A 72,089-nucleotide genomic window follows, 5' to 3' on the forward strand; every position below is an offset into this window, starting at 1 on the left:
ATCCCAGTTGAACGTGACCTTGAAAGTTTCTAGGGATGAGGTATCTACCACCTCACTGAGCAACCTGTTCCAGTGTTTTGGCACTCTCATTGTAAAAAATTTCTTCCTTATACCTAATCTAAATCTACTCTCTTTTACTTTAAAACCACTACCCCTTTTCCTACCGCAACAGTCCCCGGTAAACAGTTTTTCCCCATGTTTCCTGTGGACCCCCTTTAGGTACTGACAGGTTGCAATCAGGAGCCTTCTCCTAAGAAGGCTCCCTGGAGCCTTCTCTTCTCCAGGCTGAACAATCCTAACTCACTCAGCTTTCCCTTATAGGAGAGGTGCTCCAGTCCTCTGATCATCTTTGTAGCCCTCCTCTGGACTTGCTCCCAGCAAGTCCATGTCCTTCCTGTGCTGGGAGCATCCCAAGCTGAATGCAGTACTCCATGTCCACGATTGTCCAAATCCTGTGGCTGCAATGTCTATCTCAAAATGAAACATCCATCAAGTTCAAAATAAATCGCTATACCTTTACCAATTTGTAAGAATAAGCATTACTGGATCAGGAAAGGATTATTTAATATAGAAGCTACATTTAAAGACACAATGAGCAGAGAAGCCATACTGATCTTCAAACAGAAGCATTCATCATTGGGTGTTGTGGCTTTTCTGTCCTCAGCCATAGATGTCAGAGACCCATTTTCCCCTCAGCTCTCTTCTGAAGGGGTACTTTTAAACCATAGGTCATTCTTAAAGTCAAGTGGGGCACTTCCAGTTCTTAGTACTATCACTGTTCTTCTCATGAGGGACATTAAGCTGGACCCTGACATTCAAAGTAAGGCTCAGATGGGTTTGAATAATTCACCTACCTACAAATTTGAGCACCTATACTTTCTATAAACAGCCTACAAGGTAACCCACTTACTAAGCATAGCGTGTGGTGCCCTTAATTTTCTATGCAGAGGGCTCTTTACCTAGAATGCATAGTCCTGCAAAAGACTGTGACAGGTCTCATGTAATGAAGCTACCACAAAGCCTTGGAGTTTTTGAAGTCACAGAGAAGCACACAAGGAGGAAGAGCCTCTGTAGTGTGCAGTAAGCAACACCATATTATGTGTGAAACGGGGCCATGGAGTTTTCACAATGCTTCATCACCGAGATAGCACTGCTGCGGCATTCCTGTTTCCTTGCTGTGGACAAGGACTTTTCAGAGCTTTGATTATATCCATATTTATGTTAGCACTGAGTACCAGTAGTTACTGTAGTGCTATGGAAACCTAAAAGAGTTCAGGAACTGAGAATGAGGCAAAAATGAAAAAACAGGAACTGTAGCCTGTCAGGAAAGGTTTATTCTTCTACAAATGGTACCAGTAAATGGAACTTACAAATGTGCCTAAATTCCCAAAGATGATTCTAGTGGCCTACTGATCCACTCACCAATTGTTTCATAGACTATAACTGAACCTATAACCTTTCTCATGTAATAGCACTGTGTTTGTCCTTCACAGGGAGAACACTCTCTTCCAACTAGATCAAAAATATACCTTCCATTTTCTTATGAATACTAGAGACTTTTGGGATGTCTATGTTCCCTCAAGAAGTAGATTGCACAGGACTTAAACACAGATGCTCTTCTTAAAACATGCGCACGGCTTGGCTTGGTAAATCCAGGTTACTGCTAGTGCTACCTAGAAAATTCAGTAATAAGCTGAGGACAGAGAGACTTGCTCTATTAACATAGAGCAAAGCTGACATACTGTCAGTGTGGAATCAACCAGACTGTGCATGCCCAAAGCCTGCTGTAACACATCCCTCTCCCCTGTCTGACTGGGTGTCACACAGAACATGTCATCACCAAGACTATTTCAGGACAGTTTCCAGCAGAAGCCAAACTTACAACATTCTGTATTCAGAGGTACTGCACTAACAGACGTGCAGGGCAGATCTATTTAATGAACTTCCCCTTTACTGCTGCAGTCACAGGTAAACCACAGATTACCACGAGGCAGGCTGTTATCCATGGATAACAGTGGTATTCATTTTGTGTGCGTGTGTGCACGCACGAGTTCCAGTGCTGTTGGGATTCAAATGTTCAATCTGACACAGCATCTTTGCTTCAGTTTTCCATTATAAAAGATTTTTGCATAGATATGCTCATATTAATGTCTGTTACTACAGAACTGTATTTAAATGGAATTTATACTGGGGTTCTGAACAAGTACAAAGGCATCTACCACAATTGTCCATGTTCATGCAAAATGCTGACAACAGGCAGAAGGCAGTGTAGCAACATTTCTGGCAGATACCTGCAGATGGTGCACTAAAACACCAAGCAGCACTGCAAGATCTATATGCAGAAAATAAAAAGCAACTTTGAACTCCTTCATGAATACCTTCAAATAGTTCTGTACTGACAGTATCAATTTCATGTACAAGTGTCTTGCATTTGCTCTTAGAGGTTCACATACTCTTGTTTTGCATTGAGCAGCAGTTACCAAATGAAGGTCTCTCTCTCTCCAAGGGAATGTGCTCTGATAGTCACAGTTCAGCAAGAATCACACTATCAGGTGGTGTCAGCATGGCTTTGCCAGCTTCAGCGGAGTTACTGTAGCCAACCCAGTGATGCCTTAGGATCTTCTGGAATCTTGGAGAAGCTCCAAAGACAGTATGTACCGTGAAGAACAGGAAGATGAGGAAGAAAGGGGTCTTGGGACCTCTGACTTAATTTCCGGGTAGGCGTGCCAGGGAGGCACATCTGGGGGGGGGTTAGTTCTCGGATCAGACCATAAATTGTGGAACCCCTGGACACGGAGGCACATGCCTTTTCGTACTCCTTGGACCAGAAGGCCTTCATTAAAAACTTGTTCTCTGTCTTATCTCTACTAAATTAGCCTGTTTATTTGTTCCCAATTTTTAAGCAACATCAGAGATGCTTGGTTTATGTTTTAAATACATTTATTAACACTTTGTAAACAGGAGAAAAAGTGAAAGATACACAGAGATATTAAGATTTACGATCACAGAATGGCTGAGGTTGGAAGGCACCTCTGGAGGCCATATGGTACAACCTCCCCTGCTCAAGCAAAGCCAGTTGCCCAGGACCACGTCCAGAGTTTTTGAATATATCCAATGGTGGAGACTCCACAAGTTCTCTGGCTAACCTCTGCCAGTCGTCCTGATAGTAAGAAAGTGATTCCTGCTGTTCAGAGGAAACCTTCTGTATTTCTGTTTGTGTCCACTGCCTTTGTCCTGTCACTAGGCATCGCTGAAAAGAGCCTGGCTCCATCTTCTTTGCACGCTTTCTTCAGTGTTGATACACACTGATGAGACTCCTCTGAGCTGTCTCTTCTCAAGGATGAACAGACCCAGATGCTCCAGTTCATCATCTTCATGTCCCTTTGCTGGACTCTTTCCTGTAGCCCCATCTCTCTTGTGGTGGGGAGCCCAGAAGTGGACACAATACTACAGGCGTAATGAAAATTACAAGGTAAAACTTTACACTTAAAATACAAGTAAGGGAAAAAAAAACCAAGGAAGCACAAAACCGAGAAATCCAGGAAAGAAAACATCTAAATAACCAGAAGTGTAGAGAAGCAATACATTATTATTAAACCTCAAAACCCCAGCAAACTAGCAGAATCCAGGTGTAGAAAAGTGTTAAGTCATCATTATATTCTAAGCTGAGTATTTGTGCATGAATGTTCTTTATTGCATTAGTCTTTGCTTTTCTACAAGTGAATGGTGAAAAGATACAGACCTGGCATGACACCATTATGCTCAATTCCTCATGTGATGATAGTTCCTCACAGTTTTCCAACGGCAGCAGCTTTTGACCAGCAGCAAGATGCACCAGTCACCTTAAAGTGAAGGATATTACGCTTCTTGTACAACTGCTAATCTCTCTGGTTTGCTTCCATAGCAGTGTTCACAGAAAATAGAACAAATCAACAAGAACATAACAATACAAAGAAGCTTCAAATAAAATGCAGGAAATCTATTTTATGGCTGTCTTAATTTCCCTTTAAATTACGCTAGTATAGAACAAGGAACAGAAACAATTTAACATCTCAACAACTGGAGTAAAAGAAAACTGAGCTTACATTGGTACTGCTTTAAGGTACAGAAGGGTTCTGCTGGACTTGGGGCATAGAACAATTGAGGGTGTTAACATCTATTCCTTGCTCCCTGTAGATTTACTAAGGCAACTTTGGGCAAGTTACCATTTCTACGTCAGTGAAACGGAGACAAGACTTCTCTGCCTCATAGGCAAGACTGAAATTAATCTCTATAAACTGCCTGAACAGTCAGGAGTTTTATATTAAATATTAAAATTAATATAAAGATTTTTAAGCAGGTAAAATGTAAAAGGAAAAAAAACCCCTTCCACTAACAAATTCTGAGCTATTACCTAAACCATATATAAAATCCCTCCAGAAAAAAGTATTAATCCATTTAATTACTTCCTTAACTTGTGAAGTATACTTATTATTTCCTGCCCTCCAGAGTATACATGCAATTTTATACCTCTTTTCAGAACAGTAAACAACTCAAAAAGTTTCCATGACTGAACAAGCAGTGGTCAAACATGAGACAAGGGCTTGTTTCTGCCTGGGAGCATGGGAGGCAGAAAAAAAAAGAAACAATTAAGACACACCAGGTTAGTATGGAAGGCACTTATTAAAGAAAAAAATAGCACTTGCAATAATTTATTTCCTCTTCCTTTAGTTCTCAAAGGCAAGCAAGGGAGAAGAGAGATTTTCTTGGAAGATGGAATGAGGTCAAGGAGTTAACTCATACGTGTACTCATCAAGACCTTTCCAAAAATAACGGAATGTATGAAAGGAAAGATTTTTTTCATGGAGAAAAGAGGATTTAAAAGAATCATCCAGACGGCTATGACTGATATGAAACACAAAATATGGAATGTGACCAACCTGCAATAGTATGATGTAAGCCCTTAAATGCAGAAATATAAACCTGAAAAATGCACAGTGCATCAACAGAGCACGCTAAAAACGGAGTTACCATCCAAAATTAAGAAAGATAAGTAAGGAAGTAAGGAAGACAAGTAGTAATGATGTATGCCTAAGTTTAACTTGAAATGTTTTGTAAGTTTAAAGCACAGGAGTGGTAAAACAAGATTGCAAAAACCAGTTTAATGTAGTATCAGAAAACACTGTAGGTTTGGGGGGCAGGGGTGCAGGCTCAGGGCATTAGTTCTCCCATACTTGTATTCAAACATAGGTACCTGAATAATTACCAGTTCTGCTGATACTGACATACTGAATGAAGAAATAATGAAGAAATCCACCGCACAGGCAATTACTTTGTTACTGAAGTGTGCTAAATAAATGCAAAAATGTAATGTGAAAGCAACTGCAAATGCATGCTAATTTAGGAAAACAGAGCTCCCTCAGTTTTCCAAAGGAGGCAGAAGTAGAGGGTGTCACAGAGGTAGATTGCTGACATCAGTGGAGACCTTGGTCAGACTTAAATTTTACTGTGAACTTCAATGTCATAACTAATTTTTACATCGTAGATTTTTTGTAGAGAGGAGAAAGTTGTGTAGCATAAGAATAAGAAGCAACTATTTCACATTATATTTAGATAATAAATCTTCTGGTGAGAGACCTGAATGTTTTTTTTCTGTGGTTTCATCATCCCTACTATAAAGAGCACAGGAAGCAATGAGTATAAAATGCAATAGTTATCATGACCAGATAGGATTAAACGACACCTCAATATAAGTGCTCTTACACAAAAACAAAAAAAGAATTTACAGTTACTTTCTGGACAAGCCCTTATTCATATTTCAAAACCAACATACGTATACAGTACAGAAGACTCTAAAACAAACTTTTGTGATAAGAACACTTGTAGTTTTGTAAGGTTCTCTTCCTTGCATGCACTATGAAGCTTATTAAAAAAAAAAACCACAACCCCACAAACACCATTTAACTGATATGGTTTTCTTAAGGAAAGCATGAAACTGCACAGACCATGATGGGTGGCAAATTATGAACTACTCTAACTTGTGTGTGCATTTTCTTTACCACACATATTGTTGATTTGCAAGTACTAGACTCACACCTACGAAAATAAAGAGCTGACTCTTAAATTTATGCTATTAACAGTAAACCTATAATATTCATTTGCGTATAAAAATAATTTTAAAGTACACCTGTAAAACAAAACATACATTTCTACAGTTAAAAAAATTAATAAAAAAATAAATCAAAACTTCCCCCAATGTGAGCTTCATTAACTCAGTCTTGTATAAAATAGAGAATAAGTTAAAAGGTGAATTATTGTGAATGCTACGCTCTCCAAAGAGAGAAAATGGAGACAAAACTGGATTATATGAACAGCTTGGAAACCTACATATGACATTTGAATTCCAGTCGTAAACTTTGTGAGTGACTTCTCATCTATTTAAATAAAACAGATGCCAAATGAATTATATTTACTATGACTTTCTGCATGTATGGTAGCTTTCACATAGTTTGTTTTCCTGAAGTTCAATAAAGTTTAGCAACAGACAGAGTTTACAGATGCCAGAACTGAGACTGTAAAATTATCTTACCCTCACTGGAAAGAGCAACTTCATATAGTGAAAAGAATACAAGGGAATGTAAGAAATCATAAATATTATGGGGAAAGAAGTGCATCAATCCACTTGACTTGGTCAAATGCACTCTTACACCAAATCTGAAATTTTAACACTTTATCATACCTTACCATAAAACTTTTGCTGTAACATGAAAATGGAAGGTCATGGCAGGCTATCCTTCCCTTTCAAGGTGTATCTGTTCATCAAACTCACACCTCTCTACCTTATCCAGGACACAATCAATCATGCAGCAGCTGGGATTTTAAGAAACAAAATTGTCATATGCAATAAATTCTCCCAACTTGGCAACAGTGGGTTTGTATGGGTTGAAAGGCTTTGCTGACACACCAGAGTAGCTTGAGTGCTGGAGACAGTGCAGTTACGTTAGCACAGCTCTTCACTTATTCATTCCATGTGCTAAGATGGGTATGCTATTCTGTGTTCTATTCCATAACACACTTAATATAGCACATGCTAGCTACCAATTTAATAAGCAAAATTTAAGGCACATTTTGTGTCTGTGCTTTGATTACAAGCTCCTTGGAACAGATATTCTTCCTAAGTGTCTGAAAAACATTTTGCACATTGTGAATACTTTCATCAACTAGTAGTTTGTCAGAGGGCAATCCTGTGAGATATTTCAATTCTTTGTACGTTTTTTCTGACTACATGTTTCTATTATCCAATTTACTTTTGTCTAAGTTGAAAGAACACACACCAAGGTGCATCTAAGGAACACAACAAAAAGAAAAAACATGACCACATAAGAACAGTGATTTGCAAGGTGATTGGTATTTTTAAAGTGCTTTGTTAACTATATAAAATGAAAGAGATGGCAAGTGATTCAAAAGCGAGTTGAATATGAAAGTAAGAGAGATAAATGGACCTAGTCTTCCTAATTCATGATGAAAAAGACAGACTGGTAGCACATTGTCTCCTCCTGTCATTAAAGAAAGAAAATTGTAATCTGTACCCTAATCCTCTTAACTTCATCAGAAGACCACACAAACACGATACATATTCCAAACACATTAGCAGATGCTGTTACTTTTTACTTCAATATCGAAATTGAAGAATTTCAATTTGATGACACTAATTTAAAGAGAACTTCCATGTCTCTTTACACCACTATGATACAGAGGGCCATAGGCCACTAAAATTTTTGTATTTCACCACAGAATAAGCAAATAACAGTTTCTTACACCACTGCTTAAATCATGATTTTTTTCACTCTGTGTTCTCACCCTGTTCAGGTCTAAAAGCCCATTCCCCCCTTACTAAAGTATGAGTGTTGACTAAACAAACTCAGTCTCAGTTTTGTTACTCAGAAGCAATAGTCAAAAAGAGTGACACTAAGATTTCCATAAAAATTTCAATTATTACAATAAATACCAAATTCTGTGATGATCTAAATAACTTAAAAAACCCCCAACATTTTTATTTAAAATGTAAAAGAGTGACAACATACCATATTCTAAACCTTCCACCTTTAAAATCACAATTTGGTTGACCAGTTGGTGATCAGGTTCCATTAAAAATTAATACAGTATTACATTTAAATTACTCCACCTAGACAATTAACAAAGAACCACTAATCTCAGATCAGCCACATGGCCAATATTATTAAAATGCCCAAACTAGTCTTCTACAGTGTCCCACTTGAGTGCAGCTTCTCAGCAGTTTGCCAGGAGCTGCTGTCCTTCATTGCCTGATAAAGCCATCTGACAACGGCCTAGACCATCTTTTACGATGAATTCAAGTGCTCTGAAGAAAGGACTCACAAAAGTGTGCACTTACAGCAATCTGCAAGCAGATAATATGCCTTCAGCTCCTTTGGTTTTAATAATGTTCCCTTTGGAAAGTGAATCAGTTGAAGACTGTTCCAACAAAATTGGAAGTCAAAGTCTAGACAAGGCATAAACCACTGTCTATACAGTTTGTGACAACGTCCTTGTTTTTCTCTCTTCCACAGTTTTTTTCCAAAGACCATGCACTGAAGGCAGTTTGATTTTATCCATATTCTTACTGTAAACATTGAGAAATATACCAAGGACAACAAGTAAGCCTGACCACACGTACCTAAAGGGGAGGGAGAGGAGGGAAAAAAAGTTACCATTAGCACTTATCTGTAGCAATTACATACCTATATATGTGGATTAAATAAAGCCCCTACATTAAGGAGAGAGGAGTTGAAGAAAAAAAACCCTAAAAATCAGTGGGCTCCGAATATCCTTGAATCTTTATTATTACTAACCTTGCACCCCTCTTTTTTCCTGTCCTGGCTGGAGAGTTTATTAAGGTGCATTTATAGTTAAATAACAACTAAACAGTATCTGTTATTTCTCACATGAATAAAATAATCCTGAAGATTTTAGTATGTTTTTCCTTCCTATGGTTATGAGAGCTATACTCTCTATTACTGACCCAAAATGTGTTCTTACTCAGTGCCTTATATCCATACTTGGATATATGTAGGTACATTTTTCTTTCAGCTCTCCATTATTTCAAGCCTCAAGACTTTTAGCCGGAGTAAACTCCATTTGGGCGTGTAAACTTCGTTCTTAAATCTCAAATAAAATTATATATAGAAATAAAATGGAATATTATTTTGTTTCAAACCAGAAACAATTAGGATCAAAGTAGCAACTTAGCTGCATTTTTCAATATAAGCTCTTCCCTGAAACTAAAAAAAGGGAATAAACCCAATTTCAAAAATCTTGTCATTTAATATCTCAAGATAACAGAAGCTTGCAGTTCTTTAAAAAGGCTAGTTAAGAACTCAAATCTGAGCTTATAAAAGCAGAAACAATACCGTAATGGAGAAAATCCCTTTCTTTAGCCAAATCTTCCTCCACAGAGAAAGTACCCAAACAATTTATTAAGTATCGTAAGAATTAGAAATTATGTAAGGTTTTTCTTTAAAAAAAAAACACAACAAAAAATGCCAACACATGGAATAGCTTGTCTTTCAGACCTTTAGAAAAATGGAAACTATTTTCTCTAGTATGATTAGTATCAACAAGCCTGTCAATATTTACAGCAAATTGCCAACAATCGTAGAAGATATGAAATAACAAGCATTAAACCCTGATTAATTACTGTTGTTATATTTCCATGATCAAGACACGATTTCTTATGAAATATTTAATAAAGCATTTAAAACTGTAAATACTTACTGTAAGGTAAATGGCTTTGCAAAGAACAAAAAAGAAAGCACAATGGTCATTGCTTTTCTTCCTGTTGTTACTGCAGAGGAAAACAAATATTTACCTCTTTAAGAATTCAGTTGCAGCAAAAGAACATAAAATAGGCTTCAGTATTAGCAGGTAACCTCATTACATAATTAAGTGTCTGGCTAAAACGATGATCACCCTTGGTGCAAACACGCACTGCAAATGTAGTGCTAGAACCCTACACTGTTTGCAAACAAGGACACTGTGACAGTAGTATCACCCCGGTCACACTATCTGCAGCAAAAAAACTTCCAGAACAAAATTTGTTCTTTAATAACTTCATGCTAATCAATTCACAGCCTCTGAAAGCAACAAACAACTCTTGCAATTATCTGATGGTCTAAACTAATCTGTTAAAGCTTGGATACAACAAATCTCTTGCCATTTCCACCTCATGTTATTAGAGTTCAGCAGTGTTTTGGGCTCTGTTTTTAAGTGGAATGGGATTATCATCTCATCATTCTTTTGAAATTGCTATAAATTTACCTAACAGTGCAGGGAAATACAATTTTAGTTAGAAACCTAAGAGAACAAGGATGTTCTCTTCTGACTTCAATGACTGCATTAGGAAGTTTTCCTCAAAACCATTAAGAGATCCTCTTCTACATGTAATTTGATCACTAAAAAAAAAAAAAATTAAAGTAGTAAGAAGAGTGAAGAACATAATCCTGTTTCCAAAATAGCAGTAACCTCTTTGGTTACTCTCAAATTAACTACAGCTCCAACAATTATTTGAACAATTTCAATGCAAACTGCTATGAACAAGGATACACCAAATTGAGTGCTGGGTAGCATATATAGTTTATCAAAGAAGTTGTAGAAAATGTTTTAAAACAAAGTAGCAGCCAGGCACACAAGTTTAGCTGCGGAGCTAAAGGGCCTGAGAAGGTGTTATTCTATATGATAGCACAGGATTCTTACTTGAGAAAGACCCCCAGTACAGGGTGCAGTAGGTCTGCACCTAAAGAATATGATTTTTATTAACAGAAAATATTGTGCTTACCATGAGATACTTTTTACTATAACATACTGGAAAGTCTTACTTGCTTAAGCAAGATTTGTATAACATCCAAATTAGTTGTACTGCAACATACTGGCAAAAGTTACCAATGACTACTGAGGTATGTTTCGTGCTGCTATGGTTAGTCCAGCAAGTTTTATTTTAACCAACTCTCCCCCACAGACAAATATTTACTTAAAAGTATGTTTTGTAGGGGAAGAAACAGACTTCGCCACTGCTTCATCTGCCCCAACCTCAACTTTTTAATAATTTTAGTAATATTTACTGATTTTCTTTACATTTTAAGAAATTTATGCACATCAAATAAAATGATTTCCTATTACATGAAAAATTAAAGGAGAATGAAAAAGAAAATTGAGTTTTAATTAGAAAACAGTTTACAGATGAATAATTTAAAAAATGGTTAAATTACTTCAGTTTTACTAATTACAATTATTTCTGTTCTTTCAAATCAGTTATTAATTAAAATATTTATGTAACCATTTCCTTCTAATTTAAGTGCCTTTTCTTCTTTTTCCCAATTAAGTCTGACAATTTCTCATTCTGCTAATAGAAATACAATTTTCATTAAACTCTTTCACCCCACTCCCCCCATGAAGGGGGAGAGCGGATGGGGGGAGGTGGGAGGGACAGTAATGAATGTGGTGTTCATTGTGGCACAATAAACATTTTCACATTGCTACAGGCAAGATAGAAAGGGCTCAAATGTTAGAATTGTCAAGGTCAGGCATAGGAAAACCTGGGAGAGGTTGCTATTCCATGGCATTTTTAACATTTTTTAGTACAGTGAGACCATTTTTTTTTTTAAGAGCTATTTTAATACATGGACCAACCCTCTCATCTGGGTCAATTTCCAGTCAGGAGACCTACTGAACATTGTTAAAAACAAATGCAAAACAGATATGCTGCAGAGGAAATAAGTGACAGGAAATCAGAGCATGCAATCCTCAGGTCAGAAAACAATGTTTTTAACTCCACTACTGTGAGCGAATTAGAGCATCACCCGACAGAAACCAGGGGGTTCTTTTAGTGGTAGAAGTAAGAAAGGAAAGTAGCTACATGGCATCTTGCTACACCTTCCACCCACCAGGCTCTTGTGATTAATGTTTGTAGTTTCATGCACTTAGAAACAATGTCACTGCCTACTATGTTTTCCTGGAACATCCTTACTTTTCCTTCAAATGATACATGTCTTTCCTTACACTTTGCTATATTTTCCCATGAAGGCAGGCTGAAAGAGTTGGGGTTGTTGAGCCTGGAGAAGGCTCTGGGAAGACCTTATAGCAGCCTTCCAATACCTAAGGGGGGCCTGCAGGAGAGCTGGAGAAGGACTTTTTACAAGGTCCTTAGTGACAGGACAAGGAGGAATGGCTTTAAACAGAAAGAGAGTAGGTTTAGACTAGATATTAGGAGGAAATTCTTTACTGCCGTGGTGGCGAGACACAGATTGCCTCATCCCTGAAAGTGTTAAAGGTCAGGTTGGATGGGCCTTTTGAGCAAACTGGTCTAGTGGAAGACATGGCAGGGGTTTTGGACCTAGATGTCCTTTGAAGTTCCTTCCAGCATAAGCCATTCCGTGATTCTATTTCAATGTTTTGGTTTAGAACAGTGTTTTTTGTTTCCGCACTAAAACACAGTGTGGGCTATATGCACAAGTCTACTTAACAGGCTCTTCGAGGTTGAGACTGTGGCACAAAAAGAACCAGGGAGCTCTCAAACACATTCTACTAATGCTACAGAAATCAGCCAGCACAAAGAACAGAAAAAAAGCCAGAGCAAGAACAATTCTCAAAAGCTCTGTCCTAAATAATAGAATAGGATTACTTTGTTTTTATACAAAAGCAGAAAAGATATCATTTGTTCGTACCTGTTACAGCAAGAAGGGCACCAAAGATTTTAATCAAAGCTAGAACAAAGGATATGCCAAAATACCCAGTCAGGGAGAAAAGGAATGCATAACCGTAAGTCTGAACTAGATGCTGCAACAATAAAAAAAGCTGGTTAGGAAAATGTAAAACAAACCCTGAGGTATTGCAAAATGACATAAAAGTACAGACTTTAATCAACTGCTTGAGCAATAATAAGCTGTTTAACAATGCATTCATGCAAAAATCCTTATTTAATTTTAGTTAAATAATGGAAAAATAATAATGAAATTATAAGCTCATAAGTCTAGTCCTGTGATTTTGTTGCTTTTTAAAAATTTCCCCTATCTTATACATCAAAGACTGGAAAAACTTCCTTAATATATGAATTATACAAGTTAACCAGTTTACACGATGAAAATAGGACATTAGAGAGAGAAGTGGTGGGATTTTCTAAACCATACAGAAGAAGGTTTTCAGAGAGAAAAAGAAATCTTTACACCTACCTTTGAGCAAAATGTTACTGCAGGGCTTAATCCACTAGTGCATGTTAATCCAAATAAAATATACACAAAACCTATTGAATAGGAATACAAAACCTAGAATAGTGTAAGAGAAAATAATTACCAGGTGATACTATACAAAAGGATAAAATTAAATGTTTTCAAATGCTTGGCCCTGCTAATATGCTCAGCTTCTCAGAGCTGAATTTGCAGCCTTTGAAGATATTTTAACTAGGGTTTCTATAATAGTTGATGTACAGTGAAAAGTCAATAATAAGTGTTAGACACATTCTTCCTACCCACAACAACATAAAAGAAGTTTGGAAAGCTAGTCAGTTAATAATATCCTGAGGTCAGTGTCAACAGCGGTAAATCCTTCAAGTTCAGGATTTCACAGCCTAAATAAAACTTCACACAACTATTTAGTTTAATAGTCTGAATAACACGTTAAACTTATTTCATTTTCCACTACTTTTTTCAGCACAGTAAAGATCTGTATTACCTTAAAAGTGCAAAGGGTGGCACAGAATCACCATGAACTGCCAGAAGTGTCACATTAGTTTCAGCTGTGTCACTTCCATTCGCATGCATAGCACATATGTATCATGGCTACAGGGCGTAAGATTTTCAAATATGACCAGCTCTGGCCCAGTTCAGCACTCAGAATACTTAGCAAACAGGTAGGCTCTTTACTTTGTCTGCATCCTTATTTAATTCATAGTTTCATAGACCAACAGAAGAATCTTCACCCTATCCTTTCCCACATTGAGTCAACAGAATTAGAAGCTGGAACCCATCCGCACATCCTCCCATGAAGCAGGAGGCAGTCAGCTGTTTGTGCGACATTTAGTAGCCTTTTCTTATGAAAAAGGGAGACAGTAAACAGAACTGTTCTACACAGTACTGCCTAGAGTATGCTGATTATGCTTTCAAAACTCATTGTCAACAACAGGCCTACTTCTTTTGACATAGGTTTCATCAATTGTTTTCTTGTTAGAGTAATCTCAACTATTTGGAAAAATAAATCTATTAACAATTGTTAGCGCTGCCATGAGATAACAGAATGCTTATCATTGCTTTACAATAAAGGAGGATGAATACACGTCTAAAAGAGCTTTTATTTGACACTGTTCATATACACAGAAGTCAGTCCCTAGTTCTTCACTTGCCTCTGCATCCAGTTTTTCTCCCAAACTGCCATAAGACCTCCCTTTTCACAACCAGGAATGAGCACCACATTGCTATTTCCTTGTTAGACAGTGTGATGTAAGACAAACAAGACAAAAGTCAGGTATAATCTTCAAGAGCAGCAGTTACTATTCCAGCCACAAGATATCTTTTCTCTTTTCATAATTGCTTAAATCCAGGGCAATTTCCAAATCTGACAATGAAACAGAGATGCTGTGGATGACAGGTTCCTTTACTGTTCGATTTTATTTACAGATCACTGTCCATTAAATATAATCTGTGATTCAGATGCAATTTTTACCCTCAGTCTCAAGTAAATGACTTCTAAAATTCTGCTTGTACTTCTGCATTGAATTCTCTAAACAAAATCCTGCAGTGTAACTCTAAGCCTCAAACAAATAAAACTTTTATATCCTTAATCATTACACTCATCCTCTATTAGTAGTGTGAGTATACAATACGAGGACCAACATCTGTCAGACTGATGCAGAATAAAAGCAAAGTCCTGGAGATAACTGGAGTTTCATAGGTAAGGCAGCAACAACTGTCAGATGACTGCTGGGAAGATGCAAAGTAGGCAAGAAAAGTTACAGATTGTACTTTAGTTTGGATTTTGGAGATGACAGCTATAGAAAGCTGCACTGGGTCATGTAAGGTTCATGTAGCTAAAATCTCTGCCTTCAGCAGCAGTCAACAGTGAATACTAAGAAGAAGTACAAAAATAAAAACAAGAATACAGTGACACTTTTAGGTGTATATTTTTCCACTTTTCAGACACTTGTAGCTCAAATGTCTTGAGCCATCCTAAATCACTTTCAGCCCTAAACGAAGATTCCTTTTATCTTTTTCTCCATTTTTCAAGCTACGTTCATAATGAGAAACTAGATCTTCTAGTTAAATGTCAAATAATGTCCCAAATACGGAAAATGAATTCCAGTAACTTTTTACTTGTGGCATATTCAAATCATGCCTCTTATAATAAAAGATTTACTTGTATTTACTCAACTTCACAAAAAAATATGCCAAATTCAAACATAAGTTTTGTCTAAAAAGAAAAATAACATGAACAGATAATCCATATTCCAAGTAAGTATATAAAAAATGCTGAGCAAGACTTTTGCAAAATTATGTATTTCACTGAATCAGGAACACACATATTCATCCATTCTGAAAGTCAGAGTTTTACAGATTTCAAAAGATTCAAAAAAGGCTGCCTCTCAAGTGCTAGCACACTCTAGAACTGGAAGTCTAGTAAGTGAGAAAAGCAATGTGTTCCATATAACACAACTATACCAGAAGGACAGTATATATTTTTCAGAGACTAAGCACATGATCATAGAGAAAACACTCCGTTGATTTCAGGCCTGCAGGGTAGACAAAGGAATTGTTGCCAGAAATGAGTGTTTCTGTAGCTGCAAGATACATTTCTGCGCACGGAAAGCAGCAGCCTTGAAAGGCTGAAAAACAAAACAAAAAACCCAGCAAAAGTCCCCAAAGAAACAAGCAGAAAACCCCAAGAATAGTACACCAAGAGCTTTTTCTTTCATAAGCAAGAGAAAAGCATATTAAGTTTCATATTTTGTCATTGCAGGCCTTGTCTATGATAGATCATATTCTTTTAAAATTGCAAATCTGGTATTTACCATTTCTGAATTAGAACCATTGTGCAACTTCATAGCTTTTTCCTGTACATTTCCTATAACTGCATCTGCGCAGAGGGCAAGGGATATTAGGACCACACCTAATATAAGAAAACAAACAAACAAACAAAAACCTGTTCAGAATATTTATCAGCAGAGTAGCAGCAAAAACCACTCTGTACTTATCCTGAAAAAAAATATCTCAGGAATAGAAAAATAATAATAACTCCCTTCTATAACATATTCTAAATGCCAGCAAAAATATTTCATTACACCAGTACAAAGCAGTGCCCACCTCCACTCCCTCCACTAGTTAACTCCTGAGCAGTGTCTCTAAGCTTCATGGGAACATCTGGCCACTGCTATAAAGAAGCCAGCTGTAGTTTTTATAGTAACAATAGTGAAAGAGTGTCAATTGCATTTAGTTAGGTATCTTTAATGAAGATAAATAACCAGAAAACATACTCTTTTTCAGTAGTTAATCCCATATTATTTTTTTCCTGACAAAGGCAAATAGAAACTTTATATGTAATGGTAAAACAAATACAAGGGGATTCATAGTGGAAATCTCTAATTACTGAAGCATTCATTTAAAAAAAACACTCTTTGGCTACAAACCCCATGGTTTTAGGTTACCATATACGCTCACAACAAAGTCGCTACACAGTCAATAATGTAATCAGCTTTCCAATAACAAAAATAACCCTTTATCCATGTCAGTCATAATTCATTCCCCAACCTCCAAACTCTGATTCTTTCATGACTGTTGTATTTAATGATCCACACACGTTGAAATACCACTTTTTCTAAGTATACATTACAGAAGATATTAATAATCAAAATCATATTTACTGTCTGCTCTAGTCTTGGTTCCTTAAAAGATCATGTCAGGCAAGAATCAGGAGTGGAAGACTAGAAACAAGCAGTGTTATATTTTCTTAATGTGACGTTCTTACAATCAGAGGTCTCAAAATAGGCATTCAGATGAAGTATAAGCTCCCAATAGAGAAAAAAAAATAAAAATCCTAGTTCCTAGGATTTTCAGAATTGTAAGATTTAACATTTTTAAGACACATGAAGTTTAAGGTGGCATTTCCTTGGCAAACATCTGAATATATGAGTACTTCTAAAACCAGCATTTCTGTTTTGGGAACCATTTCCTTTCCATGCTACACTCTCTATGTCTCCTCATCATTGAAAGTTATCAGACCTTGGAAAAGGTGTGACTCAATGGAAAACCCATGATAACATGAACAACATTGTTTATGCTAAAGATTACAGATATCTCATCTGCATGGATTCAGCTCTGGTTCAAAGATATGGTAAGACTCCAGCTCAGCAACAGTCTTGCTGCAGGTCACTTCTGTAAAGTGATAGAGCATGTCTCATCTCTGTTCTCCATCATGCTTGTTCCAGCAGTGCTTAAGGGCCCAGGCACACCACTGGACAAATGCATGGGTTCAGGACTGGACTGAGATGAAAAGGTTACCTGGAATCTGAAGTGCAAGTGTGCACAGGGAGGAGAAATGTGGGGACAAGACAAATGTTAATCTTATGTCCTTACACAGTTTGGAGTGTAAGGAGAACTGTTCCATTCATTGTGGTAGCGCTGCACCTGCTGAGCAGCAGCAGCAGCAAAACCACAAACGAGACCAGCAATGTTATACTGTATGTAAAGCATGAGTAAAAGTAATTGGAAAACCTGGTCCTAAATCAGTTCTGAAAGAAACCCACATGGAAACAGTTCTAAATAAATCACTGGAATGAACTCAGGAATTGCCATTTGAGAAAGAAATTCAACTAAGCTTTTAAATCCAAGCAGGTTAAAATCTTCCCTTTGCTTCTTTTAGACAGTATAAAAAACTCAGAATGTGGGCACTCCACTTAAAAACTACAGCAAAATTGAGTGAGATAGTCAATTAATATAAAGTAAATGGTTCTGAAATGGAAAAAGACTTAAAAGTTTAACTAGAAAAGACAACTAGTCATTTGAAGTTTTAAAATAGTCCAAGTGAACTTTATCATACTCATTTTAATATATTTACTGGGGTAATTATTTCTTGAGAACATGAATGAGACATTTCAAACAAAAGGGTGGGATTTCCAGAAATTTCAGGAACCTAAAAACTTAACGATTGGAATAAAGGTCTCTTCTGTTACAGACAGTTCTGCTAGTGCAAAGCTAAAATGAAAGTAGCAATTTCTGTACAATACCCAAAGGCACTCCAACAAGAACTCAAACTTCCATGGAATGCTTATTGTAGGAAAAAAACAAGCACTTTCCTAAACTCTAAAATATAATATATCTTTACCTGTCAAGTTGAAGTTTGGTGCAACTGTGCTGTCAGCTAAAGTAAACCATATTAATCCAAGACTCATACATAGGGCAGCAGACACATCTACAATGTTATAACGTTTTCCTACAAAAGCAATACAAACAGCATGAATGGACTGTCAGCACTCTCAGAATTTCACGTTTACCCTGTTTAACAGACTAGAAGGCAAAGGAAACACTGTTCCAACTGTTTTACTTAAACAGAGGACTTAATGCTCTGGTCTTTCTTGAATGGAATTAGTTTCTTCTACAACAGCAGTTCCTAATAGGGAGGAGGATCCTAACAGGTAGTATCCAATGCTTTTGGTCAGTTTTGGTTTGACCCCTAAAGCATGTCCTCCCCAACAAAGCATTCTCTTAGCAACTTCAGGACAGTTTAGATGTTTTCATCATACTTTCCCCTCATGCAAGACATTTCAGCTGTCTTTTCTGGTACTTCTAGAACCCTACACTGTCTTGTAGTTTGGGAAAGACAAGATGTGGAGGGAGATGGCAAAAGAGAGTAAGGAAATAAAAGGCAGGAGTTAGTATATCTTGTTTGAAATATTATATTCCTTTCCCAGAAGCTGTAGTTTCAGTATGAGCTTCCAAGGGAACTTTTTTGAACTGATTTCTTTTTTCACAATAAAATTAAAAAAATAAAATCAAAGCTTCTGAGAATACACTACTACTACAACACAATATAAAGTTTCAAAAAGCTTTAAGGGAATACCAGTCATTTTGCATTAAAATGATACAAAATTCTTCCTAATAAAATGTAAATACTGTGTGTGCATGTGCATATGTAAAGTTGCAACCTTCTCTGAAAATTCAGCTTTGCAACCAGAAGGCCAAAATTAACTACAGAAATAGAAATACACCATTCTAGATATTGTTCCATAATACTTGCCCATGTGGAGCTTTACTCACTGAATCTTTGTGCACTGAACAAACAAACTTTTATAATTTATTTGTCTTCTAAATCCAGAAATACTGAAGTATATTTATTCACATAACTATAACCTTCATCTGTTTTTCTCCAGATCTCTTTTTCTCTTCTTGGAATATGAACTATGACTTTAGCACTAGTCAAAGACATACAAAAACAGGTGTATTTCTGATAAACATTCAATCAAAATTTAGGAATTTTTATTAGGAATTTGGGGATTAAGATTTACAAACAGGAAGAGTATGGGATTTCTTCACAAATCATGGTTGGATTTTTTTTCCATTTCAGGTTCTCCATTTCAGTATTGAAGCTATTTCATATATGATGTGATTTGGTTTATAAATCAAAGTTAAATTTCTTAAAAATTAAGAAAGCTTGTGTAAAAATGAAGTTTTGCAAGTGACCTGTAGAACGGTTTTCCCCCACATTTTCTGTTCATCCAATTATATTTTCTGAGAAGATGCTTCAGAAATTCTCATTTTTCCCCCCATAGAAAAAATAGTACCAGTGGAATTTAACAAAGTACAGGTTTCCATATATAATCGCCTCCCAAAGAAACAATAAAAATTTCACCTAAAAGCAAGACTAACACTTACCTTGTATAAAAACCCCGCCTATCATAACTGGAATGAGCTTACAGCACTTGAAGATGACTTGAGTAGGGTAATTCAGATATCCTAAAGAGGTATTTGACAAACCCATAGTTCCCACTGTCAAAAACGCTATTATCATGTAGGTTTTGCCAGGAATTCTACAAAATATAAACATACGAATCTTGGTATTGCAGACTCATCTAGAGATTTAGCTTCGAAAATTTAGATAAAGAAATATGTTTGTAATACAGCTTCAACATCTTTCTCACTGAATTTCAATCCATAACAGAAACTTTAAAATGTACATAAATGTCTGATTTCATATTTCATTTCTTACAGTTACTGTGAATAAACAGCAATCAAATACAAAACAATAAAAACTTCACAGCTCATGAAGTATTCAAGCAGTAATTCTTTAACCTCCTTTGGAGAAGGTATATTGTTTACACATGAATCAAGACAAAGGCTTCAGGTTATTTGCCAAGGGAAACACAGAAGATTGGTAAACCAAGATATCCTGAATCTTAGTCCTTTCAGGTCACTGTGCCAGTTTATTTGGTGACGTTTTCACATGAACCTTGACACTTTTAAAAGGACGAAAGTTGAAAAAGTTGAAAGTTTTACAAAACTCAGCAAAACTAAGAGAGCAGTGATTCAGCTACCGTGAACAGAGGGGCTCGTTGAACATTTTCAGATATTTTGTTCACAATTTTATGAAATTATCACCTGACAACAGATGATCCAACAGGAATTTTTAGCAATCGTTGTGCTCACTTCATGATATTTTACAGTTATTGATGTACATATGTTCAGCTTTTTCTTATGCATACTCAGAGCCACATTAAGCAACATAAGGAGCTGTATTGCTGTAATCCTGTCTTATCCATAACTCATTATGTGATGCAGACATACTCTGAGGCATGCAAGAAAAATTTAAAATTTAACAGATTTCTGCATGTCTACAAGAAGATGGCTAGGTGCTAGCAAATAAAATGTACAATATATTTAAGATCTATATTTCCAACACAACTTACGTAAAGGGTCATACTCTGAAGCATTATCAATTATTTGATAATAAAACCCCTAAATACTAGTAACAGAACACCCAAAAGGGAACTGTGCAATATTATCTGATGTATCTCAAGAAGACAGATAACCTGAAATATAAGCTGTCAGTGTTTAAAATAAAAGGAATAGTTTATCGAAGTTATGTTGTTTGGATACAATGGAATTCTATAACCTAAAATCAGTTTTTGCAAAATAATCCAAGGTTGACTATGGGTAAGGAAAACTAGTTATGCTCAACTAGGATACAAGGCAATTGTAAAATTCATGTACACCATGACAGCCTCTGTTCAACTCTCCAGAGGGCCTCAATATACAGTTTGCAGAGGCTGTAGCCGGATAGGGAGCCACAGAATGGCCATACTGATGCAGAACAAACTATTCCATTCCCATAGGATTCAAATCAACAGAAACTTCCTTGGTCAGCTGCAGTGAAAACACAGAAGAGTTTTGTGGCAGGGTGTTACGAGTGCTATCTGAAATGAAAACCACAAAACTTCAGCATATCCTTTGAAGCAAACCTACCCAGCCACATGGTAAACAGACAGTGGAGCTCTGACACTCTCCAAGATGCACAGCATGCTGGAGGAACCTTTTGGTGAGGAGGTGCCAATATTTGAGGAAAACACATTCAATGACAGATGGCTTCAAGTGCATTGACTCTATTCTACGTGTGATGATCCCAAGCAACACATACGTGAGTCAGTCTCTATCAGCTACCTTAAGGATACAACATGTTCTTTAAGTGGGACAAAATGACAGTAGAGTCAACAAAACTGCTTACAGGTCTGAAATCTAAGTGGATGCTTATAAAACATTTTCTAACATTATCCAGCAAATTCACTTTTATGGAACTGCTACCAATGCCTCACACTACTCACATCCAAACAACAGAAGCTAAATTAAGTATAAATGTAAAATGATTCTAACTTGATGGACAATGGGTAAAATGCTTGGAAAAACACATACCTTCTCCTTTTGTCCTGAATCAACTGCAATTCTATTAGTCCAAAAATGGAATAAAATCCAAATTGCACTAAAGTGAGGTACCAACCAAAAGGTTTAAAACCTTCCACTGAAAATATCAATTCCTATAAAAACAAAAACCCACCAAGGTCACGTACATACACCAAAATATTGACTTGACAAATAATCAACAAATCTTTTTCCTTCACATACATGCAAATCTAGCCTTTGCAGCTGCTCAAATTCACCTGCCGCATGTAACTTGCAAGTAGTGGAAAAGACAATTTAAGTTTCCAAAATTCATGAAGATAATTTACTGCAGGTGTAAATACACTGAAATTAATGGATCAATTCATCAGGGGATTACATCTGATCCATTAATATTTATATAAAATTATAGATGGCTTCCTGTCTGCTTTTCTCTTGTTTTTTTTGTTTTTGTTTTTTTTTTTCCAGTTCATTTACATCAGTAGAAGACTTTGTTTTTATCTGGTTTTATTCAGAATTTATAAATATCTTGTGATAAGTTAAACACAAACTTTCTCTAACAAACATACTTACTGATGTAATTTTCAGCTCCTAGGAATGCACACCTAATACTTTGAGTGCCTATATCAAATAGCACTTGTGAGTTTATAAATTTGCAGGCTGTAGGAACATTTTAAACCAGAGCAATCTGTTATGGAAAAATACACACACTGCATAAAGATTTTTGTAAATGTGTCAGCTATAGAAACAAAAGGCTACCTAATATTTTCCTTTTTGAGATTCTGCTTTCAATTACTGATAACACTGTCTAACTCTCTTAAAGAAACTTTACATTAAAAATATAAACTTAGTATATATTTATATATATATTTTATATATATTATATTTTTATGTATTACATATTTTAATATTTATATTTAGCTGCTTTTGAAAACTGCATTGGAAAGAGGGTGATTTTTAATTATCAACTTCTAAAATCACTGCTTTATGGAGAATGCTCGATGAACTCAATAATAATTAAAAAAAAGGAACAGAAATGTAGCTGTTCAAGATAAAGGAGAAAAGGTTAACAGAAAGATAAATGTTTAACTAAAATTGCATAAACATTATGCTTCCGCTAAAGAAACTACCACAGTATATTTCAGCTCTGTCCTGAGAGCAGAGAGAAAAATAAGAGAACTATAACTCTACAGCACTCATGGAACTTTGAGAGCTCTAAAGGTTTCAACACCAATGAAGACTTAGGTCTATCTTGCACATGGGAGTAAAAGATCAAGTTAAGAAAGTCCAAGTGATCTAAACCTTTTAGGCACATGAATTATAATGGAAACTCACATTATATAGTTACTTGATGCTCTTGAATACTGAAAGCTTGACTTTGCAATAATATCTAGTTTAAACATCTATACATATTAAAATACATACTATATTATTATGGTATTGAAAAAAAAAGGGGTAGGAGGAATTGGCCTAAGACATGAGTACATAGCATTTACCTGTAAATATCCATAGATTAGATAAAACATAAAAACTCCAGAAACACAGATGAAAAATTGAGTAGGTTTGCTAAATTTGCTGAGATTCATGCCAAGAACGACAACATCATCTACTGATTTGATATGAGGAGACATAGTTTGAGATTTGGAAGGTACACTGATGGAAATGTATTTTCTTGATGAAGTGAATTTCAGATCCATGGTTCCTGGCTCTCTGCATTCGGTGCTATTGTTATCCTCTTTCTGCTTTTCTCTTTCTGTGTGTCTTCTGCCTGAAAGCTGAAAGAAATGCTAAAGTCAGATAAGACATAACATACAGCCCTTCAACAACAGTAAATGAATGTGACATTTATAGAGTAAATATAAAGGTTTCAGAGTTTTGCTGGATTGTTTTTATTCATAAATTTTATTTATCTTTTCTGATGTCCAAAGTTAACATCAGTTACTTTGTTAACACCAAAGTTAACACCAGAGGCCAACAACACTTTAAGGGTAAGTAGTATTCCTGCACTCTACAAAGCAAACAAACCAATGACTCAACCCCAAAACATCAGCAACAGAAAACCAACTTCAGTTTCACAGTAGCTTTAAGTAGTCCTTTTATGCCAGTACTCACAGGAGTGACTGCTTGGCAGAGAAGTGATCCCCATGATGAACTCACAATGAAAGAACTGGTTTGAAGCAGTGTGGTTCTGTCTACTATGCTTCATTTTCACAGCAAAACATACCAGACTAGACCATTACATGGCAAGCCTTGCTAAAAACGACAGATTTGAGCCTATGACTACTTAAAAGTGTTGAAGTGGAAGAAGTTACCCCCCCACTCTCACATTTATTCACTGTTTCTTGCAACTTCTGCAGAAAAGAACGTGGAGATGAAAACAAGCAGACGGAAAAGCCAGTCTCAGAAATGCAACTTTTTATTGGATGAGGTCTGTGGTATGGCAATCCCTTTAATATTTATCACATACAGCTCTTGCCCTATGTAACAGAAAACAAAACTGTATGACTGAATACATGAGGTGCTGGAGTGGGTCCAGAGAAGAGCAACAAGGCTGGTGAAGGGACTGGAGCATAAGTCCTATGGGGAGAGGCTGAGGGAGCTGGGGTTGTTTAGCCTGGAGAAGAGGAGGCTCAGAGGTGACCTCATCGCCGTCTATAACTACCTGAAGGGAAGTTCTAGCCAGGTGGGGGTTGGTCTCTTCTCTCAGGCACTCAGCAATAGGACAAGGGGGCACGGGCTTAAGCTCCGCCAGGGGAAATTTAAGTTGGATATCAGGAGAAATTCTTTACAGAGAGAGTAATCAGGCATTGGAATGGGCTGCCCAGAGAGGTGGTGGATTCACCATCCCTGGAGATTTTTAAACGCAGATTGGACGTGGCACTGAGTGCCATGATCTAGTAAATGGACTGGATTTGGACCAAGGGTTGGACTCGATGATCTCGGAGGTCTTTTCCAACCCAATCGATTCTATGATTCTATGATTCTATGAATCCCATACAAGGAATTTCGACCGAGATGCAAATAATTCTGTTCTCCAGATCAGCAGACAGTATGATGTTTGAGGCTTTTTTTCCTTTTGACCCTCAAGAAAAACACAGCAATCAGCCAATTGCCCCAAGACTTTTAAGTGCTGGTCAGCATCTAGCTCAGTGAGCAGTCAGTAATTAAACTCTGTTTGTCTCAACTATTAAGTGGTTTGTTTTCCCCAGCTCAAGAATAATTCTCATCACACGCGTATAAACAATGCTTTTCCCATTGTTTTTAAATAGAAATTGTGCTAGCATATTATCACAAGATCATGCAATAAATGTAGTCTGAAGGAATGTTGTCAATTTATTATACAATATATTATACAAGAAATTACAATCTTAGCTGAAAAATTAAGGATTAGTATAAAACCTGCAATGTGCTTATGTTTCCTTTTTTTCGTACAACCTACTATCAGGCTGGAACAAGACTCCTACTAGAGTTCTGAAAGAATAGCTTGGGGAGTATAACAGGGGTTTAGGAACCACAATAATTATTTGTGCTTAAATTCATAGCTCTTCAGTGGAAGACCAAAAGTGAGAGGTAGAAAGTTTACCCTTGTGGATTGTTAGCTTATACTAAAATGAGGTGGCCATAAAAAAAAAAAAAAAAAAGGAAAAAGTTTAAGTAGGCTATTTTTAGTAAAAACAGAAAAGTACCAATGTCAGGCAATGTGGCATGAATGAGCCTTCATGTATAATATCACAGAGTTCTGATCACCCTCAAAGACAGATTGAAAGAACAACTGAAAAAAAAGGTTATCAGGATGGAGGAGCAGATTGCCTGTCTTAGGAACTGAAATAAGATGAAAGTGTTACTTGTCTAGCCTAGCAAAACCCTGATGAAAAGAAAACAGACTTTCTTTCAGTAAAATTATCAAGGGATTACCACAAAGAAGAAAAAAATAATTCTAATTTTAAGGACAGAAGAATGAGAGCAAATGAGCATACAGATCATGAACAAACCCAAAACTACCTTTCCATCTCTAGATTATCTGCATTCTAGAGCAGCCTAAAAATGAAAGAAGGAACAACTGAACTGTTTGTTAAGGTGAAGGTTAAGAAAGCAATTCTATATAGCTGTTGAGACTGGGCATGATGACTGAGCAGCCCTCTTTAATCTCATGTTTATGGCATCCCACCACTATGGAAAGTAGAGTAAAGGTGCCTGTAGAAGATACTTGGTGATCCTACTTGATCACTAAACCCAGGACATGAAATACTACTCTCCCCAAACAATTGCAGGCAAAGTTAGAACTTCCAAGTTCAAGCCCAAAGAGCAATTTTCCATGAAGGAAACTAACACAGTTAAAAACCTATCCACTGTTGGCATCTCAGCTCAACTTTTTTTTTGATGCCTGTTCAGATCTTTTCTGTCCAGTGTACACTTCCTCTTGATAGTCACACTTTCTCAGCAGCAAAAAGAGCTGCAGAAGTAATATGAGCCTCATTTTTCACCTAAATTAAAACTGAGTATGACATACACCCAGGATGAGACACAGTCATGTACTGTCATGGGTGCTTCATGAATCCAAAAATTGAGTGAATTGTGTAATGCATATTTTTATACCTACATTTTTCACTCTGGCTACTAATCTAAATATTATTTGTGTTACCTGAGTTACCATCAGAAGTAGAAGTAGAAGGAAGAAGAAACAACAAGCGCATTTATGTATTGTGTCTGGTTGAGATGGAGACAATTTTTTTCAGAACAGCTTGCATGGTGCTGTGTTTCAGACTTGTCACCAAAATGATGCTGATAACACAGTAATGTTTTGGCAAGCAGGAGAGGGGGTACAACCAGACATATGACCTGAACTAACCAGAGATATTGCAGGCTATAAATCCTCATGCCTGGCAATGAAAAGCGAGAGGAGAGGGTTCAGGGAGGTTAGCCAGCTTTTGCTCAGGAACTGAATGGGTATTGATCTACCTGTGGAAGAAGTGATTGCCTTTATATCACCTGTTTTGTTTTGCATCTCTTTTTCCATTTTTTCTCCACTTCTTAAACAGTTTTCTCTCAACCCATAAATTTTCTTTTTTACTCTTCCTTTCCTCTTCCCCCATCCCTCTGAGGTCAGTGGGGAAAGTGAGCAAGTGGCTGTGTAATGCTTAGCTGCCTACTGGAATTAAACCACACAATTAACACAATCTTTTCAATTTTCAACTATTTATATTCAACATATTTCCTCAGGAATGCCATCAGATTTTACAATCTGTTCATTTAATTTCTTGCAGATGACTGAGTCTATTATCAAAGTAGTAAGAAACAATACTGATTGCTCTAGTCACGCCCATGGCCATCCATAAAACAATGATACATAGTAATTGTTTTTCTCTACATCCTTCAAAAAACATTTCAAGGAACATTATTTAACAGCTGAAAAAACTCTAAATGTATGTATCCATTTGCAACACCCTCCACCAAGTAATTTCATTATCAACAGTGACAGAACTCTTCTGAAGTTCACTGTGACTTCTCAAACTGTTACTATTCTAAGTATGAAAAATGTTATTCATCCTCCTCTCGCTAAAATCCCTCAAGCAACTAATTCACCTCTTGAACGAAGCTGCAGCAAAAATCTGTTGTATGAAGAGCCAAGTGGCTTAAGAGCTGTCCTGATGTGCGTAAAATACCAAATTCCCTCTTTTGTTTTTTCCTCCTGTGTCTAAAAATGTAAACAACACATTCTTTAAATCAATGACTTTGTTTCTTGCCCTCTAAAAAAACTCCCCTGCAGAGCAATATTTGCAACTTTGCACACAGAACAGTAATTATTAAGCAAAAAAGAAACAAATGAACAAGAGACTAGACAGGAAAGGTTTTTCTGGCCTCCAAAAAGTTAACTTTTACCAAACATGGAAAAGACATTATGGAGGGCCCGGGGCTTTTTTTTTTTTTTTTTCCACCTTGAAGAACATCAGTTGAAAACATAATTTTGGCAGAACCTAGCATCTCAGCACACTCAGAAAAACTGCCCGCCCGGGCCACGCAAGGCAAGTTCCACGTTGGCCCTGGCCACGATCCATTTCCTCTGGAAACACTACCAGAAATGCTTGGTGGTAGGACAGCAGCTGGCACCGCAAGAGGGATGCTCGGGTAACAGGGACGGAAACGCACATCTGTGAGGAAACCTGAAGGGATACTTTGCTCCACGGTATCCGCCTCCCGCCCCGGAGGCAGAAGAGAGAAGGGAGACAAGGTCCACGACGATCCCTGAACCTTCCTCCCTCCGCCCACCGAGCTGCCGGGGGCTGTCCCACGCCGGGTGCAGCCCTGCCCGAGCATCTGCTAGCTGTCCCGGACAGGGCTGCCACGGAGGCTCTCCAGCCGCCACAGGCCGCCCTCCCCCCAGGAAAGGAACCGTCCCGCTGCCCGCGGACGCCGCCGCCTCGGACCGGCCAAATCCCTCCCGTCGGCCACGGCCTCCAGCTCCTGCCCCCACTCCCGGCGCCCCTCACCGTCGCGCCCATGGCCCCCTGATGCCAGGTGACGCTTCCCAGGAAGCGACCCCACCTCCTTCCCGCTAGCCCCTCGTCCCTGAGGGAGGCAGGGAGGGAGGAGCGGTCCCGCCCCCGTACCTGTCCGACAGGCAAGGAGGGGCAGGGCGGCCCCGGCCAGCCGCCCCCCGCCGCCGCCAGCCCGTGCCGCCCTCCCTCCCGCCGGGATCGCTCCCCGCTCCAGCCCCGCGCGCCGCCGGAAGTGGCCACGGGAATGCGCCAGGGGCCGGCGCGAGAGGCGAGCGCATCGAGACAACGCCGCTCGCTCGCTCGGCGTTCTGCTACCCGGCCTGGGGCGGGAGGCGGTGGCGCCCCCCAACTCCCGCTCGCGCGTGGGGAGGGCCCAGGCAGAGACCGCCCACTGCAAGGGAGGGGCGGGGCCCGGCGGAGTTCCTGGTCCCGGCTGTCGGCGGCTGCTCGCCGGGGGATTCTTGGCGTGTACCTCAGGGCCGGCGGGGATCATAGACGCACAGACTGGTTAGGGTTGGAAGGGACCTCTGGAAATCATCCTGTTCAATCCCCCCACCAAGGCAGGGTCATCTAGAGCAAGTGACACAGAAACGTGTCCTGGTGGGTTTGGAATGTCTCCGGAGAGGGAGACTCACGACCTCCCTGGGCAGCCTGTTCCAGTGCTCTGCCACCCTCAGCATAAAGAAGTTCTTCCTCGTGTTGAGGAGGAACTTATTGTGGTTCAGTTTGCTGAATGGCCACTGCTCCTCATCCTATTGCTGGGCATCACTGAAAAGAGTCTAGCACTATCCTCTTGACACCTGCCTGTGAGATATTTATATGCATTGATGAGATCCTCTCAGTCTTCTCCAGGCCCAGCTCCCACAGTCTCTCCTCACAAAAGAGATGCTCCAGACCCCTCATTGTCTTTGTGTTCTCCGCTGGATCCTCTCCAGTAGCTCCTTGTCCTTCTTGTACAGAGGAGCCCAGAACTGGACACAGCACTCCAGATGTGGCCTCACCAGGGCTGAGCAGAGGGGGAGGATCCTCTCCCTCAACCTGCTGGTCATGCTTCCCAATGCACCCCAGGATACCACTGGCCCTCCTGGCCAATAACTCTGCCATGTGCCCTGTCCCACCACAGCACAACAGGACGTGAAGAAGGAGCCTGGGGCAGCAGGAACCTGGGAGGGCCTGAGGGGCTCCTTACCTGACTGCACCCCCTGTGGCCACCTGGAGGGGGCACTGCAGTGACAGGGGCAGGTGTGAAGGTGTCACCTCCCTGCCCAGGCATGGTTTGTTCAGCGCTGCTTTAGGTCCTCAGTGAGTAGGATCACCTTAATGCTCTGGAAAATGGGGGCTCACCTGGTGGAAAGTAGCTCTGCGGAAAAGAACTTGGGAGAACTTGTTGCCTGGTGGGCAACAAACTGTCCATGAGCAAGTCTGTCCTTGTGGCCAAGAAGGCCAATGGAATCCTGGGATGTGTTAGGAAGAGCATTGCTAACAGGACAAGGGAGGTGATACTGCCCCTCTATTCAGCCCTGGTGAAGCCACATCTGGAGTGCTGTGTCCAGTTCTGGGCTCCTTAGTAAAAGAGAGACATGGAGCAGGTTCAGCGGAGAGCAACGAGAGTAACTGGGGGACTGGAGCATCTCTCATGAGATGCTGAAGGAGTTGGGCCTGTTCAGCCTTAAGAAGAGACGACTGAGAGGGGACCTCATTAATATGTGTAAATATCTAAAGGGTGGGTGCCAAGAATATGGAACCAGGCTCTTCTTGGTGGTGCTAACCGCTAGGACAAGAGGCAATGGGCAGAAACTGAATCACAGGAATACGAAGAAGAAATTCTTTGCTGTGCAGGTGACCACACAATGGAACAGATTACCCAGAGGGGTTGTGGAGTCTCCCTCACTGGAAATACTCAGGAACCGTCTGGATGCAATCCTGTGCCGTGTGCTCTAGGATGACCCTTCCTAAGCAGGGAGGGTGGACCAGATGACCCACTATGGTCTCTTCCAACCTGACTGATGCTGTGATTCTGTTAGAAGCCCCTGGAGAAGGTGACTGTTTCATGCTGCAGTGAAACTGAGACTGTTTAGAATCCTTGACAAGTTTTGTTCTGGGTTTTGGTTGATGCTCTGCCATTCTGATGTGTGCAGTGAAGCACCCATGCAAAGCTGCTGCCTTCATAAAAAATGACAAAAATGTATTGCCAGGGAGGCCTTCTTGTGCCTATCTGTGTGAGGCTGCAGGTAGGAAATAATAAAGGTATTTAATAATGACAAGGAAAAAAGTTAAATGAGAGCAATAACTGCAGAATGCATAGAGAGCATAAGGGCCAAAGGAATCAGGCAAAGAACTGGGAAGAAAGGTAGCTAAAGGCATTTTTTGGAAAATGTGCAAATTAGATGTAACTTGAAGATACATAAAGTCTAGTTATTATTAATCATATCAGGCTATAAAATGGCAGTGCTGTGTTTTCTGTAACAATATGCAGAACTATTTAACGTTATACATAAACACTACAGGACAATAGATATGTATTTAGGAAATTCAAGCTTTTATGTTTACACTGTTTTAAAAGTTTTCCTTTACCTTTTCCAGTGCCAGCATAGAAAATCAGTATATATTATAGATATTAGCAACAAGTGCACCAGCATTTAAAATCCTATTTTTAAGGGTATTGTTAAGTGACAAACATCAAAAAGAAAATGTGTACTTTGGGTTGACTTAAGAAAAAAACCAAAAAAAACCCAAATAAAAATTTGAACCCCCTCTAACTTTTCAGCAAAATCGCTATTTCTGAAAAAGGGGATTAGTGATTGTTGAGAAAAATACTTGGAGCCATCTTCTTGAGAGGTTCTTGGTTTGGATTTCCTTTACCTGGCTTGAGGGACTTCACAGTAAGCAAATATTGTGATTTTTTGCAACAGTACGGATGGTGCTTTTCTCTGTCTCCGTGATAGAAGTAATGACCCCAATGATTCAAGAAAATATATTCAAGCTTGCACGTGACCAGCTGGCATTTTCTAGCTTCCTATAAGTTCTCTAGATACATCATCTGTAATAAACCTTACTGTTATGGACGTAAGTGGAGCGACTGCACAGGAAGTTCCCCCTGGACATGAGGAAGAACTTCTTTACTGCGCAGGTGACCAAGCACTGGAACAGATTGCCCAGAGAGATTGTGGAGTCTCCCTCACCAGAGATATTCAAAAGCTGTTTGGGCACAATCCTGAGTAACGTGTTCTAGGGGACTCTGCTTGAGCAGAGAGGTTGGACCAGATGACCTCCAGTGGTCCCTTCCAATCTTACCCACTTTGTGACTCTGTGATTGTGCCTTAATGACTCAGAAGCAGGCAGAAAGAAGGAAAAAGCAAACTGCACCACTAAATTGTATTGACTAAGTAACATTTAAGTGGATGGAAGGAACCTAGGTATGTGAGGCTCTTGACTAATAAGAGCATTGAGGAGAGACACACTGGCAGATGTGATCTGATATTCCCTGATATCTGAGACTTGTGGATATCTTATTGTTATTTTTCTTTAAATTCAGAAATGTACAAATTAGGCTGCTTTATTTTGACTCGGGAGTTCTGCTTATTAATATAGAACATGTATTTTGCTATTTGCAATGTATTCTTCTATTTCTATTATCCATATTCCATCATTCAAACTGGAGAAAGTGTAGAGTGGGGTGTATGCTGGAGAATGTTCTCTTTAAATAAAGCAGAAGAGTAAACGACGAGTAGGATGTTTATTATTGATCTCACAGATGCTTTTGCAGTCTGCAATATGAACACATATGGATTACTGGTAAAGCTGGAAAGCAAATTACATTTTCTTTTATCGTTTGTAAAAATGAAGTTAGGGCTTATGAAAGGTACTGGATTCAGGCTCTGGGGACTTAACTTCTCTGTTTATCCAGGAAATAGATATTGTACATCACAAGCAGAGGCAGCTGAAGTATTAAAGATCTAAAGTTCTCACACTGCTTGTCTGTACTTCTTTTTGACCAAGTCAAGGTATCAATGGGGAAGCTTAGTCTGTGCACAGACTTAATCCTATGTTTTTCTTCTGGACTACGTAAGTGAAGATACACAATAATACTGTTGGCTGAAGTTTTATTGACAAGAGCTTTTGTTCACTACAGTCCAATTTAGAAATGCCAACTTCATAATAGGCTTTGTTGCCTTTTTTGTCTAGCTTAGATTGTTTTCCTGCTTCTTTGACTATGAGCATTTCTAATTTTCAGCAGTGAAATGGTACCCGTGTTCCCATGCCCTGTATAGCAGGTTGTGAATTAGCCAAACAAAGGTGTCAGGCATTTCTTGTTAGTGGAAGGGTTCACAAATATGGAATATTTATAACAGGTGCACATTTTACATTTTACTGATGGGTTATGGACAGTAATATCTTTATGGCATAGTGTGTATTCCTATTAAGAATATTACCCAATACAGGTATGTTTCCCCATGAAACGTGTGCATAGGTATACCATTAGTGACACAAGTATCCACAAATATTCAACCTGAGTGATAAGTAAATGAAGTTAATGAAGCAGAACAATGAGGGGTTTTGTTATATTTCAGCATGAAAGGCAAATTAATACCATTTTCAAATGCTTGAAGCCACCCTCTCAGATCTGTGTGTTATTGGCATAAATAATTTTAGAATCTGCTGTGTTGATTAAATCATGACATATGCAAATGAGGATGCACTTTGTGAGTCTTGAAACAGCTAAACCCAATGTCATTTACTGGTTTAATATCTTTACCAAAAATGGGAATTACATGCAAAACAGCCAATTTTTTCTGTGAAATTTTTTTTAGGATTTGTATTTGAGACAAATAAGCATCACACAAAAGTAAATATTTTGGTTAGATGAAAGTGCGTTTTGGCCGTCATATCCAGTCATCCACTGAGTTAGTGGGAGTTAAGTGAACCTATAAACTTGGTTGAGAAAAGAAGAGCATCTGTTTACCTCTGTAGCATAAGGAAGAGGAGGGAAAGCAATAGTTCTCCTCTGTTGAAAAATATAATAGTGTACCTGATAATTTAATACTGTGTGACTGATAATTTAATACTGTGTGTTCCACAGTAAGATTTTTCTGCCAGTTTTGTACAGGTTTTTATTGCTATTACTCTGAGACATGGTGGAATGAGAACACAATAAATAAGACACGTGCAGAAGAATGACTTGATGGGCTTTTTGCTAGGATTATTTTTAAAATTAGGAATAAGTGCCCATCCAAGATGGGGATGGCTAATTAAGTATCACAATATCAATGCAATTAAAAATCTATATATTTTAATGTATATGTTATTAAAAAGTATATGTTATAGGCTTCTCTAATAAAGGTTTTCTGAATACTTTCCTTTTATTTTCTGTACTTAAATTCCAGCTACAATTATTTTTCTTAGCCTGATTTTAAAAACCATTTCTAATGTATTCCTTGTACTACTGCATTTTATGTCCTCAGAAACTAAATTGTGGTTTTAACATTAACAAAGAGCTGTATGATTATAGAATGCTGTGTTTGAAATGTGTGATACATCACTTCATATTCAAAGGAAAGCTATTGTATCTAGAATTATAAAGTTAAATTAAGGTTCTGCCTTCTGACATTACAAAGTACTGTAATACTGATTTTTAAATTTTTAAATTACACTTAAAACATGGAACATAGGGCCAGGCATATAATCTATCAAGTGTTGATAACAGTCTAGATATAACTTCATTATTTCTGTCTCGTCACTGGTGCATATAAATGCTAGTACTTAGAAATGCAAACAGTAAGTAATGTTTTTCAGAAAGAGTGGATGTGCAGCTGTATATTCCACAACTTGTTTGGAATAACAACATGTGGAATTTTGCGGTCATAACTGATTGATATCAGAAAAATTGTGCTTAAACCAGGATGCATGCAAATTATTTTGTACTTTGTGTTCAGAGGTGGTTAAAGTGACTTTAACAGTCAGTTTAGGTCACAAGCAGCCTTTTTTGGAATAACTTCCTTTTATTCATACGCAGTTCTGAACAGGCTTATGACTTGAAATTGATGGCATTACACTGATGACACTCTAGAGCATGGGAGTAAAAGCTGTCTCACTTGTGCCTGCAGGTCATTTGCTCTGCTGGAGACAATGGCAGAGTAAGTACTAGTGAGGAAGGTTGCTTGATAGAATGTTTTCTATAAAAAAATTTCTCACTGTCCTATTGCATGATTTTTGTAATAGTTTAGGGCCTTCTAGATTGTAAATAATGGAGTGTGTTGTGGCTGTGCAAAGTTTGAAGTCAGGTCCTGACTGTTGAGGGATGGAAGTGAAGTCCCTCCCTAAATGTTGACGGATTTCTACTCTTGAAAGTTAACCTAAGAACAAGTATTAGGTCATATCAAAGGTCTGTTTAGTCATTCTCTGTGATAGAGTCCAAGGACCTGATTAAATCATGACATAGCTAAGTAGTTCTCCTCTTAGCGTAGCCCCCTGGCTTGTGCTAGTAACTTGTGTGGATGTTGTGTATAGATTGTTTAATGGCCTCTAGTAGACATCTCCAACACTTTGTTTATCTTACTTTGAAGCCATTCAAGTTTTTGGCCTTTATAATGTTCATTTAGGGACCTTTAACAGATTACCAACCTGGATGTATCTGGGACTGAAGAGTACTGCAAAGCTCATGGAATTGGTAAGTGAAGATGCCATGGAATGCTTTGGGTTGGAAGAGACCTTAAAGATCACCTAGTTGCAACCCCCCTGCCATGGGCAGGGGCACACACCTTCCATTTAAACCAGGCTGCTGAAAGCCTCATCCAGTTTGGCCTTGAACACTTCCAAGGATGGGGTATACACAGCTTTTCTGGGCAACAGATTCTAATGCCCCATCATACTCATAGTAAATAATTTCTTCCTAATGTCTAATCTAAACCTAGCCTCCTTCCATGTAAAGCCATTGCCCACTGTGCTGTCCCTCTCTGACTTCATTGCAGGCTGCCTTTAGGCACTGCAAGGATGCTCTAAGGTTTCTCCAGAGTCTTCTCTTCTCCAGGATGAACAACCCCAACTCTCTCAGCCTGTCTTCACAGGAGAGGTGCTCCAGCCCTCTGATGATCTTCATGGCCCTCCTCTGGACTTGCTCCAGCAGGTCCATGTTCTTCTTATGTTGAGGGCCCCAAGGCTGGATGCAACACTCCATGTATGGTCACATGAGAGTGGAGTGGAGGGCGAGAATCACCTCCCTTGACCTGTTAGTCACACTTTTGATATAGCCCAGGATATGACTGGCTTTCTGGCCAGCTTGCTGAGGGTGTGCTCAATCCCACTGTTCATGTCACAAACAAAAATATTAAACAGTGATAGTCCCAATACTGACTCCTGAGGAACGCCACTCGTTGCTGGTCTCCACAGTGGCCATTGACCACAACTCTTTGACTGCAACCATCCAGCCAATTCCTTATCCGCCAGGCAGTCTACCCATCAAATCCCTGTCTCTCCAGTTTAAAGATGATGACATAATGTGGGACAGTGTCAAATGCTTTGCAGAAATCCAGGTAAATTTCTTCAATTGCTTTTCCCTCATTTACCACCACTGTAACCCCATCATAGAAGGCCACCAGATTTGTCAGGCTGTCACAAGTTGCCTCCTTGTTTTCCATGTGGCTTAGCATAGTTTCCAGGAGGATCTGCTCCATGATCTTGCCAGGCACAGAGGTGATACTGACTAGCTTGTACTTCCCCGGGTCTTCCTTTTTTCCCTTTTTAGAAATGGGTATTATATTTCGCCTTTTCCAGAAAGTGGGAGCTTCACCATACTGCTATGAATCCTCAGATATGCTGGATAGTGGCTTAGCCACTTCCTCCACCATTATAGATATACATATGCATGATATAGTATTTTGAAGTACATAAACTTGGAAGGTGGCGTTTTACAGGCAAGGCATGTTTCTGGAAGACAAACAGGTTTTTTGATGTCAAGTGGGTATTGGAAAGGCAAAATTGATAGTTTTTTGGAAGAAGGAAAGGAGAATACAAGGTCTGTTTTATATTTCTGTTTGGTAGCTTTGGGGAGAGAATAAGTTTGGATAGGCCGGGCTGAAGAATGATACTTTTAGATAAGCATCAAAATATTTTATATTGTGTTGAAATGAATTTGAAGCAAAATTTCTGAGTTTCTGAACTTCATTCATCATTACATCTTAATTCCTCCTAAAGGAGGTTGAAGTAATTTTTACACTATATTATTTTCTTCTTCTCAATTAATTTATAATATTAGTTAATAATTTGAGTCAAAGAATTCTGTGTACTTTGCTGATGTGCTAGAAAAATAAAGCCAGCTGGGAATTAGCCACAATTGCAGTTAAAAGCAGTATACTGTATTTATTACTAAGGACCTAGTATAATAAATAATGGATTTTATACGAATTTCAACTTTTCTGAAGGCAAGACTGTGAAAACCTCCATAACATAATGTAATCTGAAGAAACTAACATGTTCTGCATAAGAAAGAATTGAAATGAATTTTCACATCACTTGTTTTGTACTCATGGGTGTTTTTATGATATTTTATAGTGTCTTGTGAGTATCTTTCAAACTAAAACAGTACTCCTGTGAAGCAGTTTTGTCACTGCTTTATGGGCATCAAAAGTGATACGCTTATGTTTATATGGACTTCATATGGGCAGTGTCTAAGGTAAGAAGGGAATGCAGATCTCCCTCCTGTGTTAATTTTTCCTTATGTTTTAGAAGGGTTGAGGACTTGTTCTCTGTGTGCTGAACCGTTTTTAGTGTAAATTCTGTTAAACTATCCTAATCTCTACCCTGCAGTTATCTGAGAATGGATCCATATGACAGCTAAGAGTACCTACTGAAACTGTTTAAAACTAAGTCTATTTCTCTCTGCCCTAAATCAACATAAAATTATATCTTTCATGGGTGAAAAGAGAATTTACAGGTATCATGCCCAAATTTGTGCTCAACTCATTACACAAACATTCAGGAGAGGACAGTGTAAAAAGTGTTTTAAGTTCTAGAAGATAGCAAGAAATTGGAAAAAAAAAAAGTAGAGTCCAAAATAGTTTGGATATTATTTCTATTATTTTTTGAATGTTCTATTTTACAATTATATTTGCATAATTTTTATAGCAACTGAGTCACTCATGTAGGCATTAAGTTATTTAAAAAGCACTACATTTCTTTGAGTGCTTATTGAGTTATCATAAGTACTTCATTTTTTATTTCATTTTTATTAGCAATTCATGCACTCAATAGAAGGGAAAAGTTTACTGATTTTGCATGAAATTGCTAATTCCACACACTGTGAATTCCATTACACTATGAAGCAAAAATACAATTCTTTTTAACCTGCTACAAAAAAGAATACCTTTTTTTTAAAAAAAAAAAGCACCACAATTTTGTCCCTTAATTTTTGCTGGAAATAGTAATTGCAATAAAATAGCACACCATCTCCACTGAAATGTCAGACTATTTACTGCCACAGTATAGATGCATAAAGAAACTTGTTTTGCTTTACTGAGTAAACAACTGAGAATATTTTGATTATGAATATGTAAGCGTCATTAATATATGGGGTGACTGACTTTTTCCTATCTGTCAAATCTACACAGATTAAGAGTCTGATGTAAATGTCAATATAAATCCTAGTATGACAGCTCTATTTATTTCTAAACATGATGTACAGTGCGGTGCCTGTTTCTGTAACCAAGTGTGCCTGAAAATTAAGTGTGTCATATGCATTCATTTAAAGAAACAGCCTACAGTCTGCTAAAGACATCATATAAAGAAAAATATCCTTTTCAAGAAGGGAATTTGTTACCTGACTGTTTTAATGTGAATTGTTTCTTCTTTGCAGCATGTCTACTATGTCGTTGGTAGCCAACCTGATTACCCCATATCATAAAAATTTAGTACCTTTCTACTGCAGTAGTTACTGGGTTATTGTTCATTTTGAAGGTATAATCAAGTCCATAAATTGCTAACTCTGCTGCTGAACTTAGGCCAATAATCTAAAGTCTTTTTTTCCCCCGTGGTCCATATTGCAAGCTTTTTTCCTTTGCTAAGCAATTTAAACTGATATTTACAAATAAGTTAAGTAGCACTATAACATGCTTATTATTTTCAGTTTATTACAGTTGTATCCTGATTGCTTGGTTATGTTGAAGGTAGTGTGTTTCTGTCTTTTTTTTTTTCTTTTTCCTTATTTTGAACCCACACAGCATTATTATTTGGGATGATCTCGCCAATTCTGCCAAGGCCTTCAGCATGTTCTTTATAGACCCAAATCACATTGCAGCATGGCTAGGTTGCAGTGTACTTAGGCTCCATTAATTATGTTGTTTAGTGATACCTGGAGCAGTAGCGTTATTAATGGTGTGTGAGAAAGATGAAAATTACTTGGGGCACAAAAGCTGGTGGCAGAAAATCCTTCTATGAGCGAGAATCAGCAGGGTTCGCTGTAAAGGATTAAAGGTAGTGTTAAGCAATTTTTGTTTAGATAGAAACTAGTGGCCTTTAGTTCCAGTGAACCCACTACATTTAAATTTTGAAGATTAATCCATTCTTTTAAAGAAAGAGAAAAATAAATTTTGTAGATTTGCTAAAATGAAGAACTGTGTTTTTATGGTCCTGGTTGTGGCAAATGCCTTGACTGGTAAGCATGGTTAGAATTATCCTATTTGTTTGTGTGAGCAATAATGGCAATCAGCCATTCTGAAAATGTGCTATACTACAGTTGTATTAGAAGAACACCTGCTTTATGGAAATATTCTTTGCATATTCCTTTGCTTCTAAGATATTGCACTTCATCTATTTTAAAGGCCATTCCTTATGGGAAGTAACTAGAACTCTGCTAGTTTGGAACCTCTCTATTAGGAACTCTTTGATAGTTCACTCCCCAGCCCAGTTCTTCCAGGGTTCACTAACAAGGATCATTGCTTTTTTCTGAAGTGTCTGGACATCTTTCAGTGACTCTTCCAAACCCAACAGATATATACTTTTTTAGTATATACACAAGTTCCTTTGTGTAATTTTCCATGGGCTTCTTCAGTCTATAATGTTCAGTCTTTTACATGCTGGAGTGTCCATGCAGGTATTTAAATTGCATGACTACAAAACTAAACATCTACTCTGTTCAGTTTAAAGTGAGTGTAGTGACAGGCATGACCTTAAGCAGGGAACACTGATGTTTCATGACATACACTGTCCATTTATAACATTTTCCATTATGAAAGAATGAAAACCATTCTGTTTGCTTGTTTCCCGAAGTGAAAAGTCATCTGCATAGAAATGTGGCCTTTTAATCTAATCATTTATGTGTAATACTTTGATCTAGTACAGTGTCTGATAATTTCTGAAGTTGATGTAAGCTCTCAGAAGTAGTCTTCCAATACCATGCTGTTTTTATTCTTGCTCCTGTTTGCAGGTGAGAAAACTGAAGAAGTGAGAGAAGCATTTATAACACAGTGGGCAGTAGTACTTGTAGTGTTAGAGCTCATTAATTCCTTTCACGGCCCAGTGATCATTGTCCCAGAATGCTTCAGCTTTAAGGAGAGTTTGACTTTACTTTACCATCTAAAATATAGTCTGATTCTTATATTATAATTTTTTGAATTTGTTGTTGAAGACAGGCAAATTTGTCTTTGTTCTCAAAATTTTGCTGGCTCAGTGCTTTTGTCACTTTTTTTTTTTAAATTTGCTCATATGTATATGTTTCTGTTAAGTGATTTATTTTTTTTTAGAAATATTTTTGCATGTATGATAGTCATAGAAAAAGTTTCAGCAAATGTTGCCTGAATTTAATATTCTTTGGCAAAACTATTTTTCATTTTAAGCAATTGGACTATCAGCGTGAGGTTACTGAAAATGATGAGGTGTTTTCACCTAATACTGAACTGGAAGTCTGGTAGAAGGACGAATAGTTTTCCTGCTGCACACAATACTTGGCAGCCTATACCTGGACTTCTGCTAGATTTAATTTTGCTGTTCTTGAGCCTTGCTTGGTGCTCACTGCTGCTCTGTAGACCTGGAGAAAGACTATTTCATTCAGCTGTTTTGTTATAAATACTGTTAGTTGTGTTTGGTTGTGGGTTTTTTTTTGTTGTTTGTTTTTTTGTTTTTTTTTTTAGTGAAAGTGCTTTTTAATCTGCTCAGTGCTGCAGTTTGATTCCATGTTTTCCTGGGTAATGGATTCAGGTGCATTCGATGTTGTTCTTCAGAGTCGGAAGTGACTAACCTAATTTCAGCTTTGAATGTATTCTCCACAATTGCTTTGGATATTTGGCTGCTTGAATAAAAGGAACAGAAATATTAAGGATGCGCTTTTCCATGCCCTGGAGGGATGCTCCTAGAGGTAACCTTTGTATAGTTTCTGGTGATAACTAGAAGTGGATATAATACAGGCAGACAACAAGGTATTTTGCTATATGTTTGTCATGAACATATAAGAGTGTGGACAATCTTGAAGGAGCAGAGAAGAGTAACTCAGTGGTGATATTCATAATGTAATCTATTATATAAACATGTCCAAAGCTTTCCAAACTTATTCAACTCCTGCTATCTTTGACCTGCTGAATAGAATTTGAGTAAGATAACACATTCACCATGAGCAGAAAATACTTTCTGTTTATTAATATTTTATATTTTATATACCTTTCTAATGTTAGTAAATCTTCTGCATAAATATATACACTGTTTCACAAAAGCTTGTCTAAGAAGTGATATTTGCAGAAATGCGAGTTGCAATTTTTTTTCTTTGTGCCAATGTTTTAGAGGAAAGGATAGAGTGCGGTAGTACTTACTCTAGGGTACAATAAAAATTAGATACCACAGTATTTCTCGATAAACCACCTTGGTTAAACTGAAACTGTGTCTGAGAGTCGCAGAGTCAGAAGTCAGAAGTGCTATGGGCTGGACTGGGGAGATCTGCAAGCCAAAAGCAATCACCAGCAGCACCACCCCAGGATGGTGGTTGAACATGAGCTATTAGGAGAGATGACTTACACCAGAAGTCCTGTGTCTTTCTTCGCTGCGCAATGGCTGGCTAGGAAACAAACTCCTTTTGGCAAATTCTGTTGGCAGCAGCAAGGAGACTTTGCATTCTCGCATTTCTGAAACTAATTTTGATTGCTAGGTGGACTACAGTATGCAGGAATGGATGATAACTAAATTTTTATCACAAAGTAAGAATTCTTGGAAAACCATAGTACATTTAAAAATCTTTGTTAAACTTGCATATTGGTTTTGTAATTCTGGTTATTTCTAATAGTCAGAATAAGGATTTGTGAGACCTTCTTTAAAGGATGCTTTTTTAGTACTCAGTTTATATAGTGATGCTGCAACTACATGGTTTTTAGCCCTCATTGCTCTTATGTGTTCTCCTTTGAGATAATAGTGAACAGTTTTTTTATGGGGAAGGCAACCTTAATAATAGAAAATGCTTTTAAGCATGCAAAATATCAGGTTTGAGCCCACTCTGCTTGTCGTTTATCTAGGGTTGTGGGCGTTCATGCAAGATTTTTCTTTTACTAGACTTTACTGGTGTCACATCTGATGGTGAGTTTTGTATATGCAAGAGGTTTGGGCCAAGTAGACATCATCTACTCCTAGACTATGGCCATCATTTCTATGATGAGTGGTTCAAGGAAAATTTTTGTCTTATGTAAGAAGAAGAAAAAAGTTTGCATCCTCCTACGTGACAGAAGTATGCTGTATGACTTTCACTGCCTTTTTCTTGATTAGTGGATTACTAAAGACATCTAAATCAAAGCAACCTTGTTAGACGGTATGGATGATTTCCTCCTTGGTATAGTCCTCCCATATGGTTGCTTCAATTCCAACAGTGCAAATTTCTGCAACCTGTAATTTACTAGAAATGCCAGCATAGTTTCATAGGGAATTGACACCAAGGAAACCAGATTAAAGAGTATGGTGTGATATAGACATACATATAAATATAACATGGTATATAAGTTTTCCATGCCTTTTTGGGTATTAATTGCCCCAGAAGACTGTCCATGTTCTATTACAAGGATGGAAACAGAGAACATTTATAGAAATTAATGTTCTGTGGTTAGCCAGCACCAGGACCCTAAGAACTTTGAAAGTATGAATAAACGTATTGCAATTACTGACTAATGCAGGTAATGGGTTTATGGTACTTAGAGGGCTGAATCTGTTCCCTGACAGCCTGCAGACATTAGGGGCCCCTCATGACTAGCCTGCAATGTAGGCATTATGGAGTGATTTTTACTTTACTGACTTTTCCATCAGATCATCCCCTTTCTTTCACACACAAGGTTAATTCACTTCTTGATCACATTATTTCCTCGCTGCTCTTTGACAATATAAAAATTCTGAGTGGACAGCTCAATCCCTCTTCCATCTCAGATTTGATTGTTATGGTATTGCCTGGCGTCCCTCAGAGGCCTCCAGCAGCCTTTGCTGCACTTTATGACACTTAAATGGCTGGGCTACAATTTCTCCATCTATTCACGAAATGCTGTTAATAACTCATTTTCAAAGAGGCCCTTCTTTATGTCTTGGCATTAAAGGATTTTTTATTAGGTGCCAGGATAGGTGACACACAGCCCCAGTAACCAAAGAGTTAATTAATCTGTTGAAATTTATTGCCTTTTATACTGCACTCAGTGTGACAGTCCCTAAGAGAAACAGATACTATATTTACAACCGAGCTGAAATATTCAGTAATATAGTCTGCATACTGACCCACTCCATCAGTGTATGCCTTTTGCTTGAGTACCCATTAATCAACTAAGATGGATTTGTGTAATCTGTCTTCTTTCTTATTCTGAGATTCCAATAAATATTGAAATAATAATTTATTGATTACTCTGCAATATAAATGTGTAGTAAAGGCACCCAAGATATTTGCATAGTAATGCATTTCAAAGCTCTTGGCATTCTGTAGGTATGAGGAAGAGAACGATTGTAAAAGGGGTTAAGAGTGATGGAATTCCTTTGGAATACAGAAAACCAAGTTCCGTGTTAGCAGGATATGGTGGTCCTCTAAGGTAATTTTTGAGATTGGTGAAGTATAAACTGTAACAGGGTTATAGTCATTCTCTAAAATCTGTATACTTAGGGTAAACCTAAGTTGTGTTACTGGCCTTTCATTTGGGTGACAATAAACACAGGGGTATTTGACTATTTTATTTTGTAAACAAAACTGTTTCCATTCTTTTCAAGTGAGGTGTTTATCAGAAGATACTGGCTTTGTTCTTTCTAGAAATAACAGTGTGGGCTGCCCACTGTATTGAAATCCTGACATAAAGGATGTGCATTCCTATAATATGCATGACTCAGTGGGGCAGATTATTTGATGCAACTCTCCTGAGAGGTAAAATAGGGAAGACTCTGTCAAGGGAGGGATTATGACAGCTTCTGGCATAAATGAGAGAATTTATGTGGAGTGCCATAATTCATAGCAGACTTTCTCTAGCAGTGGGATGCAGTATACCATGTATTTGCTGTACACTGAGATCCAAGGTTTCCACACACCTAACCATGCTCTGTACTAGGGCCTGGCATGGACTGCGTTCCTGTGGTAATTTCTCCCTACCTCCTTGTGGTTTACTCATTTGTCTTGTTTATCATGTTATTAATAGTTAATCCAAACAGCTCTGCATAACTACTGAAATGTCGTGTACAAGTAGGACAGTTTGCATTCATTTGCAGAGCAAATTTCTTTGTTTATGACCTTGTGTGATACATAGTACTAAACAGGACTAAAACTGTGATAAATTTTAATTCTGTTTTAGAAAAACTACTACATCAAAAAGTTAAGGATGGACATTCTGCTTGGACTGTAATCTGATAAATATTGAATTACTTTTGTGAGGTAGTCAAAAAAGTTGTCTTTATGCTTTCTCTTCTCTTCTTCATTTCTTTCTGATTATAGGAGCTAGAAGTAGCCTTAGAGTAGATAGTGAGACTGCGGTATTTTTACCAGAGAAACTTGCAAGAGAAAAGCTGAGCAAGGCTTTTGGATTGTTCTTAGAGATATATTCTTTTACCAACTCCAATTGGAAGTTTTGCATTTGTTTCATAAAGCAGAGCAATTATTACGTAACATTTTCCTGGCTGCCATTTAGGAAAACCAGATCATTTCTTTGGTTTGAGAATGCCTACAAGAAACAGTCTGCTCTGGCAAATCTTTTTTCCCTAATTAGAAGAATTAGAATTAGAAGAACCAGTCAGTATGCCTGATGACTTGCACTTCACTTTCTAGCATGGCCTAAATTTGTTTTGAAGTTTTCAGTGGTCTGTTTAGGAGACCCCACTGGCTCAAATACTGAGAAAGATCAATTTTCAAGAATTAACACAGAAATACATCCCTCTAATAAAGTAGTTTTCTAATTAAGAGATTACTTATGATTATCAGCATGACTCTGCTGTGTGGCGTATGAGATGTTTAGTTCTGCTTATTTCTTATGCAGTGAATTCAAGAGTTTTCTCTTTCAAATATATGTGGATAACCACTGTGTGAGACTTTCAATGCAACTGTTGTTCTGTAGGATAAACGTGTATTTTTCCCTGAAGATTCAAATGCAAAATTTAATTGCTGCTTATCTTTTCTAAATTCCAAATAAGTTACCAAGACAGGAGTGTTTATGTTTTTTGTTTATGAAGAACTTTAATCTGCTTCTGGATGCTCTATTATCCCAATGCTTTGGTACCAATCAATATTATCTACTTCTCTAGTATTGAACATAACATATTCTCACCCATGAAAGCCATGATCTTGAGTGGGGTTTTGGAGGGTAATCTTTTTCCTTGAAAAGTGTAGAAACCCTTAGTTGAATTCAGTCACAAGTGGTTTATGCAGCACATTTCAAGTCTCCATAACAATTTTTCATGGTTTTGGGTAACTGCTTCTGATCAGAACAACACTGCACAGGATTTGTTTTCTAGTGTCTTGTTGATAAGGTTAACCAGATGGTGAAGTATAATCATCTGGGCAGTACCATAGATCATCACACACATACACACACACAAATAGGTAAAAATGGAGGTTGATAAATTTTCTGTTAGTTTTATGAATAAAAAAACCCCTTGAAACCTGCAGAAAACTAACCTTTTGAAACTAAAGAAGACCAATGCCATTCTATATTTTTGTCTATAGCACAATATTCTAAGGAAGTCTAAACCTTTTGGTCACACTTTTTTCTTTAATGAGATTTCACCTATTGTGTATTTTATGTCAACTTTCGGGAATGCATAGTCTGTTTCATAATTCATGACGTTAATACCTTAGTAGCAAACACAAGGGGTTAAAAGTAAACAATATGGGTTTTTTATGCCATGTTGCTTTAAGCAATCTGAAGTTAGCTATTGTAGGAAGATCACAGAATTAAGCTGCTTTGCACCGTGATCAGGCTGTTAACCCACAATCGTATAATGTTATAAATAACCAATTTTTAAAATTTTTTTCCTAATTATTTAATCCCTGTTCTCAGGAACAAGGACTTCAGTGACAGAAATTCTAGTGATAACAAAAATACCAGCATGGTCCTAGGGTATCTAGTGAGAACGTGCATTTTGAATATTAAGTTATCAGTTGTTTCCTTAGTCAATAGCATTCCCCAGGGCGGTCTAGAGATTACATGGGCTTGATATAAAAATTATTTCAGGACACAGCGTTGCAAGATGCACATGACTTAATAACTGTGCTTCTTTAGCCACAAATTAAGTTGTATTGAGATTGACCATACTGATTGGATATGATAGACTTTGGGTATCATGAAATACATTGCTGCTTTCCATTCATCATAGTGGGAATTTTGGTTCATTGAAACCCTTTTTGGAATGCAAGATCAGGTCTAGTATCACATATTTGTAATTATGTTAAATAATATGGGACTGGGGTTTGCAAGCTTTTCAGGAATGTCTGAATTTAATTTTTACTGTAAGTTCATATATGAATTAAAACACACTGACTGTCAGTGTAAATGATGAACAAAATGACTGGAAACAAACTATAGCAAAGTATTGCTTGTGGAAGAAGTTACATGAGTTGACTGTTAGGAATGTGCTAGGATTTGACTAGAGGAGAGGAGTCAGAACAGAGGATTGTTGCATGGGTAGATGTGAGAATTGTGCAGCTACATATTGTCTTCTTTAGAAAGTACTGATTTATGTACTACTGTTTCATGGTGGTTTCTAGGAGGAGACCATTTATTTCAGTTTTATAGATGCTTATATTTCTGGAAATACTTCTCCAGGTTTATGCAGAACTTTTTTTATTGTTGTCCCTACTCAGATTAAAAATATTATCCTTTATAAGTTCAGGAGTTTATATTTCTTCTATTATTTTCAGCAGTTGCTATCCATTATTCAACTTGGGACTGAAGAATCATTTTCTAACCAACTATTTTTGCAGAAAATTTACTATTTCTATTTCCAGATGTGTCTCTATATGTGACATTTTTATTTTTATTTACCTTTAGAGAAATTACAGTGTAGTAAGAACTGTTGCAGGTGAGTGAACTCATCACTTAAGCATTGAAACAGCATATATGTTCTGAGTGAGTGTATTCAGGAAAAAAACATTCAACGGCTTAAAGTGATTTCTGCTTCACTCTGCTTCTAATGCTTTCTTAATAACCCTGAAAGTAATGAAGGTTATATATATATATGTGTATGTATATGTCTTTACTATTATGCCTGTGATTAACACAAACATGACATTTCTTTAAATTGAAAGTCATTTGGGACCATGGTGTAAGGAAGTGTTACACCATCCAAAGTCAATGGCAGTTGTGCCCTTACATACCAGGCCTGCCTATGACCTCTGTCTGTTTAACCATACTGTATTAATATCATTTGGATATTCCCAAAGGTTATGCTTTTTTACAAGCTACATATTATGGTTGGCAACTTGTGACAGGTGCATTCTGGTTCCCATATGTCTTATGCAAAACTGCAGGAAAATATATCCGTGTTCTTCACATCAATATGCCAAGATGTCGAGAGTCACCTCTCAGCATAAAGACCCTCTGAAATACAAAAGGAAAGTGCTTGGCATCATCCCTTGTAAATGCAGGCCTGCCTAAGAAGCTGTCTGTAGAAATACATCCATCAATCATTGTGGAGTCTTGTGTGTGAGAGAACTCAAAGCAACGCTGTTGCAGCTTGAGCACTGCACCTGCCCTCCATGTAGTGGTGCATGAATGCCAGCTGACCACAGAACTGAATGACGCTCAAGGTCAGTCTGTCATTTGCTGTTGGCTTTTAAGAAACCACCTTCTAAAAGCGTGGAATTAAAGCTGGGCAAGTTATAATGGATCATCTATGAGCCTATAGATACTTATCTCCACAGATCTTCATCTTGCTCAGGTTTGCCTCTTTGTAATTTTTTAGAGTTTTGATACATGTACCTGAGCTGTTTTTTTCTGGTCTTTGTTTTGTTTAAGATACAACCTTAATTTGCTGTTATGTAAGGTTATATTAGACCCGCTTTGGAAAAAGGAAAACACCTAAGACGTGTGGGAGTTCATGTCTGTATCTTACCCAACTCTGAGTTGTTTTCTTTTATGTTTCTCCATGGTTGCTACTAATTAAGAATACTTTATAGAACATTAAGTTTAGAAAGCAAAACTGAAAGGCAATATGAGAATATGTGTAATATTTAATTTACATCTGAGTAAAACTAAATTAAACTACTGGAATTAAATTATAGCCTACATTCGCATCATCGAGAATTAAAAGTTGAATTATACCAAACAAAAACATCCATGAATTTGACAGAAAGGAGAACTTCTGTCATTTAAAAATCAGGAAAAACCTCTTAATGCTATCTGTAGGTCCTTTTTTATTTTTTTTTGTGTGTTTTTATTTGTTTGTTTGTTTGGGGGTTTTGTTTATTTTTTAAATTAATAATTTCATTTTTTTTCCTGAAAACCATGAGAAATTGACATATGGAACATTTGTCTTAAGCCTTCTGCTCATGAAATCTGCTTCAAACAATGCTAAAATCCTCACATAATAAAACTTCCTACTTGTTTAAAAAAAATAAAAGCAAAAAAATGGAAATAGTGCTAGAGGGTAGCATGTGAAAATTTCAGATTGTACAAGTGTGAACTTTTATCTTTTGGATGTTTTATCTTCTTTCAGTTGTGGTCATAAAATTCTGTGTTTATTTGGGCAAATGGCAGTATCAAATTTAATACATTCTGGATGACTATTTTTCCTGCACCAAGAAAATCCTAGAAACTAGGTACAGAACAGTATAAAACACCTGATACTTTATATTGTGTTCCTTATACATTTAGAGATTTAGAAATTGGGGATTCAGTTTGCCCATACTTACTCTTGTTGATTATCACCTTCTTGCCTTTATTTTCTGTCAAGTAAATACTTTATTTAATGCCTGTCATTAATGCCTAATCATTGAAACTGGCAAAAATTTTCTTTAATTCCTCTTTGTTGAGCTGGACTTTGTGTGTGGGGAAAGATTATTACCTGCTGATGTTAGCATTGCTAATGTGAGCATTGTTGGGAAAGGGAAGATTCCATAACCAAATTATCTGAGACAAAGGAAGTTTACAAATGCTTGTTTTAATATTCAAAACATTCTGATTCTCTGTGCTTTATAAGAACATCCTCTGTCATTCTTTCATATAACAATAACAAGTGATGAAGGTGTGATTGCACAAAAGTTATAGTAGCATTTTGTTTATAGATTTTTTCTAAAAAGTCATATTTTGAAGAGCCTGCCGTTATAAGAAATTTTGATGCTGTATCAAAACATACATTTAAGAAAAACCTTTTAATATTAGATCATTCTACTCCTAAAATTCATTGTAATTGAAAGCAAGAGAAACATGAAAGAATCATTTAAGCCCCATTTTGACCTACAACATAAATTCCACGTGCAAAATGTTTTTTTCTTTCTGATATTTCTGAATACTTCATAACTTTTTCAATGAAAAATAATTTTGTTTTTATCAAATTACTGATTGCCTTGAACTTCCAGGACAATATTGTTAGAGAAAGCCAAGTGATTTTCACTTTTTCCTCCTGACTTGATTAGTGATGTATAAGCTACGGTTAATATTGAGAGACACAGTAGTTTAATATTCCAGAACCCGTTTTAACTAAGGATCTTTTAAATAATTTGCTGATATAAACATTTATAAATTATCATTTCATAGAACCCCTGTGAGTGCTGTGGCAGAACCAGTTAGAAAAATTGCAACTGAACACTTTTATGTTAGAAAATTTATCTCTTTTAAGATAAATCTGCTTCATGAAATCATATCTTTCATAAAAACTTATTTTGAAAAACAAGATACTTGAATATTGGCAACATCCTGCTCTGGTAGGAATCATTTTTATTTCTTTTCGTTATAAAAAAAATGTAGTTGGTAGGTGAGAGCTCAACAACATCAAGGAGTAAGAGGGACCCACCAGGCTGATGCCTGTCTAGCTGGAAAATACTTATTATTACTAAGGTGTTTTACTTAGAATGATGATGGTATTAATGCTTGGTGTAGTAACTTAACTGTACTAGCTCTTTAGTATGTTAGCCAAAAAACCCTCAAAAACCCAAAACACCAAAAAAAACCCTGAAAAAGCCCAACTAGGATACAAATCAGAGTTAGTGTCAGTGTCTGAATAATAAATGAAGGAAGGCAAGTTAAAGAAAAAGGAGAGGTATTAAAGGGATTCTATGTGGCTATATCCAATTGGTGGAGGGGGGAAAGGATTCTTTTGTGAAGAAATTTGTTACTGTGAGTTCATACCGAAATCTAAGAGAGCATAAATCTTAAAGCACAAGAGAACAGAAAAATATTTTTTCATGTCCTTCCTTGGTTTGTCATCATTAACCAGGGAACTCTTCAGCTTGAGTGACTAGGGCTGCACAGTGAAACCTCTCTGTTGTTTTTTATTGTAGCAGTTAGGGTTGACAGGATTTTCAGCAAAGGAGCAGCTACAAGTCTCCTAGGAGAGGCAGTATAATGTCCCAGAAAAATATCGGTTTGGAAAGCACATTGTTTCAACTACAAAACTTAATGTTGGCTTTTGTCAGGAATGTATTACAGTAATTGGGATTGTGAGAAAAAAGTGGATTTCATGAAATTTCTCTAGGATACAATTAAAAAAGAGAGATGAATGTAGGAGAAATGGTGCCCAGAGAAAAATAGAAGGTGATCAAACTAGGTAAATGGCTGAACTTGGTCTGCTTTAACAAACTAACGTGGAGCAGCAAACACACAGTTCTATGTCAATCCTTATTCTGTGTGTATTTCAATAGAAGAACTTGACTGTTGGTATCATCCCCAAATTCTTCATTATTTTTTAGAGCTTTAGAAATAGAATAAAACTTCAGGCCCTGTGGATGTCCCATCATTTCTATTTTCCTTTCTTTTCACGGGAGTTAACAAGGAAGTTTTTGTTGCTGCTTTTCAGACATTTCTTTATTGTTTCTTTGTTACTTTGTGTAGCTATATATTTGTAGATATACTTGTACATATTTGTAGATATACTTGTACATCGTGTTCCTGTGGATAACTGTTACCAGTTATTTCTCAAGCATCTTTTAACATTGTGTTAAAATATTATGGTGATTCTTTGGATGAGTTTCTTTCTTTGGTATTTTGTAAAAGATGGCCATCAATAGTTTTTGCATCTTCTCTTCTTTCTCTATTGTTTATTTGGCCAATCTAATTTCCTTGGATGAGGTCCAAAGTAACTTCTGAACATATAAGACCAGACAGTTATGTATTCAACTCTAAAATTATGTTATCAATTACAATAGGTTTTACTGATTGCCCAAGGAGTCGTTCTTTCAGTTCAGCTTAGTATTTCCTGACTTCTTGGTACAAATCCATATATTATTTTTTATTTACCTTTTGATAAAAACATAATATGTCCTCTTAATTGAGCACTGGCATTGTTAGTGGTGTAGTTTGGTTCTTGGGTGTAATACGTAGAAAGGAGATATTCTGGTTTGGGGGCCTTTCTTAAAGAAAAAAAAAAAACCCAAAACATTATTGAGCTTACATTGCCATAGGTACCAGCAGGTATTTGCATTACATTGCAACATTGTTGGAAATTACCAGGTTAGCCAGGGACAACTGAGGAATGACTTTTTTTTTTTTTTTTTAATATACTATTAAATAATCTTTCAGTTTAGCTTTACCTGTTTGGGTTTTTTTACAGTTTCTTTCTTTTGAAGAATGCACATTCATTACAAGAACAGTGAGTTAGACACCTGTTTCTGAGACCTGTGCTAATATTTGGTTATGAATAAGGTAATCTATACATAAAGTTCAAGAGAGCGGATATATGACCTTCACTAAAGAGTTTTCTGAAAATTACCTCATCTGTGGACTAATTTCTGAAAATATATTATAAAAATGTTTGGATGAATTTGATGTAAACTAAAATTAGAGTGGTACTATAATTTTATATCCTGTAGATTATCTGATTTCAATTAAAAGAGTAAAATCAGAGTTTAGCTTCCTCCAGCTTTGGCCAGAAGAGGGAACCATCTCACTGTATCAGCCACTTCTCAGACTGCACTTAAAAACTTTTTTGCTTTTGGTTTTATTCCTGCATTGCAATTACATACAAATGCAAGGCTGCCAAAGCTGTCCCATCTTGGGCCTCCCTCAGAATAGTGAAGATATTTATGTAGTTTAGGATTTATTATCAGTTTATAATCACAGTGAGTGTATAATGTTCTGCATTTCCTACTGGGGGAGGAAAAAAGGAAAAAAGGTCACTCAATGTGATTGCTTAGCATGTTAATTTGATTGTTTTGCATGCTAAGAGCTTACATCTACGTTGTTTATGCACCACTTAAACAATATAATTTTCAATAGTAGGGTGTTTGAGAAGTACAGTGAATAGAAAAAAAGGTGAATATGAGAGTTTGAGGCATTCATGGTGTATATCAGTGCAGCTTTTGTTACATGACTAGTGTACACATCTGGAAGATTTCCAGATTGCAGAGAATGTAAAGTACTCAGGGCTGACTGATGGAGTTAGGGGCTTTAAGCATGGGAATGTTGCTGCCAGAAACAAGTAATTCCTCTTCACTGCATAGAAATCTCCCTGTAGATAATTGCAGATACTGGATTTCATTGATTGGAAAGGGACAAGAATTATGTTTTCCCTCAGCACACAAACATTATTTTAAAAATATATTGGAATCTCATTTACTTTGCTTGGATTTTGGCACAGGGGACCTATGTCCAGTTCCTTAAGTTGTTATGAGATTGGTAGGCAGAACAACACCAAGTATAATTCTCAGGCATCCTTCAGTTGCCTGATTTTGGTATAGTTCCTTTTATGCAAGTAAATGATTGGAAGAAAAATGAATTCACGAGTCAGTTTTCCCCATGTTGAGGGAGGATGATCCCCCTTGCAGATAGGCAGAGGAGAACAATATTGTTTCCTTACTCTTTTTCCCAATAGAGCAAAGACTCTCTGCAAAGTGGTTCTGGCACCTGGGAAGCAAAACATGCCATGGTAGAATATTTTTCAAGCTTTCTAGCTTTAATCCCCAATATAAGTAATGCTAGTGCCCAAATACCAAGGTAACTGCTTAAAAAAAAAAAAGTCAATCAGCTTTGAACTGGTCTTTACTTGTTAAGTGTCATTGTGTTCCTGAGACTATTCACTTGTCAGGATGCCACTTTGGTCTGGGATGAGTTGCAGAAGCCCTTGTACATTGTGCCCTCAGGACAGCAAGGCTTTATGTATTGGATGACACTGGAATGCATTAGTGTGTTATGTCAAGGTGTCTTTTGGTTTTAGTTTTGTTTTTTTGTCTTCTGTTTACTAGTTTGCCTCAGTTAATTTAAAGTGTCCGGTAATGATGAGAGGTGATCAACACTCAAATGTATAATTTGACTGATCTACTGTTTCTCAGGGTCAATGGCTCTGAACTGAAAGCAGATAGAGCAGGCTGTTTTCTGATAAAATTTTGTAGTCTTTGTACTGAGGTTTTGTCATTCAGTGTCAGATATTGTTCATTGTATGCCAGAATTATCGAACTTATTTTAGGAGAAATTTAATTTTTTAGTTGTAGTGACTAGATTTCCCATGTACATTTACTAAAGTAAACTGGAGCTGTAATGCCTAAGATTCCGGGGAATAAAATTACTCTTAGGTTCTTAAACATGACTGTAAAAGTATAGCTTTAAGCAGCTAGTTGTAAAAATGTTAAACATACTGATAGACATAACGTTATAAAGTGACGCTGAAACACTCTTAGGAGGACCATCCATTTTAAGAAAATGGAGTCAAGGAAAGGTTATGACCAATTGAAAATGCGGCACTGAGCATAAACGGGAGAAAATTTAATTGTCCGAGATGTACATTTCCTAGGGCACACGATTAATTGTAGTGGAAATGTTCAATTGCTTGTAATTTTGCAGAAAATTCCCTCCTGGGCTCTGAAACTTTTACGTGCTCAGTCATAGCCTAACAGAGCATTTTCTTAGAAAGTTCGGCTAATTGTTTTTAGTTATACATATGGGAATAAAAACAATTTTGGGGGACTAAGCTAAAAATGGCTCAAACTGACAATAAAAACTTTAGATTTACATGAGACTAGTAGAGATAAAATTAAGCCTTTTTTGTAGGTTTTTTTTTTAATTTTGTTTTTAATAAATTGATGTCTTTTAATGCATTTTTGAGGAAAAAGACAAAATAAATTTATTAGTCCAAAGAAATTTAGAATACATAGTATGTACTATAACAGTTTATAGCTACAGCTACTTACAGCATTAATATGGCATATGCTCATCTGTATGCTGAAATATGTACTGATGTCTCATAGAACAACTTAAAATATTTAGAATATCTAAGTAGTATCAGCATGTAACATTCACAAAATATTCCTTAATTTAAGAAAATCTTGTGAAGCTTTGCTCTAATAAAAGTACTGGCTAGACCAGCACACCTTGTGTACAGTAGGTATCTCACTGGACTGTTCAAATGATGGTATTTGTTTATGAGAATACCCTGATGGTGACTTTGCGCTGAGGTATGGTCTCTGCCTGTCCCTTCACTGACCTGTATTCCATTTTCAATTCATATCACTTTGGAATTAAAGTTGTGGTTATTTCATGATTAATCTTATTTTGTAGTTATTTTCCTTTGCTGGAGATTTGCACACTTAACAAATATTCATTTCTAGCATTTCTTTCTCACAGAACCATACAATCTTCTAAAAAACATTAAGATTGTGTGAGTGATTGTAAGAAAACTGATCAATTTGTGGTGTATGTGTAAGCATCTTATATTTGGATTTTTCAGGACATTTTCAGCATCTAAATTGGAATGTTTCTCATCTTCTAATGGTATATTTATTATATGGTATATTTTGGTATATTTTTAGTCTTCTATTACATTTATAACACTTTACAATGGTTTTGGTTGTGCACTGAAGTAGAGTTTTGGACAAGTTGGGTACTTTTAATGGTGAACTAATCTTTTCTTAGCTGGATATTATGAAACTAGAGAGCATGATAGTATGCAAAAGTCCCTGTATTTGTGGTGTATTATATTGGGGTTTATTATTTGGTATTATATAATTCTTCCCCAAAGACTGTGCCCATATGGAATAATTTTTATTATCTACTTTGGAAGTTTTCACAGTAATTTTGCTACATTTTAGTTAAAAGTGACCTTGGATGAAGCTAGTGGATTTTTTTGGTCCTCCTGTGGTTACCCAAGGCAAGTTTCATTGTGTATCCTGCATCAAATCTTGGTGGTAAATCTCTAGTTAATGGAAGAGAAAATTTTGCTCTAAATGCCTGTAACTGTAGTTGTTAAATACACATATGATAATATATAGTTAGTTTTGTATTTCTCCTCCATGGTTATAGAGCTGTAGTTGCAACTCTTTAATTGGACATTTTTGCGAGTTTAGGTAATGGAGGATTTAGAGTCAGAGTTCTCAGTATTTATTGAAGAAGTTAAAAGTGGCTGGATTTGCACAGACTTAAAGCATGGAGAGAATAGCTACATTCCCAGTGGGGGTTATTTTGCCTCTGTCTTTTGAGTTACACTCTTCCCAAGTGGGGGGCTGTAGAATAAATTTTGATCTGATGAGATGCTGTGATTCATGAAGCCTATGTAACCATCACCTCCCTTGACCATCCTGTTTGTGCCTTTGTAGCACATATAGCTATAAATACTCAGTACCATACTGGCTTAAAATAATATTTGCTCAGGTTCTGAAAATGCAGGAAACATTCTTCAACTGTGGCTAGCATTTGTGGAAGTAAAATATTATATAGTTGGGATTATTTTTTTCTGAACTTTGCAAAAGTGGTTTTGCTGATTAAAAAGAAGACTCACCACCTAGATGTATATAAAACTGTCTACACCTTACTTCATCTGGGTTTAAATGGCTATTAAAAGTGTCATTAGCACAAAAGCAACTTCCGTCATAGAACGTTTGTTATATGCACAGAGAAAAAAAATGCAGCTAGTAAACTAGAGTGTTTATGGTTGTGTGAATTTTGCTTTTCTGTTTAAAATAAGGAATTGTGCTTAATAATGGAATTGAAAACTAATGTACATAAGTTGTTATGTAATATGCAGAGGTATGATTTACATGTTCAGGCGTAGTATTTGCTTCCCTTTCATTGCTGTAAATTAGAGTGTATAACATTTTTTTTATTGTTATTATAAGTCAGTAATTCAGGAATACATGTTCAAAAGGGCCCACTATTTTTTGTGCTCTGCTGCTTGTGTACCTGCATTGAAAAGTCTTCAGTGTGATTTTTCACAGGAAAAGAATGATCTTAGTTCCTGTAGAGCTCAGAGCACTGGGTACTGATTACCTTTCAAAATTATGCTTTGGGAGTCCCAAAATGAGAATCCAGATACTGAATTACTGAAACTTAGCAAATGGTTTTAAAGGCATAGACTGTGATATCTGTCTTTTATTTCCTTCATTTGCAAGGAGGCAGAACAGCAATTCCCCTGTCTCATTAGGGTGTTAAAAGGTTTAGTTGAAAGTCTCTATGATACTTGGAAAACGCAAAGCATCATCAACGAACAATTTAATATAAGCCAGAATCAATTGTGTTCTGCTTGCTGGTGACAGAGAATCGAGGGTCTTCTTTTCATGTAAGAGGTAGCAGTTTTGCAAGTTCCAAGGAGAATGGGAGTGTGTAATAGAGCGACTTAATATAGCCACTGAATGAACGGAAACCTCTGCAATGAGTTCTGGTTTCCTTCTCCCCTTCCTAGGAGACACCGTGATCTCCAGTTATTCTGTATACATATATATGTACATATATATATACCTTCTATATTCTTTATGCATTTACATTAGGATTGAATTAAAGAATGTATTGGCCACAGTTTAAACTGTTTAAGAGCTTGAGGTGGAATTCATCTTCTCTTTAGACTACAGTGTAGAACTCTAAACCTGATCCTGTAGTTTCTACTATTAGTCAATGTTAAGAAATGGGGGCACCTCTAGGATATGATTCATCCTGACCATCTTAAGTAAGAGAGAGGCTGAACCTAGAACTACCATTGCCTGGCTAATGAGCAGACATCTACCTTATGAATGTTTAAAGTTAAAAAAAGATGCATCCTATCATTGCTTTCTGGAAATCCCCTGAGCTGGTAGCTGGAGAGCTGCTAGATTCACACATCTCAGCTATGCTCAGGTACCACATGAATGTTGCCTTGCTAAAATTAACTTGTCCATCTGCAGAAGGAGAACTACAGTTGTCTGAGGAACTTCAAAGCCAAACAGGATGACTTTACTGGGTTTAGCTAATTCACTGGTTGAGTTGGAAGTTATTTCATCTTAAGTTTTTTTACAGGAGCATCTTTGGTCTGTCTGGATTTTGTGCTAGCTGCCTACCTCTTGTACTGGCTTTAGACCACTTTGCCTTTCCTTCATATTTATAAGCCAGTAGTTGCATATCAAAACCTGGAGTCGCTTGAAACCTTTCAGCATGGGTTCTGAGCTCTCTCATGGCTTGAGAGTAGCAAACAGGAACAGGATTCGGTCCATGGTATCTTGATAAGAGGCACACTAAGAAAAATGAGATAACTTTTTGTCTACTAAAACAAAAAAATGCCCATTAAGTGTATTTGAACTCCATTTAATCTTTCTTTCATTGGTTGACTTAAGAAAACCCACTCACTTAAATAACTAAAAACTCAGCAGAAGGAAAAAAAAGGAAAGGAAAACCATTGGAAGAACCATTGTTGGATTCTAATGTGAATTTCTTTCCAAGGATAGACTCCTATTCAAAATTTCTGTGGAAATACCCTTGTATTGTGAAAGTTGCCTGAGAGGGTCTTTTATTTAAAAGCTTTTCCTTTAGTACTGAATTAAAATACAAACAATCAAACAAACTATGAACTCTTCTGAGCAAAAGAAAGGTGAACATGGGACGTTATTCTATGTAGGGTCTGTGGGTGCTGCTCCGGCATGTATTTGAGTGGATACCTGCCATTGAATTAATAGTACAAGTTCTTAAATATTTGATATTAAGTTTTTGTTTTTCACATTGTCTTTTACAAGTATTCCACCTAACATCAGTCAGTATTGTGAGTCCCTATGCAATATTGCATCCTACTGTTCTACTTAAGGGCCAGATCCTGTTACCTTCATATGCCTTGCCAGGAATGATGGAATATACCGCTCACAACCACGTCATAGTGGTACTTTCTACCTCAGCAAAAGTCTGTTCCTGTAAGAGGACCTACATTCCCCATATGTCCCTTTTATTTTAATGCAGAAATGTTTGAATATGTTGTTTTTTAGTGTCACAGAGAAAGACCGAGTCTCCTACCTTGAAGGGTGAAACAAAAGTATTTTTGATAAATCAGATGAGAGTTGATGACAATGACCGGTGAAAAGCAAAGATAGCAGTTCAATGTTTAAATTAAATCAAAAGAGAGGAGTAAAAAAGTTTAAAATCATAAAGAATTTTTTTTGCACTCCTCTGATACCTTATGTTGAATAGCCAGATCATTTTATTATTGAAAATACTGTGGCAGTAATCTTTTACTGCTTGCAGTATAGGCCTACAGCATTAAGTTAGTATAAAATTACATATAGTTTAATATATCTGTACACCTTTAAACAAGCTTCTCTAGGCAGGAAGGTTATCCGTCTTATAAATCTATTATTTCATTGTACATCTTGATAGCCTAGCATTGCTCCTAGCCATGTTTAAGCATTAAATAGTGCATTATTATTTCACATAAATCAACCAGAGATGTGTGAATTCATAAATTTTGCATTTGCACAGACAGTATTTTAAACGTTTTATGGCTTCGTGGGAACTTGGTATAAGAGCCTGTACACAAATCAGTGCCCAAGAAATTTAAGTAAAATTTAATATCGCAATTATTGCTTTTCAAAGTCATTGCTTGCATATTTTAGAAATGTTTTAAAAGGGTCCAAAAATAAAAATCAAAACCTGAAAACAAGGTCTTCAGTCAGATTTTGCTGGATAGCTCCTTTGCTGCAATGGAGTGGATGATTTTTTTTTCTGATGTTCTCTCTGTTATCATTTGTGTTGTTTTTTCTGCTTTATTTGTACTTTGTCTAATGCTCCAACTTTTTGCTGCTTCTTATCTTCCATCTCAATTCTTCTAGACCCCTAGACTGTAAAGAATCATGTGCAAGCCTGATGTTTCAAAGAAACTCCACTGATGGAAACTCTAAATATATATGTGAGGTTTTTAGGGTTTGTATTATTTTGATTAAAAGCCTTGAAAATAACCTTCTCAAGAGATTTTATTTTCAGACAATATGTAAATATTCTGCTTCTAAAAATTATAATGTCAGGAAAGGGAAAAAATAAGGTAAGAACTACGGATCAGGTGTTATGCCATTGTATCACATGGTAAGGTAGCATTAGGTTTTACAGAGAAAAAGCAAGCATATTGAGGCGAGATGTCCACTAAACAGCTGAATTATTGTTGCTTCTGGAGTCTATTATGTTTCCTATGTCAGATTTTCAAAATTAGGCCATTGCTTTATTTGTCTGTAGTTAAATTTTATTTTGTGAATTATCCATTGCAATACAATTGCAAGGTAATTGGGTATCCCTTTACAAATGGGAAAGAGACGCAGGGAGGTTAGAAGCTCATTCTGCCACAGGAATTACCTTTACTTCTTTCGGACAACCCAAAAAGCACCAGGAAGTACTTTGTAGGGAATGAAGTCCAGCTGTGTTGGATCTCCAAATGAATGGAGATGGGAGGAACACGGGAAACCACAGCTCTTTTGCACTTTGCAGAGAAATATGTATCTCTGTTCCTTCTGCCATCCGGTCTCTTCCTCCTCACGTGTATGTGCATAAAAAGGGAATTCTTTATAGACCTCAATAGACCTATTCCTTGTAGACCTCAACATAGACCAGATAAGGCACCAGCGAGCTGAATCAGGCTCTGAGTATTTTACTTACAAGTTGCATAGATAATTTGTTGCAGAGACAGCAGTGAACCTGCATTTAGAAGGACTAAATTCTGTTTTCTCTTCCTTTTTCTTCCTTAACGCTATCTCGTGTTAAGTGAATAGGCATTTTGCCATAAAATTTAGTGGTAGTAGAATGAGGTCCCATTATTATCGTTTGTGTCTATGCAAAATTTTTCTCTAATTATTTAACTAGAGAACTAGAGCAGTTTTGATTTTTGTTACTTTGTTTTGTTTGTTTCTCTTTTGCACTCTTTCTTATGGCTTGGAATTCTTTGTGTTCCTTGGAAATTGTTGTAAATGAGGTGGAAATATCTATGCATATTTAAATCGTACTTTCATGAAGTTTGTTTAAACATTCTAAGCTTCTAAACATTTTAGCTGTGGTCAAAAATCTGAGTGGATTTTCTCTTACCAATTTGGAATGCTTTTTATCTTACCTTCCCACAAATAATAAGTATCTGAAGGGAATTTAATCAAATGTTAAAGTATTTCAGTATTGGGTGAAGACTTAAGATGGAAACTTTTACCTTAAAAGATAGATGATTAGCATGGGGAACTGTTTTTTGGTGTTCATTAGGGCAGACATAACTTAATATCTGGTAGAATATTGACTTGTCTTGGAGCTACTTATACAGTACTGAATTAGCTTTCTACAGGATGGAGATTGTGGGGCAAATTTGGTACAGATTCTGCTCTTGTATAGCTCTGGGCAACTCTTCTATGTTCTGGTGATCAAACGTGCAACAAGAGAGGCAAAGAGAAGACCTTTCTACAAGATTTTATGCAGTCTACCTAATCTGGGAGACAGGACATTTCATTTGTAATGCTGACAAAAAAAGGCAAGTGTGACTCCTATAAATACTTTGTCTTAAGCACATTGCTCTTTCCTTTTCACTTTTCCCCAGGAGCCGTATGGTTGCTGATGAGGAGAGAAGGAAAAAAAGTCATCTGCATACATGCATTTGAATGGAATTGACTCTACTCACAAGAAAAAAAACGTGTAATATCTGTATGGGTGGCACAGTATGAGAACTTATCTGTATGCAAAAGAGTGGACCAACCAGGAAGTTATAAAGAGAAACTGACACTGTTTGGGGAGAGGGCTTGTGAAGGGTGCTCTGAAATTTAAGGGTGAAAATGGAAATACTTCCCCCAGCCACAGGTTTTGAAAGTTTTGTTTTCTTCCATTAAAGTTTCATTGTCTTAGTATCTTAAAAAAAAAAAAAAAAAAAAAAAGTATTGTTTTGAATGTACTGAAGATGATATGTGCCTGTCTGACATACATATTATTAAATTCAGTTCTCCATTGCTTGGAACTCTAAGGAGCCTAGACATACTGAATAAAAGAAAAGCACAGGTAAGAGTTTAGCCATGCACCAGCTTAAATGAATTAACACTGTCTCAGCAACAGTTCCGAGGAGGAGTATTACACTAACTTATGGAAAAGGCTTGGATTTGGAAGAAATATAGTTGGCTTTGATATGAGTGAATAGACTCATAGACTAGACCTGGGTTAACTGAAATGGAACAATGTTGCTGTCTGGAGAACTGGATTTTCTAGTGAATTTTGATGTTAATGAAAAATGTTCTTTATGAAACAAACAAACAAAAAAAGTGCTTGAAAATGAAAATTTTCAATTTTTAGGGGGTTTAATTGTTTTTCTTGGAAGTTGCAGATGAAAATTGCTTGTCAATATTTCTGGAGCAGGGAATATTTTTTTTCTTATTTCTAGCAAAAATTATTTTAAAACAAGTGAAATGAAAGTGTATGAGTGACAAGTTCCGTAGAGGTGAGTTCTGGAGTTTTTTCTGAGGGGGAAATATGTGAGCAGCTGAACATTAGGGTAGTGATTCTAGAAAAACCTATTACTCCTTGCCAGAGAAAGATTTTCTCTCTTTCTGTGATACAAAGATGAATACATTTTTGGTACAGCATTGGACTGCACAGTAATCTGTGTCATGGAGTGCATGTGAAACCCTGGCACTGTAGTTTTCTACAGTTTCTAGTTTTCTTGGGCAGCAGCTATAATTGTGTTAACATAAATGGAGTTGACTTGGTATGAAAATGGGGCAGTGATGTAGAGAATAAGGCTGTCTCACCTAGATTGCCATTTTACATCTATATTTTGCTACAGTGAAAAATTACCCGAAGTGCAGAGTCCCAACAAATCAGATCCCTGTTGTTTTTGAAGGCAAGGCATTTTTTGTGTTACTGTTCATTACCGGGCAAGAACAACAAAGAAGTTCAAGACTAAGATTAATGATATCAGCAGATCATTGTCTAAAGATTAATCTTTTTAAAATGATGAGAAAGGGATAGACACAGTGAGCCTCTAGCTGCCTACAGCTACAAACAGTAATAATAAACATCAGTATGGCAGGGCTTGCTCTGGAATACTAACAGGACCGTATCTAGTTATCATTAGTAAACACTAATGGTGGATAAGTGTTGTTTTTTGGCTACTGATGACTACTGAAAATGGTGTGGCTTTTCCCCCCTCCTTCCTAAAGAAACAGTTGTTCTTTTGAAGCCTGGCTATTTAATAATCATTTGTTTGGGATCAATTCTCTCTTCCATGGTATTACCACTGTACTACTTTTCCTTACAAAAACTTCTACCTTATTGCCTGGGTCTAAAATTACCAGGGATTAAAAAAAAAGGTTCATTATAGAAATTACATTTGCTCAGTAAACCCAGGAGGCATTGTCTTTTTGTTAGCTCCCATATAACTGATCCTTACTGCATGTATATTTTTGTGCAGGCCTGCTGTTTTTATATTTAGCACAATATCTATTTATACCACACAGGAGATCATGTAGCAATTGCATAAATCAGTTTATTTTTCGAAGGCTACGTGTCAGCAACTGATAGTATAGGAATGGTCTGTACAAGCTAAAATGCATTAATATTCTTTCTTTTTAATCTCAGCACTATTTATGCATCTCTTTTCAATATTATAAACTTTGTGGTTTGAAAAGGAATTACAAATCTGTGTTCAGAATAATCAGACCTGAGAAGTCTGCCAATTTTGGAATTGATTTATGCCAAATGGTTCTTAGTTCTCATAAGCTTAAAAAATCATGCAATGATAGAAGCAGCCCAATTTCCTGTGCGACAGTGGCAATGATAGTCGTGATCTGCATGTTCGTGAGGACAGATTCTGCCAGTCCCATCCAGACTGAGCAGTATATTACTGGGGGAATAGCTCCAGTGACTTCAACCAAGCTCTTGGGGTAGTAAAATGCTAGTATGGTTGCAGTTGGAGTCTATATAATACTGTGACATGACCAAATGTAGAGGTTATTTTGATAATTTGCTTCCATGAAAGAAGGCTTCTCTTCTTGCATTAGGGCACCATTTTGACTCAGCTTTAAAACGAGATGTTAATGTATTATGAATTTTGAGTTTTACCTACATAATGTCCTGAGGGCTGAGTAGTGATTACTGTCTCTCAGATTTAGGCATAATTTTAGATTACATGAAGTTGTATCATGATGTTCAACTTCAAGCCACGTATGGGAATATGTGAATGAGTATGGTCAGGTGAAAGTAATAAGTGTGGTACTGTGAATATATAATCATAGAATTGTTAAGGTTGGAAAAGACCTCTATGATCATTGAGTTCACACATTACCCTAGCACTTTCATGTTCACTCCTAAACCCTGTCCTCCAGCGCCACATTCACACATATTTTGAATGCTTCTAGGGGTGATGACTCCACCACTTCCCTGTGCAGCTGTTCCAATGCCTGACAACCCTTTCAATGGAAAAATTTTTCCTAATATTCAATCTAAACCTCCCCTGGCACAGCTTGAGCCATTTCCTCTCATCCTATCACTTGTTACATGGGAGAAGAGACTGACCTCCACCTCACTATAGCCTCCTTCAAGGTAGTTGTACTGAGCGATAAGGTCTCCCCTGAGCCTCCTTTTCTCCAGGCTAAACAACCCCAGCTTCCTCAGCCTCTCCTTGCTAGACTTATCCTTTCACCAGCTCTGTTGCCCTTCTTTGGACACACTCCTGCATCTCAATGTCTTTCTTGTAGTGAGGGGCCCATGTATCATTGTGTATTGTTTATCAGAGCTTGCAGTGTTTCTCAAGAGCAGGAGTACTGCTGATAAGAATGACAAAGTAGGACAATTTCAATACTTGGTTTTACAGCACTTTCCCTCTGGACCGTTTCCTTTCCTCAGGACTGGATGAGGGCTGTTGCTCCCTTTGAAATACCCTGGAGGCTAATTGCTCTGTTTTTGAGCAAGGAAAGCTTAAATTTGAATTTTTACAGCATGCTGAATGTTTAGCAATACATGACTAAGTCAAAGGAGGTACCTGATATGAAACTTTATTTCATTTTAAAAGTCTGTAAACTTATTTATTATGGAGTTTATGCAATGTATTCCTCTTGTGGCTAAAATTTGATTCAGGATTTCATTGTTGGTATGTGTGACAGTGAAGTCAGTATAGGAAATCGCTTCAATAAGGAATTGACTTGGGGGTCTTATCTACCTTTATTGCAGGTAGTCTTAAAACTGAAATGCATTATTCATTTTGTTGTCATTGATGCAGAATTAGGCAAATTAGGTATGCAGTTTATATCCTGTGATCTAGATTTTTTAAAAAGTCATCAGGGTGGAGATAGTAGCTGGAATAAAGGTAATATTGGGAAGGTATATCCAGATCATTCCAAAGCTGCTCTAGTGGTCCTTTTGATTAGTAGGTCTTTAAAAATTCAAACTTTCATTATTTCAGTGATTTCAGTAGTTGCATGATATAAAAAATGGAATGCTACATTGCTTGGCCAGGTCTTCTGTTTAAGAAATCTCTTCTATCTAGGATAAAAAGAAAAAAAGTTTACCAGAACACACAAAAATGTAGAGCTCATATCAGTTTTGCTTGTCTTCTGTCACAGTTGGTTTATAAACTTTAACTGTGCTACCCTAGTTCAAATTCCTATAGTCCACTATATCTGAATGAAGAGCTCTGTTAAAATATGTCATTGGCTTCATGACAGCAGTGTAATGTTTCCATAATTTTTGTCCTATGATGAGAATTCGACAGATTAAGTTGGACAGTCTTAAATTGTCAAGCAATGTCCTTGTAGTAAAACCTTGTAGAATTAAGGATTAGGAGTCAGCCTTTGGGTTAGAAGTTCTTTGGATGATCCCACTATCAACTGTAAAAGCCACTTCAGTGTGTATATGTGCATTGCCTGACACATTGTGTATCACTTTTAAAAAATACCAAGCATTTATATTTGGAAAATATCTCCCTAATTGTATATATTGTTCTGGGTCATTATTTTCTCATTGTTTAAATTGCAGCTCATTTATTTAAAAGAATACTTGTCAAAGGAAAGCTTTAAGTACTGATTTAAGAAAGCAGTGTTAAATAATTAAAATGACTGTGATAAAATTGCCTTAGTTTAAACAGACCAGTTTTATCAGTCTGTTTAATGAATTGTGCTTTTATAGGGTGAGATAAATCTAATGTGAATTCAATTGGTTGCACTAGAAATACAGCTCTAGGTATGATCTCTTGGTGGATTTGGCTAGCAGAATTAGAGAACACTTCATGTACAAATAGCAATGTTGATATCTTACAGAGCTTTCTAATATCTATGTAGCTATAATGGCTGGATATTTACATATGGATTGCACAAAGTGCCTGGGTCGCTATTTGAAAAATATTTATGCCTCTGGATGTGGAAATAAACTCAGAGTTTCATCCAGTCCCGGAATCATTAATTTTCATGCACTAGAATAGTGACACAATCAATTTCTTTGTAGACTGAGGGGACTTGGCAGGCAGGTCTTGCTACTTACTAATAATTTAGAAGGACTTTTCTTGCAAGAAAACCGGCATATCCGCTTTGGAGCCAGACTGGTCAGTGGTTGACACAGGAGAATTCTGGGAGATTTTGGATTTTGTTGTTTATACTTCTGTACATTGTTAGAACACATCTTGCATACATGAAAAGATCATTAAAAATATGCACTATCTATTTCATTAGAATGAAAGAGCACAGTGCATCATCAGCTCTTCTCTCAGCTAATTCACTTAAATAACTTACACAGCAGGATTTGTACCTAATCTGGGGAGACAAATAAGGGTTTCCTGTGGGACCCAGTCTCATTGCAGTTAAAGGGAACTCCTTGTATGTTTTTTCATATTGAACTAGCTTGCATGATGCCACAAATTTCAAACAAAGTTCTAGGAAGGTAACACTCAATATGTGAGACAATGCCACATTCTGTTCCCAAAATGATGTGAAATTATTGTCTAGTAAATGAAAGAATATGCAGTTGGTGTTGCGTATCTCAAAGGAGATCACTGAATCAGTAACTAGCATTTTTTATTGCTGGACTTACCCATTTAAGTGTTTCTTAAATGCTGTTAAGCTGATTTGAGGCACAGTTTACCCCGTCAGCAATCATTTCTAAGTGATATCTCAGGATACAAGGCAATACTCTGAGTGGGACATATACATGTCCTTTCAACAACTTTCAGTCCTTGATAGTCCATCTAGTGAAAGAAATACTAACTTGCCGTGTGAGCAGAATTTGTCAGACTGACTTCCCAGGAAGTTTTACTCACACTGCAGCTGAATCCATTCAGATATTTCTTATTCCAAACAAGGCCGTCACCACCAGTTTCTGGAACCAGTCTCTACTGTCGACTCTGCAATCTCACTTGCAGCACTAGAAATTATAATAATTGCTTGGGGGGAAAAAAAAAGTTGAACTGGAATCTCACTGGTTTATAAAAACCACTTCCCAGTAGAAGGATGTGTCACAAGACACTTGTGTATGATGTTGCTTTGCTCTAATCAAACAGGCATGTAGATTTCAAAATTATACCCATCTTCATGCCTTATATTTTTAGTTTATTATCCTTAGGTTAACCATTCTTACTTAGATGGTTTTTTATAACAAGGCTGTGTATACTGACTGATACTAGGGTGTTGGTAAAAGCCCCAGTGCATCTGAAGGAGATTTATGGAGATTTCAATTGTTTTGCTGTTATGAAAGCTGAGGGGAGATGCTCTTTCTTGCAGAAGTTGTGAAAAAGGATATTTCATAAATTAAGCAGGCTATTGATCCTCACTTTCTTCCTCCCCAAAGCAGTCTATCTCCAAGATGTATGCTTTCTTGTTCTGTGTCTGCTGCTGGCTGAAACTGGTCTTGCAGTTTTTATTACAGACTATCAGCTGGTCCATCTGACAAGAGTCTTGCATCACTTAGCAGCTGTCCAGGGAATTCAGCCTAAATTTTAAGTTTGTTGAAATCCAGCTGTTTTGAAGAACGGCTTGATTCTGGTGGATTCAAAGAAGGAAAAAAACGGGTCTACATAACTGTCTTTCATAGTGGGTTTATGATATGAGAATGAATCAAAAAAACAAGGAAAAGTGGTTCTGTAAAATGAGCAAGGCATTTGAAGTAGAAGAGGTTAATATTTTTACTGTTCAGAAAGTACTTATATTTTTATTAGACAGTAGACTTTTCTGTCTTTGTTTTCTAGCCATTTCACCTTTCTAATACAAATTTTTAAACAGTGGAAGGATATATTAAATACCAAGGAAAATTATTTTTAAAAGCTATTTTAAAAATTAATTTAAATGTAGACAGACATAGTATTATGGCATTAAAACACCCCAGGGTCTTTTTTATTGGTCCATTAATACTTGCCTCGAGTGGTAGAACACACCTGAGGCAAGATTTAATGAACCAATAAAACATGCCCTAGAGTGCCCTAATGCTGTATTGCTAACCATTCCTATTACATAAATGCACTGTTTGCATACTTTCTTCATAGAGTTCAGAAAAATCTTCAACTAAGTGAAGGCCATATGACAATCCTTATCCAGAGTTTCCATCAGCATATTTTGTAGTGATTAAAATGATTATATGAGATATTCTCAATCAAGGCAGTATATTGTGCCTAGAGCTTTATGGACTGTCCAGGTGGTGAATCCTTTAAGTGTGGTTATATGTTAAGTCAATGTGCTTCCTTTCAATTACTGAGAATTTCTTGAGGTCTTTCTAAAGAATTTGAATGTAGCGGTGTTCTATTTGTGTTCTTATGTTGAAACTACCCCACTTGTTTGGCTAGAATCCACTCCAAACTACTTGTAACTTCAGTTCCATTAAAATCCTCAAGGATGTTACTAAAATGATGTTGTCCAAAACCTTTGACACTGTTTAGTCAAAGAATTATTTTAGTCCTTTTTAAGGAGGTAGATTTTTAGTGTTATAAATAAACTTTAATGGAGTTAAGCCGATTTACATCAGCTGACAGTCCAGCTCTTTGCTTTCCAGCACATTCAAAAGGATTAGAAATATCATACTTGTATTAAAACAGGCAACTCAGATGGAATAAAGTATAAAGGACACTTATTGTATTTTACAATTGTTAATTTAAAGCCTTTGACTGGAGTGAGCTTTTGCCCTAATGATTTAGAATGTTCATAACCATGAGCAAAAATTTATAAACATACCTAAGTTGTTCTGTACTTAGGAACAAGAAAAAGAAGCAGTAGATTGGTTTTGAATGTCATTACATGAAGAATAATAACCCTTCCTTCAGAGAACAGGAGTGATTGAACTTTGTGAATTACTAATTTTGCTTTCCAGCATTGTTTTGAGGCAGGATGATATTCCCTTAAAGAAAGAAGACTAAGATTTATAGATTTAAATTGTAAAAATGGCTTACGACTTTTACATAATTGAGACTCTAACATGAAATAATTTTCACATTAATGTGACCTCATGATAATCAGAGCCAAAGTACATATGACTTAAGAGATATGCATTTAGCAGAATCCTTACTTGAAAACTTAGAAGAGGAGAAATAGAATCCCATGTTGTTAAACTGATACTTAAGAATTGGAGAAATTATGACTTCGGCATTTTTGCTGGGAGAGGAAGGGGAGGAGGGAAGCTTTGTAGACCAGGCTTGATTTTTGCAAGACTATTTGACAAGTTGAATATACATGAGAATATGAGCCACATATACTTGTTAGGGCTAAAGTAACTTTACTTACTTTTAAGTCTAGATCCTCGGCTCTTGTGAGTTGGCATACTTCCATGAAAGCCAATGAAATTATACCAGCTTAAACCAGAGGAAGATCTGGCCCCTAATCTTTCAAGTAACAACCTCATTAAATGCTTAGGGCCAAATTCTTTCTTGGCATGACTCCATTGCACTTAATGGAATTAAACCAGCAAAGCATTTGGCCATTATTTAATACAGATAAAAAACTAAGGGGAACCAGGTTTTTGTATTTGTTTTTCTTTCAATATGTAGCATTAGCTAACTGTATGTGATTTTTATAAGACATAATATATGAAATACTGGTTTAAAGGGTCTACACTGAGATCTTGCAGGTAAAACCCCGGTGGTTCTTGATGTGCTACCTTATTTTCAACAAACAATAATGACTTGATCACAGGTTTAAACCTTTTAGTGTCTTCTGTAAATGCACTGCCCAGACAGTCATATCTAGTCCCCATTTCTCCTTTTCTCATCATTTTGCAGTACAGTCGTCTCAAAAATTTAAGCAGGGTCAAACTTATTGTGGAAGTTAAGACCATCTGAAAAATTACGCTGTTTTCATCCTAGGACCGAATAACTGATGTAAGTTTTCCAGAGTCATTACTGGTGTGATTTTTTTCATTTCAAAGAGCATACTGGGCACATTCTGTTTAGAAATTTTCATTGCATCATCTGGCAGCTAAAAGGCTTAAATGAGTAAGTATAGCATTGCTATTATCAGAAATTGTTTCCTAGAGCCAATTTAATTTTTTAAAGCTTGAGGTATTTGTCTAAGTTTTGCCTTAATTTCATTTCTGCAGCCCTGTCACAGTTAGCTAGGCCTTATCCTTTTGGCTCAGCCTGTGGATGACTTACTTGAGCATGTTAATTCCTTATATGAAATGTGGCTGAGAGTCTGCCATGAGCACTCAAAAGTGGTCTGTTTTGGTTTTTTCCTTTTTTTTTTTTTAATCCCAGTTATCTCAAACTCTTTTTGCATTCATTGTTGTGACATCTTTTTTTATATATTGCTCTGAGATGTTAGGTACTGCTCTCAGCAGCAGTTAGGTCTAGACTTTGGAAGGAAAAAAGCACTTTGCTATGTTTTTGGAGGACAAGTTTGGAAAGGTAAGATATGTTACTGTACACCGTATTGCATAATTGATATTTACTAAAGAAGAAAACCTTTTTTGAAATAAATTTTTAACATTGAAGGGCTCAAGGCCTTGATAGAGTGCTTTGCAGCTGAATTTAGACATAGCAGGAATCATATCTCAGGAAAGATGAACTTCCCATATAAAGGTTATAAATCTAGTTCAGCAGTCGTTTTGTGACCCTCATGCAGTTTTATAGAAGTGTGAGTAACCCAAACACTAAAATCCAAAACAGAATCACCAGCCCCTTCTACAGCATTCGTATCAGAGTTGGGCCAAGAGAGATCACTGCAAACTATTTGCAGTTGTGAGTGATGTAACACAGCTCAAGGGCATTCAGTACTTGGCAAGCAGAACTGTCTTTGAATGGACTCAGATGAAGGACCACCACGAAAACACAGAATGAAAAGCAGTGGAAGGGAAATTCATTGCCAATTAGTACCCAAAACATTCAGATGAACAAGAAGAGCTGCTTGAGCAAATGAAGGGAAGGATGAAGAGTCTGGAAACCAGGTGGTAGGATAAAATGATTCATTTGAAGTTACGCATGAAAACATAATCGAATGTCAAGGAGTCAGTATAACTTCTGGCTTGCATAAGCAGGGCTAATGTTTTCACATATCTTTCATGTTTTGGAACTTGACCTGGAGTGTGTAAAAGAAGCAGGTATCTTTCAATGGAAAGGGAAGGGCACTATTACTGTTCCGAATAATACTTTAGCAGCCTTGTTTAATGGAAGCCCTTGCCTTCTCTCTCTGCTCCTCTGTCCCGGTTTGGATTTCTCTAAATCAAAATCTAACTGAATAATTTATGACAAGTAAATGTGATAGAAAGAGAAGAAGCTGTGTGACTGTTCTGATAATGCCAGCCTACAGAGTTGTTTCCTTGTAGAAATAAGAGTTCCCCAAATCTCTGATGAAGTGATACGGTGGAAGCTACAGAGCAGAATAGCACTGGGAGTTCTTGTTGGGGCTGGTGAGTGGCTTAATAGCACAGTCAGAATCTGTTTATTTGATTTTTCTTTTGTTTCAAAGAGAGCATCTGCACGTAAGCATGTTTTCAGTTATATTGAGCAGCTGAGTTGCAATCTTGCAGGAACTGTCAATGCATGTGCAGGGATGTGTGTTTGCAATGAATCCTTTTTTTTTGCCTGAAAAATGACTTGTGGAGATGTGTACCAACTTTAAATCAATGGCTGTGCTTTAACACTGATTTTTTTTTCTCTCTGCGTTCCTGAGTTGAGGGTTACGTTTCTGTTCTTAAGCATAACTTATGAGAAAAATATTTGTGTGAGATCACCCAAGTAATTAGCTAGTTTACTCATGCAAATAAATATTTTTTTATTCAACTTGGAACATCTTTTTGGCAGCATTGCCTTTAATTACAGAAACATTTAAAGGATGACAAGGATGTAGTGCATACTAAAAATGTTCTGTGCAAATAGTGAGAGGATTTAGGTGAGCAGCAGCAGCTCTGTAATTACCTTGCAGCCAGAAAGACCCTCACGTTGTTTGAAGGCTGTTAAAAATAAGGAAAGAAATAATTTTCTTCTCATGGGAAAGGAATTAATTAGCAGTGTGCTGAGGGCCTTGGGATTGGTTCTCATCCGAAGTAGATAAATAAACCAAGCATTACTTCAGACTACTCAGTGTGAGCAAACGATACACTGGGAGTGCTTCTTTGTAGGGTTGAACAGCAAATTTGGCCCATGAGGAAAATGGCTAAGGGAATTTTAAACCACGTCTGCAACTTTCCAGCATGTTTTTTTCCAGAGATCGCTGAAGCAGTTTACTAGAGACAGCCCTGAAAGCCTGTCTAAGTAACTCCAGCCGCTTGGCTGACCTGCTAGCTGACCTGTTCTTCTCTTTTTATCTGTTTTATGTCATCTTGAGCTTGCATTGAGATGGACAGAAGGCAGCTTCAAAAATAAGTTTGTGAGACATTTGCACCAAAGGAGACAGTCCTTAGCCACATCATTAGCTCTAGAATTTGATTATGTTCCAGTGTTTTCAACTGACTTCAGAAGTCTAGATCCTACGATCATATACCTA

General features: G+C 37.0%; 1 protein-coding gene across 3 annotated transcripts; it reads right to left on the bottom strand.

Moving 5' to 3' along the window:
• Positions 1–2,922: 2,922 nt before the first annotated feature.
• Positions 2,923–28,651, bottom strand: SLC35B3 (solute carrier family 35 member B3). Of its 3 annotated transcripts, none has more exons than XR_005565571.1 (10): positions 23,417–23,692; positions 21,936–22,057; positions 19,905–20,059; positions 18,358–18,465; positions 16,049–16,146; positions 13,221–13,313; positions 12,717–12,828; positions 9,772–9,841; positions 3,743–8,674; positions 2,923–3,447 (listed from the first exon to the last, which is right to left on the bottom strand). XR_005565571.1 is itself a non-coding variant. In XM_027745050.2 (10 exons), exons 2-10 carry the CDS (start codon positions 23,615–23,617, stop codon positions 8,524–8,526), a joined length of 1,110 nt encoding a protein of 369 aa, XP_027600851.1. In that variant the 5' UTR covers positions 23,618–23,695; positions 28,529–28,651; the 3' UTR covers positions 2,923–8,523. The 3 variants fall into 3 exon arrangements, 1 of the variants encoding a protein (XP_027600851.1); XM_027745050.2 differs by adding an exon at positions 28,529–28,651 and having other exon boundaries at positions 2,923–8,674; positions 23,417–23,695; XR_005565575.1 differs by lacking the exons at positions 2,923–3,447; positions 3,743–8,674 and adding an exon at positions 10,315–10,448 and having other exon boundaries at positions 9,779–9,841.
• Between the last annotated feature and the right edge of the window lie 43,438 nt (positions 28,652–72,089).

This window comes from Pipra filicauda, unplaced genomic scaffold (genome assembly GCF_003945595.2).
Source record: "Pipra filicauda isolate LSUMZ 115617 unplaced genomic scaffold, ASM394559v2 scaffold101_size5749837_pilon, whole genome shotgun sequence".
Taxonomy (NCBI): Eukaryota; Metazoa; Chordata; class Aves; order Passeriformes; family Pipridae; genus Pipra; species Pipra filicauda.

Excerpts from the sequence above, each read along its gene's own strand:
- SLC35B3 (XM_027745050.2), bottom strand. The coding sequence starts at position 23,617 with ATGGATCTGAAATTCACTTCATCAAGAAAATACATTTCCATCAGTGTA. Across the intron at positions 13,314-16,048 it reads ATGGTTCTAATTCAGAAATG|GTTTTGTATTCCTATTCAAT; the intron begins GTAAATACCAGA and ends ACACTATTCTAG. Across the intron at positions 9,842-12,716 it reads TGCCCTTCTTGCTGTAACAG|TAACAACAGGAAGAAAAGCA; the intron begins GTACGAACAAAT and ends TTTCCTCTGCAG.